The sequence below is a fragment of the Homarus americanus genome, unplaced genomic scaffold (assembly GCF_018991925.1).
Source record: "Homarus americanus isolate GMGI-L3 unplaced genomic scaffold, GMGI_Hamer_2.0 scaffold19318, whole genome shotgun sequence".
In the NCBI taxonomy this organism is placed as follows: domain Eukaryota; kingdom Metazoa; phylum Arthropoda; class Malacostraca; order Decapoda; family Nephropidae; genus Homarus; species Homarus americanus.
In genome coordinates this window covers 42,076-97,607 of record NW_024732238.1, presented here as the reverse complement: position 1 = coordinate 97,607, position 55,532 = coordinate 42,076, and the positions used below count along the sequence as shown (strand labels likewise).

Here is a 55,532-nt window from a genome sequence, read left to right as displayed (position 1 = left end):
TACCTACCCAGCACCACGAACCACGCCATCTATTGTCTTGATCTACCTACCCAGCACCACGAACCACGCCATCTAGGGACGAAACACGAGTATGACTCGTCTTAGTTACCACTCCGGGGTTTCCCTTCTCCATATCCTGGTTGTTGCGTCACCTCCTCAAAGTCTTTGTCAGCTCCAGTTCGAGGAGAGTTGTGTTTCCTCTGGGAAGTGACCACAGGATCCCCTATCCTGGAAACCTACGGCACAGTGACTACCTACCGTCTTCTACAATACTCAGCCTTACTCGTCAGCCATCTCAGCTCCACACTTAAGTATTTGTAATCTTATATTGCCTCCCCCACGTCCACCTTGCTTCAAATTATTTTATGTTGTATAAATATGTATATACAGTTTATGTTTAGGTTAAGTATGGTTAAGGGTAAATTATAGATAGCTGAATATTTTGTTAAGGAATTTATGGTACTTTATTATACACAACAAAAACTCGCATCCTTTGTCTACCCTTTTATAGTCCGATTGTCTTTGTTTTTTTTATTGTTGTTGCCTGTTGGGATCTGGGTAGACCTTTAACTATATTCTAAATCCCCAACTCGTAACAGAGGGTTGTGAACTCTTGGAACAATCTGCCAGAAAGTGTTGTGACGGCACCGAGTGTGAGTTCTTTCGAGACCAGACTTGACCAACATTGGAGCGGGTTCAGCTACATTCAGGAGCCGGTGCATGCCCAAAACTTGTCAACAGTGCGTAACAGAGATGTGACCGATCGCCCAAGCGGCTAACGAGCCGATCAGTGATGAAGAGGATAAAAGTAAAAAGTAAAAGTATTCACTTTACTGTGACACACCGCGAGGCGCTTGCAAAATTGTTGATCCATATGTTTTCTTAATGTTGCTAGTCCGGCCAGTATCTCTGGCACTTTTTGAGCAAGAAAGCTGGAATTTGGACAATATTGAACACGGAGTAAACTGAACAGCTGTTCAGTAGTTGGGTCTGCACAAATTAATAGTTGAATTATTTAGTTTACTTTAAACCATATATATTATTTCTCAGTAAAACATTACAAAATACTGTACACTCCTTATAAAAATCTTTGTTACTAGATACAACGAACACGGAATAACTCGTGGCAGTACGTACAGTATACTTAATCTAAGTATAATCATCATTTTTTTTTTTTTTTTTTTTATCCTCTTCGCCACTGATCGGCTTGTTAGCCGCTTGGGCGATCGGTCACGTCTCTTTTCCTTTATATTCTTCACCAAAAGGTCGGCTCGCTAGCCGCCCGGGCGATCGGTCACGTCTCTGTCACGCACTGTTGGCAAATACTGGGCATGCACCGGCTCCTGAATGTACCTGAACCCGCTCCAGTGTTGGTCAAGTCTTCTCTTGAAAGAGCTCACACTCGGTGCCGTCACAACACTCTCTGGTAGATTGTTCCAAGAGTTTACAACCCTCACTCCGAAAAAGTTTGCCCTCACGGTTTTCTGGACTTGCGGCTTCTTCAATCTTGAGCTGTGACCCCTTGTGGGGCGAGCGTCCGCCAGCTCCAAGTAAGGACACTCAACTGAGTAGTGCCCCCTGAGATGCTTATAAACCTCAACTAGGTCCCCCCTTGCCCGTCTGTAGTATAAGCTAGGCAAGTTCAGGCGCTCCAATCTCTCAGGGTAGCTGAGGTGCCGAAGTGCAGGCACCAGTTTGGTGGCCCTCCTTTGAACATTTTCAACCAACTGACAGTCCCTAGCATATCTCGGGGACCAGATGGGGTGACAGTACTCCAGATGGGGAAGCACTTCACTCCTGAAGATCGTCACGAGGGACGGACCGTCTAGATATCTGAACGACCTTCTTATAAGACCCAATAATTTATTTGCCTGATTTACCTTCTTCTCACAATGGCCCGAGAACTTCAGCTCATTGTCAACATACACACCTAGGTCCTTCTCACACACAGTCTCAACTAGTACATTTTCTTCATCCCGTTGGGACATATGGTACGCCTCCTTACCGTTGGTACGCCCCAGGTGCATCCTCTTACACTTCGTGACATTGAATCTCAGCAGCCATTCCTTCGACCATTCCTGGAGCCCACAGAGGTCCTTCTGCAGCTCTTCACAGTCCGCTTGGTTCTTAATTTCCCGAAATAACTTGCCATCATCGGCAAACATTTGTATGGAGGAGTGTACAACGTCAGGCATATCATTTATGAAACAAACAAACAACAGCGGGCCCAATACACTACCCTGCGGTACCCCACTTGTTACAGGTACAGATGACGATTTCGTGCCATTAATCACCACACATTGCTTGCGGTCATGTAGAAAGTCTTCTATCCACGCTAGGACATTTCCCCGAATTCCGTACCCTTCCAGTTTGATTTTCAGCCTTTCGTGGGGTACACTGTCGAAAGCCTTGGCAAAATCTAGGTAAATATTGTCGATATTACCACCCCGTTCTAGAATATGGGTCCAAATATCCAATACCTTGAGCAATTGTGTCAAGCAAGAGCGCCCCGGCATAAAACCGTGTTGGCAATCTTTTACAAGGTTGTTTCGTAGTAGATGTTCCATCGCTGCATCTCTGATAATACTCTCAAGTACCTTACATATTATGCTGGTCAGGCTCACCGGTCTATAGTTGTTCGTGGAGTGACTATCGCCCTTCTTGAAGATAGGACTCACATAAGCCACTTTCCATTCACTGGGGACCATTTGTTCATCCAGGCATTTACAAAACAGAATCTTCAGGGGCTCTGCAAGCTCGTTGCACAGCTCCCTTAGCACTCTAGGATGCACCATGTCAGGTCCAGGTGCATCCTCTTACATTTCGTGACATTGAATCTCTGCAGTCATTTCATCGACCATTCTTGGAGCTCACAGAGATCCTTCTGCAGCTCTTCACAGTCCGCATGGTTCTTGATTTCCCGAAATAACTTGGCGCCATCGGCAAACATTTGTATGGATGAGTGTGCAACGTCAAGCATGTCATTCATGAAACAAACAAACAAATGCCGGCCCAATACACTGCCCTGTGGTATCCCGCTTGTGACAGGTACAGATGATGATTTCGTGCCTTTAATCACCACACACTGCTTGCGGTCATGTAGAAAGTCTTCTATCCACGCTAGGACATTTCCCCGAATTCCGTACCCTTCCTGTTTGATTACCAGCCTTTCGTGGAATGCACTGTCGAAATCCTTGGCAAAATATAAGTATATATTGTTGACATTACCACCCCGTTCCAGAATATGGGTCCAAATATCCAATACCTTGTGCAATTGTGTTAAGCAGGAGCACCCCGGCATAAAACCGTGTTGGCAATCCTTTACAAGGTTGTTTCGTAGCAGATGTTCCATCGCGGCATCTTTGATAATTAATACTCTCAAGTGCCTTACATATTATGCTGGTCAGGCTCACCGGTCTATAGTTGTTCGTGGAGTGACGATCGCCCTTCTTGAAGATAGGACTCGCATAAGCCTTTTTCCAATTACTGTGGACCTTTTGTTCATCCAGGCATTTACAGAACAGGATCTTCAGGGGCTCGGCAAGCTCGTTGCAGAGCTCTCTTAGCACTCTGGGATGCATCATGTCAGGGCCGGGACTCTTATGGACCTTTAGCTTTGACAGTTATTTCTAATACCCTCTTCTGTGAACACAATGTGGGTCAGTACTGTATCGAACCGTCTGTCCTCAAACGCAGGAAGGTTAATCGCATCCTCTCTTGTGAACACCGAGGAAAAGAAGCTGTTCAATGTCTCAGCTTTATGCTGGTCAGAATCTGCGTAACTACCATCTTCAAGCCTCAGGTCTGATACTTCTACTAGCGTTTTTAATTTCGACTTTGCATAGCGGTAAAACGCCTTTGGGTTTGACTTGATCTCGCTTGCAACCAGCCTCTGAAACTCCTTTTCAGCTCTTCTACACTCTGCCTTTGCTTGGTTCCTGGCTTTTGTATACATCCTCCTGTCCTGTTCATCATTTGACCCAACCCACGTCTTGAATTTCTGGGTTTTCTTCTTAACTTTGTCGACCGCCGCATGGTTCATGTGTATGGATCCCCTCGTATTCCTAGAGGCACTGAGTTTGGTCTTGGGTATATATTTATCGATCAAATGGGTCACTTTACTAGTTAGAATATTCAGCGTAGTGTCTGCGTTCTTGTGCCCTAATGAGTCGGTACAGTGGATACCCCTCATCTCTTCCTTCATCCCGTTGCAATTTCCCTTGTAATATTTGCACCTTGGCCTGGCCTTATCTTGGACTAGGTAACAGTTAAATCTGAATGACAACACTCTATGGTGACTGGTGCCAACTGGAGCAAGGTGTTCCAGTTTGGCCACCATACCCTCCTCGTTTGTTATGCTGAGGTCTAGTGGCTTGGGTGTTTGCTCCCATCTGTAATGTGTCGGGCCTCTAACATGTAGGAACAGAAAATTATCTCAAGGAGTTTCTACAAAAAGAGTAACAGGGTTATTCGAGTCATTTGGGGTGAACTCATTTCTCCAGTCGAGTCGATGTCGCCATAGTTAAAGTCCCCCATGAAAAGGAGGTGGCTAGGGTTGAGCATCGCTGCGTTGTCTATTGAGGCTCTTAAATTCCTTTGATTTAGTGGGCTACAGTTTGGGGATCTGTAGATACATCCGACAATAAGTAAGTCCCCTCCCTTTAATTTAATTTTACACTACTTGGACTCTTCAAAAGCATCCTCTCCCTGTACCTCACATGTGACCCGCATTAAGTGCATTTGTTATTCCTTGCAACTGTGTGCTTCGTAGACAATGAAAAAGTTGCCACCTCACCTTGAGTTTATAGTGTGAGACAGACATTTTTCACATAGCACGACCACTCTGGTTCTGCAACTGTTTGAGACGCTTTGGCTCGCTATTGCTCCAGGTGTAACCAAAGTTGAATGAGCTGGCCCAAAGAAATAATTTCTGTCGGATAAATTTTGGATGACGGTTCATGACCACCAGGATGCCTCGGGAGAGAAAGATTTCAAGGACATCGGGCAGTTTACTTTGTAGTTGGCATTACTCATCAGTAGCGCCTCCGTAGAACGGGTGTTTTCACAGATGAACCTCCTAAAAAATAAGATAACCGAATTCAACAGAGAAGCTTGGGAAAAAGCCCTACTTGTCCGTGCATTCATGCAAAGACAAAACATACGTTGCAATACGTTCACACTCACACACGCTATGTTGTCACTTTTTACTCAGGATATTGATTCCATAGATCTTGGTAAAGATACTTGAATATGTGGACTTAATTGATGCATAAAACAACTTAGGATTTCTATATAATATAGAATGTAGGGTATTGGATACTAGGCATGTACGCTAATTTACATACATTAATTACGTTTACACATTTTTCATTTTTTTTTTCAATTTCAATTGTTTATTCCTTGATAGAGGAAGCGGGATCCTAGTGCTGTCACTAGGTACCCCTGTACAATGACACCAGAAGCATCTGGCAAGTGTGACAAGTATATACAGTATAAATATTATAAAGGGGCTTACTAAAGCCTAAGGAAGGAAGGATATTCCTTTAACACATAATCAATGTTATTTACAAAATATCTGGCCAGTATGGGGAGGATCATCGTGTCTCCGTCAGGGGGTCATGGAGTGGTGGTTCAGCAGGCTTCACGGAAGCGTTGTGTGTGGGGACATCTTAGGAGGTGTGGATAAAGGTGCTGCTGTCGGGTCTTCTGCATAATGCATAAGAGCGTTGCTCAGAGGATGCGGGGATACCAATCTCCCAAGCAAAGTCATACCCAATGATGATACGGGCACATTTTTCATGTTTTTTTATTTCATATTATATAATTTCCAGTATAATAGTGCGTGCATGTACTGTATAATTATGTGTGATGTCAATGATTATTTTAGCGATTAAATAAAATGTTTCCCATTTTTGTTATACCTTTTATCTGTCCTTTTAAGCGTAATACATTATATTACCGATAATGTTGGTTTTGGGCGATTTTTGGCGGGTTTTGGGGAAGGAGTTGGCGGTTTTGGGGCGGGGTTTGAGGATTTGGAGGGATCGCCGTCCTACCAAACCTAGCACTGGCAACCCTGACTCCTGAGTATTTCCATCCGTTAGTTTCACTAGTGACGCCGAGGTGTTCGCAGTTCTTCTCTCCTCCACTTACACGCTACTCTGGTAAGAACTAATATTTTAAAGTAATTATTATATACAGGTACTGTATAATTTGACTTTCATTTCTATTATCGCTACGTTAGTATTCCACGACGAATGAATCTGGGAAATTGAAAGGAGCATAAAGAAGTGATCCGGGAGAGAGTTATTATACGTATGTGAACGGCGACAGATAAGGTATGTAGGAAGTTATTAGTTGTATTATACGCTCTATTGCCCTGGTATAGTGCCTCCTGTGGGTTCACTTCGTTACTAGTGGGAAGCCTCGCACACCACCAGGTAATAGGCCAAAGTTAGATGGTGTAGATTGTAATGCACATATTCACGCGATCTTCATGACAATCTGGAAGGTAGTGTGTCTAAATTTTCCTGACAATCCTGCCTGAGTGTTCCATGAAAATTTAGGTTGCAAGTAGAATCTTCCTGAAGACAGTCTTGTGTGTTTTAGACGCTTGTTATAATTACAGCTTCTCTTAACTACAGGGAGAGACTAAATCTGTCTGTCTGTCTGTCCGTCCGTCTGTCTATTCCTCCATTTAGAATTACGTTGGTAAATAATCAGGTAAAATAAGAGTTCCTAATCTTCGTGAGATAAGTAAATAAATAAACCACCAGAAAATGCAGTTAAAGTACAAGGAACCTGTAAGGCATTGTGTATATTTTTTTTCCCGAACACATTGTAGTTAGTAAGGTGATAGTGATGGTGGAGGGTGAGGTAGGGTTTAGAAAACGTTAAGTCACCGTGATCGTTGCGATCAAGGTGCATGGCAATCTCACAATAACAAATCCTGGATCAACGATATCTCACACTAACAAGTCCTGGATGAATGATATCCCACAATAATAGACGCAATTATTTCACAATGACAATAACAAAAGTATTTAAAAGAAACATGAATCACATCTAACTGACATGATCAAGTTGTTGTAGTAAAATTATTCAACAGTAAACAGACATAAGAAAACAAGTTGAAAAGACATGAAAACTTGGCAATAATTCGTCACAAAAATAATGGTTGCCCCTCGTGTACGAGGATGGCCGGACCTAGGGCCGCCTTGGCGTGAATTTGTTTAAGGTGTAGAAGCTGTCGCCAACACAACAACCACACCCTAAGTTAACGATTTGTATGACCCAGTGTCAAGGAATAGTCCGAGAAGACCGGACAACTCGCCAACTGCACTGGCTAACCATTACCCCGGAACACGACCCGAGTAGTTATTCAAGGAAACTTCTACCCTTACCTACGTGTAAACCCTTCCTTCCTTCCTTCCTTACTGACTGATGTTTGTGGGAGGAAGATAGATGATTGGTTACTCTCTTTATAACCCTCATGACCGCCAGTCTTCACCTTCATGCCTCAAGGACATTCGCTCTGTCGCTCCCGTCGCTTTCCACGTAAAGGTGGCGCAGCTAAGTCTGTTTACTAATGCTGTTGTAGCCATCCAGCTGTGTGAGTGGAGTTACGTGATTACCTGGGTCTACCTTTAGCCCACACGTGATCTACATCACCATACACCATGTACCACACCCTTCTCCACAAACCATGTACCACACCCTTCTCCACAAACCATGTACCACACCCTTCTCCACAAACCATGTACCACACCCTTCTCCACACACCATGTACCACACCCTCATCCACACACCATGTACCACACCCTCCTCCACATACCATGTACCACACTCTCCTCCACACACCATGTACCACACCCTCCTCCACACACCATGTACCACACCCTCCTCCACACGCTATAGTGAAATGTTTCACTATTAAATGCACTTAAATTTACCACCTTAGTCAATTCACTTAGAACTTGGTCGGGATATTTCGCCGGAGCCCACAAGTCTCGCAACTAATGTTGGAGGGCTCCGGGTGAATGTGGCACAACTCCCCAATGAAGTCTCCTCGCACACTACTGCTAAACAAAAATTATGGATGGTTACATCTGAGGCACTGCTCCCCCTGGAATTATTGCTGATTAAGTACTAACAGTCACCAGCAGCTTGGCTGGACATCTCGTCTGGCCAGCATTTTGCCAGGGCTTGCTATAGCCCTGGGCCACTTGGGTCAGACTCGCTCCAAGGTCTTATCAGTGCCAGTAATGGAAATATATTGCACTATACTACAGCTGAAATTAATTACAGGCTCACCATCTCCGTCACAATCAACAAAACAGTCAACGCCTCTCTTGGTCAACAACTTATATTCACTAACTCCCACAGTGTGGGTAGTGAGGTAAACTGGGAGGGTAGTGTAGGTAGTGAGGTAAACTGGGAGGGTAGTGTAGGTAGTGAGGTAAACTGGGAGGGTAGTGTAGGTAGTGAGGTAAACTGGGAGGGTAGTGTAGGTAGTGAGTTAAACTGGGAGGGTGGTGTAGGTAGTGAGGTAAACCGGGAGGGTAGTGTAGGTAGTGAGATAAACTGGGAGGGTAGTGTAGGTAGTGAGGTAAACTGGGAGAGTGGTGTAGGTAGTGAGGTAAACTGGGAGGGTAGTGTAGGTAGTGAGGTAAACTGGGAGGGTGGTGTAGGTAGGTAAACTGGGAGGTGTAGTGGAGTGGGTGGTGTAGGTAGTAGTACTGGGGGTGGGTAGTGAGGTAAACTGGGAGTGGTGGTAGGTAGCTGGGAGGGTAAACTGGGAGGGTGTGGGCTGTGGAGGTGAAACTGGGAGGTGGTGTGTAGTGAGGGTGGAGGGTGGTGTAGGTAGTGAGGTAAACTGGGAGGGTAGTGTAGGTAGTGAGGTAAACTGGGAGGGTAGTGTAGGTAGTGAGGTAAACTGGGAGGGTGGTGTAGGTAGTGAGGTAAACTGGGAGGGTGGTGTAGGTAGTGAGGTAAACTGGGAGGGTGGTGTAGGTAGTGAGGTAAACTGGGAGGGTGGTGTAGGTAGTGAGGTAAACTGGGAGGGTGGTGTAGGTAGTGAGGTAAACTGGGAGGGTGTATAGGGGGACCAATCAACTTGTCTCAGCAGTAGTATTTTATTCGTCACGGAAGTCTCTCTCTATTGTCGAGTTGATGATGGCATTGTTGTAGGTACTGGAACTGATGTGGTGGTTCTGGTTGATGTTGTGGTGGTTGATGTTGTTGTGGTTGATGTTGTTGTAGTTGTAGTGTTTTGTGGTTGATGTGGTGGTTACTCTTCGTTTGTGTTCGAATCGGATAGAATATTAAACCAATTAAAAAAAATTTCCTGACTGCGTTTGTTTCATCCGTATGTACTTATTAACCTAACCTAACCCAAGACCTAATATTTACTAAGTTTATAATGAATATGTACTGAGAGAGAGAGTTTCAATGGGTACAAAGCTCCTCATGTGCTCCCTCCCTCCCTCCATTATTATCGACTTCCTCGTTCTTATGTAAACCCCCTGCTACCCCCACCCCGTCTCTCCCTCCTTCCCTACCTGCCTCTCCAACCTTCCTTTATTATTATTATTATTATTATTATTATTATTATTATTATTATTATTATTATTATCCCACAGGAGGTTGTAAAGGAGGCGAGAAGTATCCTGTGATCCTCAAGTCATGGCAAGGATGTTGGTTTTCGTCTCCCAATATTGTTGGGGGCACTACCAGTCCTGTTTACTGCTGGTACTGTCGTTAGCACTGACCGCTGGAGCTGTCACTGCCCAGTACACAGTAAGTATGATGCACGGCCGAAAGAAGAGGTTGTAAGTCTTTCTTTATCTTTGATTATCTTAAATTAATTACTGCATACACGTCCACTACGAGCCTAAATGTGACAAATGTTTATAAGAAATTAACAGGCCAATGTTTACGTTACCTGCCTAAGGGGGTTAGGTTAGCGCTAGGGTGCTTAATCTTCAGATGAAATAAACTGGAGGAGGCGAATCTTCAGGTGTTGCAAAAAGTAAAAGAGTAATGAATTTATTAAGTATTTTATGTCTATTTCACGAAGAGCTTCTTAACCAACGTGTTGTCGCCTACAGCAGGAGGAGGAGGACCGAGGTGTTGGTGTGGTGGTGGAGCCCCAAGAGCTGCATCATGTGGTGGAGGGAACTGACCACGTCCTTACCTGGTACTCCAACCAGACCTCCGTCGTAAGGGTGGACGCCTTCGTCAGTGATGAAGTGAGACACAAAAGGGAGTGGGGAAGGGGGATATGGGGGGGGGGGGGCAAAGCTACTGTATACATTATCCAAGGAGGGAGAGGGGAGATGGAGATGGGGAAGAAGGGGTAGTGAGAGGAGGGAAAGGATGGAGGAGGGTGGGTGGGAGAGAGAAGCAACATAATCAGAGAACTCTGTGTCAGTATACTGAAGGCATGATAGATAAACCTTCACCATTGTCACCGATCTGTTGTACCTTTTTGACAATTAATAGAGTAACACTTCATGGGTTATAAACTGTACTTGACTTGACCTGGCAGGAGGGACCGGAGGCAGTGAACGCCCCCCCCCCCTCCAGTAGTTCCCATCTAGGGGTAAGTTACCCAACTGGGGAAATATGATTTTTTAGTGGAGTTAATAGATACTCTGCCAAAAATATAGGAGAGTACTGCAGAGAAAGTGTATAAATAAATAAATAACAAGAGTTGTTCCAGTTAATTAATTAGGCACCAGGTGGAACGGCAGCCACCATGAACGCAGCTGAAGCCTCGATAAAAAAAGGATAGTGACTAAAAACAGGCTTGTGCCTAGGCCTAGGTCACCCGTGATTCTTCACTAAATTTCAGTTCTCTATCTTTAAAACTGGGATATACATAAATAGCATGCAGACACACACAGAAGGCATCTTATGTACTGTAATTAGATTAAGTACCTGTGTCTATCACTTGTCATTACTAAATTGAGTCTAAGCTTGTCATAACGTGTGTGTGTGACAGATGGTGGGAACAGTGACGTGGGCTAGTGCTGTGAGCCGTGGGGAACCCAACGACAACTACATTTTTACTGGCAACCTCAATGTCTCCGCGCTCTTCATTGGCTACAACAAAATAAAGTTGTCGCTGTATGATGATCACAATGTGGTGAGTTTCCAACAGATGTTTTTGTATGTTATTTTCTTAAATAGTTTAATTTATTCTCTCCGGTAACCCTTGTATGCCGTCTCATGTTGACTTAAGTGTCAGGTACTTAAGTGAGTCCTTGGCTGTATTTTACCGTTATTTACCTGCTGGTGATGTCTTATTATATTGAGATGATAGTTATAAAGTCTTGATAACTTTTCTACAAATATGGAACAAAGATGAACCTAACCTAACCTAAGATAAGATAGCGTAGGGTAGATTAAGGTTACTAAATGTTAATAATTCAGGCGTACATTATACACCTCGTGGTTCTCTCCTCAGATGGTGGGGGAAGTCACGGTGAAGATGACGGTGCTGTTGTCCTATCAGAACTTGAGTGATCTCTTCACTGTCCTCCTCGGCATCCTCATCGCTATCCTCTACGCTATCATGGGCGTCACTATGGACCTCTCGGTAGTCAAGACCATCATGATGAAGCCTATCGGTCCTATCATAGGCATGATCTGTCAGTATATCATCATGCCGTTGGTAAGATGACTTGGCCTTCACTGTTTAACTTAACCCTTTGACGACGATGGTTTAACCTTTTGACGACGATGGTTTAACCCTTTGACGACGATGGTTTAACCCTTTGACGACGATGGTTTAACCCTTTGACGACGATGGTTTAACCCTTTGACGACGATGGCTTAACCCTTTGTTCTCTTCGCTCGTTTTTCCTTGGTTAAATGTAAACACAAGTGGTGATTTTCTAGTTATATTGGGTAGTAATGTCTGTACAATTATTTGGTATTGATAGACTAATGAGCACTAGCTATTATCTTGTAATTAGCCGATATAATTTGAGAGGTACAGCCTGGAGAGCTGGTCTCACGACACGACTTTAGGGTATCATGTCGGGCTGTGAACTGGTGAGAACTGGGCTGTACTCTCTTGAGTCTGGTGGTTGGAGAGTAACCCACACTTCAACACGGACATTATCTAAACAGCCTACCAACACACTGAGGGTTGAGTCTTTATATTTACGGGCTCAGTTGGGCTGTTCACCCTCGGAGGTGTGACAGAACAAAGCTTAGTGTAGCTGTATGCTCAATAGTCTGGGTGATATAATGTATATAATGAATATATGTCCTTAGCCAATATTTATATAATATTAATGTGACAGGCAAATATACTCTCCCTCACCATCCTCTCCCTCACCATCCTCACCCCTCGTCCTATGCCATCCTCCCCCATTACTGTCCTCCCCTTCCCTCTGACCATCCTCCCCATTACTGTCCATCCTTCCCATCACCATCCTCCCACCTCACTGTCCTCCCCCTCCCTCTAACCATCCTCCCCTTCACCATCCTCCCCATCACTGTCATCCCCCTCCCTCACCACCCACTCACTATTACTCCTTCATTAAGTAATTAACCAAAACTAACTCGACAGCTCGGCTTCGGACTGGGCATGTTAGCGTTCCCAGGCAACTCTCTGGCCCAGCTAGGACTCTTCCTGGTGGGGTGTTCCCCAGGGGGCGGCAGCTCTAACATGTGGACCCACCTTATGGGCGGCTCCCTCGACCTCTCCATCATGATGACCTTCATCTCCTCCGTCGCCGCCTTCGGTAAGAGGGAGGGAGGGATGTTTCACTTTACTATTCAACCTTTACACCTTTCTCACACGCTTCATTGGTCAGTCTATCAACATGGTCATGACTCCTAATACTAATCACACAGCTCTTTTTCTGTAACTAGGTAGACTCCCGTAAGTATATTGTTCAGTCTTTGTACGTTTGACACACTCGCCTCATTTTCTTTATATATTATACATTCACAACCTGATTTACCTGTGTGCACAGAATCGCCAACGAAAGCATACCATTCACTTAATTTAATACTCTTAAGATGACTTGAGAGTTTCTAGTATTATGCATTTCAACAAGTTTGCCATTAACAAGTGTGTGATGTAGAATATCTGGTACTATACAGTCAGAGACAAAAGTCGTGTCGTGAAATTTAGTGAAAACATATGCCGAATGGCTAAAACTTTTGGTGCGCTCTGCCTTGTGGTAGGGTGCTCTCATAATGTTTTATGAGTTGTATTTAATCTTCGGCCAAAACCGCGACACGACTTTTGCCTTTGACTGTACACCTAACAAAGAATTTTTTGTCACCTGGAACAACCTCTCATTACCCTTGCCTCCTGACAGGTGCTGTGCCGCTGTGGGTGCTGATGGTGGGTCCCTACATCATGGGTGACAAAGCAGAGTTCATCATCCCTTACAAGGACATCACTATACTGGTCCTCAGCCTCTCTATACCATGTTGTGTTGGTCTACTTATCCAGAGATTCTTGCCCAGGTCAGTACCGCACTCCACTCTACCACTTATCCTTCCTCACTGTCTTTCATATTTCTCCCCAGGGTGACCAATATTTCTCCCCAGGGTGATCAATATATCTCCCCCAGGTAACTAGTATTATCTCCCCAGGGTGATCAATATATCTCTCCCAGGTAACTAGTATTATCTCCCCAGGGTGATCAATATATCTCTCCCAGGTAACTAGTATTATCTCCCCAGGGTGATCAATATATCTCTCCCAGGTAACTAGTATTATCTCCCCAGGGTGATCAATATATCTCTCCCAGGTAACTAGTATTATCTCCCCAGGGTGATCAATATATCTCCCCCAGGTAACTAGTATTATCTCCCCAGGGTGATCAATATATCTCCCCCAGGTAACTAGTATTATCTCCCCAGGGTGATCAATATATCTCCCCCAGGTAACTAGTATTATCTCCCCAGGGTGATCAATATATCTCCCCCAGGTAACTAGTATTATCTCCCCAGGGTGATCAATATATCTCCCCCAGGTAACTAGTATTATCTCCCCAGGGTGATCAATATATCTCCCCCAGGTAACTAGTATTATCTCCCCAGGGTGATCAATATATCTCCCCCAGGTAACTAGTATTATCTCCCCAGGGTGATCAATATATCTCTCCCAGGTAACTAGTATTATCTCCCCAGGGTGATCAATATATCTCCCAGGTAACTAGTATTATCTCCCCAGGGTGAGGTGATCAATATATCTCCCCAGGTAACTCGTATTATCTCCCCAGGGTGATCAATATATCTCTCCCAGGTAATTAGTATTATCTCCCCAGGGTGATCAATATATCTCTCCCAGGTAACTAGTATTATCTCCCCAGGGTGATCAATATATCTCTCCCAGGTAACTAGTATTATCTCCCCAGGGTGATCAATATATCTCTCCCAGGTAACTAGTATTATCTCCCCAGGGTGATCAATATATCTCTCCCAGGTAACTAGTATTATCTCCCCAGGGTGATCAATATATCTCTCCCAGGTAACTAGTATTATCTCCCCAGGGTGATCAATATATCTCTCCCAGGTAACTAGTATTATCTCCCCAGGGTGTCGAAGGTGATGAAACTAATGTTGACGCCGTTGGTAATCTTCTCCATACTGTTTACATTTACCTTCGGAGTCTACGCTAATGTCTACGTCTTTAGCCTCTTTGACTTTACGGTGAGTGGAGGTGTGCGTGAGGGGGTGTGGGGGTGTGTGTGAGGTGGAGTGGGGGTGTGTGTGAGGGGGAGTGGGGGTGTGTGTGAAAGATAGAGACAGTAACCACATGCAGACACCCCATCAGCACTCGGGAGACAGATACCTAACCTAACCTAACCTAACACCCTCTTCCCCGTCAGGTAGCATTATGGTGTTTAGTGACCAGGTGAAATAAGCTGGGGGTTATTTAATCTTCCAGTGATAAAATTCATCTTATTTTTAAATCCTGTATTACGAATTCTGTCTTGCTCTGATTGTTTGATTCATCTCAACACACACACACACACACACACACACACAATGAGCGGAAGTGACCAATCATAACCATCTTTATATATTCACCTTCATTCTACCCTCCTACCTTCCCTCACTACGGTGACGACGGTGTAGGAGGGAAGGGAGAAAAGAGAAGGAGGTGGGAAGAATGTAATAGATAAGGATACGAGAGGAGGAGGGAGGGAAAGGAAGAATGCGAATATAACTGTTTTCTTTCCAATTCCACTCGTCTCTCTCTCTCTCTCTCTCTCTCTCTCTCTCTAGCCAAAGGCCCTCTGTAACCTCCACATACACCACTTTGCAGACGGTTATCGCAGGGTTCGGGCTGCCCGCGCTGGGGTTCCTTAGTGGATTAATCTTCGCCAAACTCCTACGTCTGCCTGGCCGGGACTGTACCGCCATCTGTATAGAGACGGGAATCCAAAACGCTACCGTGGCCCTCTTCATTCTTAAGCTTACCCTGGAGAAACCTGCCGGGGACCTTACTATTGGTATGTTGTAATCGTAACCTCCCCTCCAACACTCGCGTCTTCACCCTCCAACACTCACACCCTCACCCTCCAGCACTTGCACCCTCACCCTCCAACACTCACATCCTCATCATCAAAACAACAATGAATATAATGAGAACTATTTATATATTTGTGTGTGTGTGTGTGTGTGTGTGTGTGTGTGTGTGTGCAGGCAGTGGTTCAAGTGTCATACTGTCTCTCACACAGTGTACCCAGCGGCTGCAGTGCTCATGACACCCATCCCACTGGTGCTGATGGCCATTACTCGCAAGATCTATCTGTATAGTCGCCGCATCAAGAGTCACCACATTCCCCACGACTCACCCGAGGTCAGTACCCTGCTGTCAAACTCACCTATGGGCAGTGGGTGGTCATCTAGGGGTCAACATTATTACTTGTTTACGAATTATCAGCATTATAAATGGTCAAAGTAATTACGACTCTTATGAAATTTTCCAGAACCAAATAGAAGGAGAGAAAGACGACACTCGCAAGCATTACGACTCAACAAACACGACGGTGGTGAACGGCGCCAACAACTTTTCTAGCGTAGGCATCGACAACCCCGGCCTTGTCGTGCGGGAGGAGGACGTATGAGGAGACAACAAGGTGGACGGTCTGTATTGGAAAAATGCCACGAACGTTTTTACAGTCACGGAGTGGCGGCAGATGTACCCCATCCCTTCCCTCGTCAGTACCACCTCCCTGTCTCAGTAGTCTATAATGGCAGACATCCCCCACCTTCGTCAATAACAGGTAGAACACGATTATCAGTGAGGTAGACGAGGTAGATCACGATTATCAGTGAGGTAGACGAGGTAGAACACAATTATCAGTGAGTTAGACGAGCTAGACTTGTAAGGTTTATTAAAATCTCCATATAATAGTTTTTTGTGCTCGCGCGACCTACAGTACAGTGACACTTGGTTCGATAACTTGATGTTTTTGTGTTGCTGGAGGAAAACAAACTTAAAATAATTTTTGATAAAATCTGTGATAAGTTCATTCGTAGATATATATATATATATATATATATATATATATATATATATATATATATATATATATATATATATATATATATATATATATATATATATATATATATATATATATATATATATATATATATATATATAATTTTTTTTTTTTTTTACATTATACCGTTTAATTGCATTCTGTGATATACAATTTTCTTACCATCAACTTTCGCAATATTTATAATGGCAGGGTGAAATTATGCTAAATAAACCTATACTCTATAAATCCAAAACAATTATTTAAAAATGCAATAATAATTTAGTGTTTTTTATTTCCTTCTATGGTTGTGGTGGTGGAGATGTGTGTGGTAATTACTAGTAGTGTGTGGTAGGTAAAGTAATGGTAGTGTGTGGTAGGTAAAGTAATGGTAGTGTGTGGTAGGTAAAGTACTGGTGGTGTGTGGTAGGTAAAGTACTGGTGGTGTGTGGTAGGTAAAGTACTGGTGGTGTGTGGTAGGTAAAGTACTGGTGGTGTGTGGTAGGTAAAGTACTGGTGGTGTGTGATGGGTAAAGTACTGTTGGTGTGTGGTAGGTAAAGTACTGGTGGTGTGTTGTAGGTAAAGTACTGGTGGTGCGTGGTAGGTAAAGTACTGGTGGTGTGTTGTAGGTAAAGTACTGGTGGTGCGTGGTAGGTAAAGTACTGGTAGTGTGTTGTAGGTAAAGTACTGGTGGTGCGTGGTAGGTAAAGTACTGGTGGTGTGTGATGGGTAAAGTACTGTTAGTGTGTGGTAGGTAAAGTACTGGTGGTGCGTGGTAGGTAAAGTACTGGTGGTGTGTGATGGGTAAAGTAATGTTGGTGTGTGGTAGGTAAGGTACTGTTGGTGTGTGGTAGGTAAAGTACTGGTGGTGTGTTGTAGGTAAAGTACTGGTGGTGTGTTGTAGGTAAAGTACTGGTTGTGTGTGCTGGTGCTAATATAGATGGTCAGGATCGTTCAATACACACCAAAAACCATCGGAAATAGCTCGACATATATAAAGAATTTGTGTTTCTTTGCGGTTTCATTGTATAATTTATGGTCAATGTACTCTTGTATTTTTTTATTTTGTAATGTTTCGGTATGTGTAGAGTTGATACGCTTTTCTTAATTAGGTTCGATGGTTTGGGAGCTTCATAGGGCTTCGAATATGTCGGAGCTAATTTAAAGTTTACACTGTGGGGTATGGGTTGTTTGGGTTCACACTCAGGATGGGATGGAGAAAGGAAACTCACAATGTGCTCTCTGTATACATGTTGTATTGGATGTTCAATGCAGCTTGGTGCTGGGAAGTGGCAGCGTGGTTACAAGCGTGATGTAGAGAGAGCTGGTTGGTGAGGGTGCTCAGAGGAGGATCAGCTTGTGGGTCGCCATGCTCGCCGGCGAGAGCGAGGGCCGCCAGGCAGCGGCGGAGGGGGTGGTGTTGCTTGCTGCTGCTGTAGCTAGAAGAAGAGAGAGGTCACCACGAGGTCAGGTCTTAAATAGCGGGGGTAGGCGTGGCTTAGTAGTTGACCTCCGTGATGTACGGCGGCGCTGGTTGACCTAGACCACGAGGCATACACTGGGGAATTCGTGGGGTCGGATACTCAGCGACAAGCAGCGTTTGTAGGGGAGAAATCCACTACAATACTCCCTCCGGGCGGTGTAGGAGACTTGTTGTCTGCAGGGGTGCATGGCACATGTGAGGCAGAACGGGCGGAGCATGCCACATGTGAGCCATAACGGCGATGGCGTGGATGAGCCGGCCGCTAGAGGAGACAACTGTCTAGATACACAATATCTGTGGGAGTAGAGAGGGAGAAAAAGGGTGTGTGGAGGCGATGAATGTTGTGCTTCCCTCACGGCAGGTACAGAGTCGTCAGATGCGCCTGCTGGGGTGTGTGGGCCTGGGTCAGAAGCAGGGGCTGTGTCAGCAGAAGTGGATGAGGGCTCGTGTCAGCAGAAGTGGATGAGGGCTTGTGTCAGCAGCTGGGTCCACGACAGCAGCAGGGTGCAGGACATTATCAGGGAGTACCTGAGGGAGAAAAGAGGGGTGTGTGGGTCCGCACTCAGGCGCATGGGCCGCGTCGGGAGCAGGGACTGCATCAGGAGGAGCGGCAGGGGGTACTGCTGGGCCGGGGGCGGCGTCTGAGGCAGGACGGGTGTGCTGGGGTCGGTGGAACGTGGTGCTTGGGGCAGGAAGAGGAGCTGGTGTCTGCTTAGAGAAGCAGTGCTGCTCTAGGGTGTCTAACCTGCGGTGTAGAGACAGTAGCTGTCGAGCCGATGAGAGCTGCCTCTGCGTGGATAAGCCAGTCTTCCATGTTGTTTGAAGACTGGGAGAGTGATCGGTTTCTCCTCCATCCTGTGTGAGTGCGAATCTCCGGGGGTCACCATTTGTGGGGTATGGGTTCACACTCAGGATGGGATGGAGAAAGGAAACTCACAATGTGCTCTCTGTATACATGTTGTAGTGGATGTACAATGCAGCTTGGTTCTGGGAAGTGGCAGCGTGGTTACAAGCGTGATGTAGAGAGAGCTGGTTGGTGAGGGTGCTCAGAGGAGGACAGCTTGTGGGTCGCCATGCTCGCCGGCGGGAGCGAGGGCCGCCAGGCAGCGGCAGAGGAGGAGGAGGTGTAGCTTGCTGCGGCTGTAGCTGTAAGAAGAGAGAGGTCACCACGAGGTCAGGTCTTAAATAGCGGGGGTAGGCGTGGCTTAGTAGTTGACCTCCGTGATGTATGGAGGCGCTGGTTGACCTAGACCACGAGGCATACACTGGGGAATTCGTGGGGTCGGCTACTCAGCAACAAACAGCGTTTGTAGGGGAGAAATCCACGACAACACCACGGGGAAGAAACAAAAGAGTGCAGAGCTGGTAGCCGTGGTTTCGTTCTGGTGTTTGCGCTGGCCGGTGTGGTTTATGAACCTTGTCTGAGCTGCTGAGGACTCATGGCCGAGGATTGAGTTACTGGTGTGTACAACTCGGAGGAGGTGCTCGTGACTGAAGGTGTTGTGTGTAAAGGATTGCTGCTGTGTTGTGTCTGAGGGGGAGGACACCGCGGCTCCAGACAGTGATGGTCATCGGCAGCCATACCTCAGCAGATGGGTTCAAGGTAATTATTCGTTTTCGCCAATTCTTTCCTTTTGATACGAGTAATTGTATTTTGACATCTTCTATTTTAAACTATTTAGTGATGCAGTCTTGGTTATGAATAGACTTTAAAAAGTTTTGTCGACATCTTAAATGGGAGTTAAAGAGTCAGTACTCCGTAGACTTCATAATATTCTCTATAATATCCCAATGTTAATGACATTCAGGAAACCGTATATTTATTAACTTATATAACAATAATTTTTTTTGGATACTTCAATCGTTTGCCAGAGTTGCGGAATAGTTACCAGGGAAGGTAAACCCACTGACTTTGTACTGTGATTGTTTAGGCAGAACCTTGTGTAGAAGCTGATGGAGGTTGATATGGACGGAACTCTATACAGGGAGAAAGGGTGATGGTGTAATAAAATGAAAGGGTGAGGGGCTAATGTACAGGTGATCCGGTGGCCGCTACGAAAATCGGGTACCAATTTACACACCAACATCCTCTCCGTCTCTGTGATGCTAAGATGATGCTGGACGATATACAGTAATACCGTAGACTTTTTCTGGCTTGTATTTGGGAGGTGGTTGGGTGTAGTGGTGGGTGGTTGTGGTGGTGTTGGCAACACCACACTGTAGACTATAGATTTATACCTCGACTCTTCACCTAAAATTTTACTTTTTTTTTCAAATCTTAATCAGGTAAAATGTTTTTTGACGATATGATGTCTTTTCTTAAGGAATATTTCTACAGTTGTGATTTAGAGTTGTAATAATTTGGTTAGGTTAGGTTAGGAAGAGTCATATCACATAAGTGATTCTAATCTGGTAGTCGTGTGAATCTCCGCGAGGATACAAGAAACACAAGGTAAATGATGCCACCACCCACAGAGTTGGCCCCCTCCCTCCCTCCATCGGGTAGTAGTGACATACGAGTATCTGGCAACACTATTTCGGTGTACTTGATGATATCGTTATCGCGACTACAACGCCCCCACCACCACTCACAGCATCACCCCCACCACCACCCCATATCCAACCCCCACCACCCACACCCCACCACCACACACCCACCACCTCACCACTCAATACCCCCCCACTACAGTCAAGGGGTTAGTTATCAACAGGTGGTGGTAACTTCCGTTGAACTAACACACGTGGCCACGGTACATTACCTCAGTGAAAAAGTTAATAAATCGCCTGAAGGTTAGTCCTCAGCTTATTTTACCTGAAGATTAGCCCCAAGATTATTTTACCAGAAGATTAATCAACCTAACCTAATCTCCTGCTACCTGTATTTTCTGGGTAATTTTTTTATATACCTACAGTATATTGCCTATATACAGTACATGCTGAACCTAGCAATTTTACTAAATGTCTGTCTGTCTGTCTGTCACCACCGAGAGGGCAGCGTTTAGCTAGTTACTAAGTTAATCAATGACCCAACAGTGTCACTGGGACGGTGTTGGTGAAATGGGGAAGCAAAGAGGTGGGTTGATATCATAAGTTTATCTCTGGTAACTCAAGTGATGGTTTAGGACACTTACAGTGGAAACCTCCGCTCATTTTCCGCGCTTCTGAGTCATCTAGGAAGGGGTGAAGAATCGCTTATTGTTCATTTTTTGTGTTGGCAAGTCAGTTTGGTCCGGTGAGGGCGAGGATCTGCATCAAACTGGTGTATTGGTTGTGCGTGGCGCTGTTGCTCCCTTCAATAAGTGACGGGCTGGATGGGTAACTCTCACAGACACAGGTGTAATATGAGGTGTGTTTGTGGGCGTTAGTGCATGTGTTGGTTTCTGGGCAGCGACCATGTGATGACCACGTGATCACACCTGCTGGCTTGAAAAGTCTACCTGCGCTACCCCGCTATCTCTTCCAACCTGACAATATAAAAACACCTGGTTCCTTTATAATTATGAAAATAAAACTTAAAAAATTCCTGTTTATATATTTGTATTAAAAAAATTCAATATTTAGGTATGAAGTTTTAAACTGTTGTAAAGGAAGAAATTAAATTAATGAAATAATTACCAATTGACACTTTGATAAAGAATAAGAAAGAAGAAGAACATAAGAAAAAAAAGTCTGCAATAGGCCGGTTGGCCTGCGCATGGCAGCTCCTGTCGAGAGTTACTACCACTCTCTATCATCCATGGCTCTATCCAGCCTCCTATTGAAACTTTCCAGCGTTCCAGCACTTACTACAAAATTGCTAAGCTTGTTCCACTCGTCCACCACCCTATTTGTGAACCAGTTCCTTCCTATCTCCCTCCTAAACCTAAACTTATCCAACTTAAATCCGTTGCTCCGAGTCCTATCCTGCTCGGATATTATAAGAACTTTATCTATATCCCCTTTATTGATTCCTTTCACCCACTTAAATAAATGACGTTGTTTGTGTGCAACGTGAGTGAGGAGCAGGAGGTGGGCGTGGCCAAGGAAAGTGGTGGTGTGGTGGGAGGACGGTTACTCGCCTAGGCTATATAAACACCACCTTACACCCACCATAGCCATTCCCAGACAAACGTGCGTTCTGCTCACGTCTCTACTACTGCTGTTTGCTCAAATCCCTGCCTATATATTCTGTCTACTCGTCAAGTGCGACACTTAAAAGAGGTTCTTGTACTGTGTTTTTCCTCACTGGTGTTGACGTAGCTAACGAGACAAGAAAATGACTGGGCGTGTAGACAAAGTGTTGCTACTGGATGGTGTCGACCCCGTGTGTGGACGGATCTTGACACAAGCTGGCATCTCCGTCACCACGCACAACAAGAAGCTCTCCAAGGATCAGCTCATCAAAGAACTTTCGGTAAGACTTTGTTATAGTTAAATAATGATAATATTCCCTACGTCTTCCGGTGACTATGGTGCCACAACTATGCTAATTGTTCTTCCCAATAAGTCCGTAACTCGCGCCGTGGTCAAGGGTCGCTCAACCTCGGCAACTGTAACCTGACTTTATGGTACACTGCTTGTATACATGTATCGTCTAGACAGTGTTTAAATGCCTGCACCGTCTAGGTACAGTGTATACACCGTTAAAGAATGTTTGTAGTCATGACACAACCGTTAGACAACTTGACTCTTACCCTAGGAAACTAAGATGCTGATTTTAATGTCTGCACAAACTGGTTTATTGAATCTAATATGGCAGGTGGCGAGAGAGAGAGAGAGAGAGAGAGATCGAGATCACAGGGAATGAGTGACGGGTGTGATGTTATCGCTGTTCTCAGGGCTCCTACTCATCCTCACCCCCCTGACCATCACACGAACCATCAGCCAGGAACCATGCCTAGCTAGGGCCTACTGTTTCTCTTACTTGTTCATCGTATTGTTTATTCTCTTCTCATTACGAAATTAAAGAAAATCTACGTGAAGATTCCAGCCATAATTATGAACCATAGTTCCCCGCGTCTCACAAAAACACGTGTGTACGGAATGGTTGGTAATGACACTGACAGGTAATAATCAAATACTCTCCTGAACTGGTACGCGGCGGGGTGAATGAGTACACAGTGAGCAGTGTGTGTTTGTGAGGATACGGTGTGTCAAGATAACACACACACACACAAACTTCCTTACAGGGAAGTTGTGACGTGAATGCTTGTAGTAAAACTGCAGTGGCGAAGAGGATAAAAGTAAAACCAACATCGTCTTCACTTGTGGGGAGTAATCGCCACGAAAATATGTGAGATAGTGTGTAATTTTTTCTGGAATATTCTGTATACCATGACTCGCGCCCTTAGGCCTATAACACAACTTTTCTGGAATGTGTAGGCCTTGTCCCACAACTACGCGGGGTAGAGAAAAGACAAGGTACCATAATATAAGGCTTGCGACACCTTACCTGTACTGATCTATATAGTTTATTTATTTATCATTTCACAGCATATTAGCCGTTCATACATATACTGTATTATGTATCTTGTGGTAATGTATAAAGGAGTTTGGGTAAGAAGTATACATTGTCATTTTCTTTGTTTGACCAGTATGTCTGTTCCTGGCTGGATGAAAGAACGTTTATCAGTGTAGATGTTGCTGTGACGTTTGTCTGTCTGGTGGTGGCTGTCTGTCTTTGTTGACCCTGGCGGCTGTCTGTCCCAGCCTGGCTGTTGGTTGACTGGGTTGACCCTGAGGCTGCTATTTTAAAGTTTTCTGGTCAGGTTGTAACAAATGTATTTTTGTCAATTGGTCGACACAACTTTCACTCTGTCAAGACCAGGAGATTATGTGTGGGGGTGTGAGTGTATATCACCCTAATATGTATTATGATTGTACAGGAACACGAGGGGGTGATCGTCAGGTCAGCTACGAGGGTGACTGAGGAGGTATTGGCCTCCAGTAACAAGTTGAGGATCATCGGCCGGGCTGGTGCAGGTGTGGACAACATTGATGTGTCGGCCGCCACTCGCAAGGGCGTCATCGTCATGAAGTGAGTTAATATTCCTCTACTTCCTCCTCCTCCCAACCCTCTTCCTCACCTCTCTCTCTCTCTCTCTCCTCCTTTATCTACAAATAATTATCCTTATCATTTATTAAGATTTATCATAGCTTTCTTATCTCTTTTACAAATATTCAGCTGACCACCATTGTGTGTATACCTGCACTGTCCCTGTGCATTATGTGTATACCTGCACTGTCCCTGTGCATTATGTGTATACCTGCACTGTGCATTGTGTGTATCTCTCGCTACACATACAAGTCCTGGGTTAGAGTCCTGGCCTGGGACAGATAAGAGAAGGGTGTTTATCCGGTGTGACATTACTACTTATAACCGGTTTCCTCCGGGTAATCCAGTTTCCTCCCGTGCTAGCGCCGGACAACAGAGAACACAGACTTAACGCATGAGTATCCAGTAACCTGATATGTGATGAAATGATGAATAAAATAGATGTACGTGATCCCGCCGCGAGTCGTTTATCTTGTTGTACGATACTGCATAATAGTGAGAGATGTCTTGAAGTTGGTGACGTAGGCGGCGATGATGTTGGGGGAGGTAAGGGAAGGAGATAACTTTTAAAAGGTGAATTAATCCTAGAGGTAATAACGAGTCTTAGAAGCTGGAGGGAGGTGAGGGAGAAGCCACCTCAAAGCGTCATAACTACCTTGTTCATGTTGCAACGACTGTATCTAATTCTTACAGTACAGAAAATAATGGTTGAAACTGTATAATGTTTTGGTTACTAGTTCGGGATGTTTTAAAGTTGTACAGACCTGCTGCTAATGTACAGGTTTAAATTTGTTGTGAATTCAGTGATTACATCCACGTGTCTGCCAAGAACAACGAAGGGGCAGGGCTGCTGAGGTCAACAGACAAAAACGACGGACTCGGTAACTGCACTGTATAGTGGGTGACCTCACGTGTTTGTCTGGGCGAAGGGTACAGGTCAACTGTTTATTAAATGCCTGGTTGAACAGGTGGTCCCTAGTGAGTGGAAAGTGGCTTGTGCGAGTCCTATCTTCGAGAAGGGCGATCCTCACTCCACGAACAACTATAGACCTGTGAGCCTGACCAGCATAATATGTAAAGTACTTGAGAGTATTATCAGAGATGCCGCAATGGAACATCTAATACGAAACAATCTTGTAAAGGATTGCCAACACGGTTTTATGCCGGGGCGCTCCTGCTTAACACAATTGCTCAAGGTATTGGATATTTGGACCCATATTCGGGAACGGGGTGGTAATATCGACAATATTTACCTAGATTTTGCCGAGGCTTTCGACAGCGTACCCCATGAAAGGATGAAAATCAAACTGGAAGGGTACGGAATTCGGGGAAATGTCCTTGCATGGATAGAAGATTTTCTACATGACCTCAAGCAGTGTGTGATGATTAATGGCATGAAATCGTCATCCGTACCTGTCACAAGTGGGGTACCACAGGGCAGTGTATTGGGCCCGCTGTTGTTTGTTTCATAAATGACATGGTTGACGTTGTACACTCCTCCATACAAATGTTTGCCGATGACGCTAAGTTATTTCGGGAAATTAAGAGCCAAGCTGACTGTGAAGAGCTGCAGAAGGACCTCTGTGGGCTCCAGGAATGGTCGAAGGAATGGCTGCTGAGATTCAATGTCACGAAGTGTAAGAGGATGCACCTGGGGCGTACCAACGGTAAGGAGGCGTATCTTATGTCCCAACGGGATGAAGAAACTGCACTAGTTGAGAGTGTATGTGAGAAGGACCTCGGTGTGTATGTTGACAATGAGCTGAAGTTCTCGGGCCATTGCGAGAAGAAGGTAAATCAGGCAAATAAATTATTGGGTCTTATAAGAAGGTCATTCAGATATCTAGACGGTTCGTCCCTCGTAGCGATCTTCAGGAGTGAAGTGCTTCCCCATCTGGAGTACTGTCACCCCATCTGGTCTCCGAGATATGCTAGGCACTGTCAGTTGGTTGAAAATGTTCAAAGGAGGGCCACCAGACTGGTGCCTGCACTTCGGCACCTCAGCTACCCTGAGAGATTGGAGAGCCTGAACTTGCCTAGCTTATGCTACAGACGGGCAAGGGGTGACCTAATAGAGGTGTATCAGCATCTCAGGGGGCACTACTCAGTTGAGTGTCCTTACTTGGAGCTGGCGGACGCTCGCCCCACAAGGGGTCACAGCTCAAGATTGAAGAAGCCGCAAGTCCAGAAAACTGTGAGGGCAAACTTTTTCCGAGTGAGGGTTGTAAACTCTTGGAACAATCTACCAGAGAGTGCTGTGACGGCACCGAGTGTAAGCTCTTTCAAGACAAGACTTGACCAACACTGGAGCGGGTTCAGGTACATTCAGGAGCCGGTGCACGCCCAGTATTTGCCAACCGTGCGTGACAGAGACGTGACCGATCGCCCAAGCGGCTAACAAGCCGATTAGTGGCGAAGAGGATTAAAGTAAGTGAACGGTCAGCAGGTAGAGGGGAGCCCCATCCTTGCCCAGGTGTTTCATAGTAACCAACTCTCCCCTGACGACTATTCCACCTGCTGGTACACGGGTAGTCGCAGCTGTACAGGTGTAGCTCTCGACACGGGTCTTGTCTAATACTAACTTAGCTTTACTTAACCCAACCCAGCTTATTCCACCTGAAGATTAACCACCCTAATGTTATAGGTTAGCTTGAGCTAGGTTAACATCAGGTTAGAGTTAGTGATTAAACCTACAGGTATAATAAGTCGTGGGGGCGATTTTTCGGGGATCTTCCAATGACCTGTAACCATCAGTGATGGTCTCGACTAAAGCGTTAGACTAGAGGTGTGTTAGTGGGCGGGACCGTCGTGTGTTAGTGGGCGGGACCGTCGTGTGTTAGTGGGTGGGACCGTCGTGTGTTAGTGGGTGGGACCGTCGTGTGTTAGTGGGTGGGGACCGTCGTGTGTTAGTGGGTGGGACCGTCGTGTGTTTGGGGGCGGGACCGTCGTGTTAGTGGTGGACCGTCGTGTGTTGGTGGGTGGGACCGTCGTGTGTTAGTCGTCGTGTTGTTGGACCGTGGTTAGTGGGTGGGACCGTCGTGTGTTAGTGGGTGGGACCGTCGTGTGTTAGTGGGTGGGACCGTCGTGTGTGTTAGTGGGTGGGGACCGTCGTGTGTGTTAGTGGGTGGGACCGTCGTGTGTTAGTGGGTGGGACTGGGACCGTCGTGTGTTGTTGACCGTCGTGTTGGTGGGACCGTCGTGTTAGTGGGTGGGACCGTCGTGTTGTTGAGTGGTGTGGAGTCGTCAAGTGGGACCGTCGTGTGTTAGTGGGTGGACCGTCGTGTTAGTGTGTGGGACCGTCGTGTTAGTGGGTGGGACCGTCGTGTGTGTTAGTGGGTGGGACCGTCGTGTGTTAGTGTGGGACCGTCCGTGTGAGTGGGTGGTCGTCGTGTGTTAGTGGGTGGGACCGTCGTCGTGTGTTAGTGGGTGGGACCGTCGTTGTGGGTGGGAGTGTGTTAGTGGGTGGGACCGTCGTGTGTTAGTGGGTGGGACCGTCGTGTGTTAGTGGGTGGGGACCGTCGTGTGTTAGTGGGTGGGACCGTCGTGTGTTAGTGGGTGGGGACCGTCGTGTGTGTGTTGTGGGGTGGGGACCGTCGTGTGTTGTGGGTGTGTGTGTTAGTGGGTGGGGACCGTCGTGTGTTGAAAGTGGGTGGGACCGTCGTGTTAGTGGGTGGGGACCGTCGTTGGGAGGAGTGGGTGGGACCGTCGTGTTAGTGGGTGCAGGACCGTCTGGGACCGTCGTGTGTTAGTGGGTACCGTCGTGGTGGTGGGACCGTCGTGGAGACGTGGAAGTCGTGTGGTGGGTGGGACCGTCGTGTGTTAGTGGGTGGGACCGTCGTGTGTTAGTGTGTTAGTGGGTGGGACCCCAGGACCGTGTGTTAGTGGGTGGGACAACCGTCGTGTGTTAGTGGGTCGTGTGGTGGGACCGTCGTGTGTTAGTGGGTGGGGTGTCGTGGGACCGTCGTGTTGTGGGTGGGCCGTCGTCGTGTGTTGTCGGGACCCGGGCGGGACCGTCGTGTGTCGTGTTAGTGGGTGAAGTGGGGGACCCGTCATCGTGGGACCGTGTTAGTGGGCGGGACCGTGTGTGTTAGTGGGTGGGACCGTCGTCGTGTCCGTGGGTCGTGTTAGTGGGTGGACCGTCCGTCGTGTTAGGACCGTCGTGTGTTAGGACCGTCGTGTGTTAGTGGGCGGGAAGGCGTCGTGTGAGTGGGACCGTCGTGTGTTAGTGGGTGGGGAGCGTCGTGTGTTAGGCGAGGTATGAGTTACTAGATAAATACTAGTGGCTGTAGGCAAGGAGTTGGGATCCAGAGTCAGGCTGACCATGAACCAGACACGTGATGCTGCCACCAGCTGCCCACGTGATTGTTCCTCTTTCTGCTCCTCCCCCCCTCTTTCTCCTCTCCTCCCCCTCTCTTTTTCCTTCCTCATCTTTTTTCTTCTCTCCTTCCTCTTCTCGTGTGCTATATATTATACCTAATTTAAAACCTGTGTCTCGGACTAACACAAACCCATACAAGACTGCCTCTTTTGCAACATCAACATTGCTTTTTTACACTTGTTGATGCGCGGTTTTCCCACAGGTAAAGTCTCAACTAACAATGTTTCTGGTGTAATACAAGCATTCACGGTGCCTCGATCTCCAGGTATATACATTCAGGTATATACGATATACGATCAGGTATATACGTTTTATTTGAGACACTTCAGCCAAACAGGAGGTGTGAGATCCACTTAGTCAGTGAAGATTTGTCTGCTTAATGATCAGATCAAAAAGGGGTCTTACTTGCGTGGTGGTGAGGGAGATGAAAGGTAGTGAGGGAGGTAGTGGTGGTGAGGGAGGTACTGGTGGTGAGGGAGATGAGAGGTAGTGAAGGAGGTAGTGGTGGTGAGGGAGGTAGTGGTGGTGAGGGAGGTAGTGGTGGTGAGGGATGTGGTAGTGGCGAGGGAGGCGGTAAAAGAACTTGATCGTTTGGTGTTGCCAAGGTGACCTGTGTGTGTGGTGAAAGCATCCTACTGTGTTGAGCAGCAACTGTAGTGTAGGTCACTCCTATAATACAACAAATCATATTAAACCTTACTGAAAACGCTAAACATTTAACATTTACACAATAATTCAAAGAGAAAATATTTTAAGTATATAATTAGTTTGTTTAATTTTTAATTTGATTTATTTTACTTTATTTAATTGGTAGACTTGTGGCCAGCGTAACCCAGCAACAGTATAACGTTGAACGTTCAACAGTAATCTTAAAAACTAGTTGAACAACTTGGTGCTACTAACCTTTGTTCTGTTTATAGGTGAACTGAAGTGATCATAGAAGGCAAGATGACCTAATTGAGACAATAGTGAACAAACGTGGGATAAAAATCACTTGAGGGCTTTGGCAACATTTTGGTATTTGGGGGAACTTGGATTTATATATCCAATTTTAACACCTAATTTTACTATGAATTTGGTTATATTTTCCATTAATTATATTGATCTATCATGGTATTATGATATATTTATGAGAAGCAACTTTAACTAACTATAAACAAGTGACTTACAGATACAGTATAGTCTAGTTACCAAATGTTGCCAAGAGTCAGAGAATTTTGTTCACGGTTCCCTCCTTGACAACCTTTCGAATATTACTGTTCACTTCATAATATCAGTCACTACTATTATTCATTTTTGTGAATAATTGAGCTATAGTAAACGTAAATCATTATAATTATATTCCCTGTATAATGTACGCCTCGTGCCCCCTGTATAATGTATGTTTCGTGCCCCTTGAATATTGTATGCCTCGTGTCTTCTGTATAATGTATGCCTCATTCCCCCTGTATGCCCATGCACTAAGCCACACATCCCCTTTACAGCACTCCAGGAGGTAACACACTGTCAGCGGCGGAACACACGTGCGCTATGGTGTGTTCGCTGGCCCGCTTCCTGCCACAGGCATGTGCTGCCCTCAAGGCGGGTACCTGGGACCGAAAGGCGTACCTGGGCTCTGAACTGCACGGCAAGACCATCGCCATCGTCGGCCTCGGTCGGATAGGTAGAGAGGTGAGTCCAGGTGATGGTGTCTAATAATGTTAGGAGTGATGGTGTCTTGTGATGGTACCTTCAGGCTTAAGATGAACACTTCCTTCTTACACCAGGATATGAACCTCAAAGTTGATATTTATATCATTAACCAGCAAGTCGTTATATATTACCGGAAGTTGACATATTAAAAGAAGTGATGTAGGTCATGTGCGTGTTTATCTCCGCAAGTTAAGTGTGCAATCCTCTCTTGTCCCCACAGGTGGCCAAGCGCATGCAGGCCTTCGGGATGACAACCATAGGCTACGACCCCATCATCCCGAAGGAGGTGACGTCTGAGTGGGGTGTGGAGTCCCTGCCCCTGGAAGACTTGTGGTCCCAGGCAGACTACATCACGGTACACACGCCTCTCCTCCCTCATACCAAGAACCTCATCGGCGACGAGGTTCTGGCAAAGTGCAAACCCGGAGTACGCATCGTCAATGTCGCCCGCGGGGGTATTGTGGACGAGGCAGCACTCCTGAGGGCACTGGAGAATGGGACTTGTGGTGGCGCGGCCCTCGACGTGTTCCTGGAGGAGCCCCCGACTGACCTTACCCTCTGCAGGCACCCCAAGGTACTGTTCCCTCCCTGGTTACCTTTACTGTACTCTCCTCAGGTCATGATCCCTAGCATTTGTTTACTTCTTATTAGTAGTAGTACTGTAGTAGTATAATATAAATTCATTAACAAGGTGGTGCTCCTCGCCAGGTGATCTGTACGCCACACTTGGGGGCCAACACAGTGGAGGCTCAGAGACGCGTTGCCAAAGAGATCGCTCAACAGATAGTGGACATGGTGCACGGGCGACCCCTGGTGGGTGTAGTGAACGCCCCCGCCCTCTCTAACGCCACCAGTAACGCCTGTAAGCCTTGGATCGAGCTAGCTAAGGCCCTCGGCTGCCTGGCCAACAGTCTCTTCCAGCCCATGGATACCCCAGCCCTCACCATCACCGTCGACCTCTATGGTGAGTTATATACCGCGCCTTCGTCAGGATATCAATCCGAGTACTGTCCTCATATCAGAGGGTTGGCGACTACAGTCCTACACCCTAATGTCTTCGGGCTGTTTTTACCAATCGTCCAAGATTTTGCATCTCCCTGGGGACCCAGTTTTTAATCTGGGGTGTAAAGGTCGTCCATACCTCATTGGTATAACCCCCAGTGGATTAGTTAGTTAATGTTTTTCTTATGTTGATAATAGTCATTATGCTGTTATTTGCTCTGCCTGTGCGACTGACTGCCTGACTATAGCCTGAACGCTGCTGCACAGTCTGTACTGTAGTGCCGTGTAACATTTTAGAAATTGTGTACACATTACATTGGTATATGTCTGTGTTCACTTTATAGTGTATATTTATGTAAGTGTAGTGATGGTGTACTGTGACCACTACAGGTAGTGAGGTGAGCGAGATGAAGTCGTTCCTGGGGTCAGCGGTGTTGGTTGGCCTCCTGAAGGGGCTGACACAGAACGGCATCAACCTGGTAAACGCCCCCGTGCTGGCTCAGGAAGTGGGTGTGTCCCTCACCCTGCACGCCCACGGCAACCAGCCCGCACCAGTCCCCTCCACCGGCCCTGAAGCCCTACAGGTGAAGGTGACCCGAGGCCCTACCACTCATGTTCTGCTAGGTGAGTGTCTGTGTGTGTGTGTGTGTGTTAGTGTGTATGGGGTTGAGTGTGATGATAATAAATAATGGTTCATTGAAAAGTACCGTAACCAAGACATTGACTTGTTGCAGGTAATGCGTCAGGGGGGCAGGCGACGTTGTATGCGCTGGACGGCTGTGTGTGGGAGTCTGGCCTCACGCTGGGCCGCAACATGCTTTTCTTCAGTGCCTCCCCTAGCGCCACTCCCCTGGCAGCTATCGCCACACAGCTGCTGGCGGTGCAGGCGGTGGTCACCTCACTGTTGTCCTCAAACTCTACCACCAAGGAGGTGTGGCACGTGGCCAGGACCAGTGCCAACGTTGACCTCCCCTTCGCCATCCCTGACACTAACCTGAGAGCCCAGCTGACTTTTTAAGTGACTTTCCTCAACCCAGCCTTGACACACGTCACATCCGAGGTCAGCCTTCACACAGATCAATTCATCTAACTAATATACAGTTACATTTTCAGATGCCCTCACTCAACTTGATTACCTGTGTGAGAGGCGGCAGATCCCTTACCTGTGTGAGGGGCGGCAGGTATCAGTGCCACCGTTCAGTCGGCCATCTGGACTAAGGGAGACCTCGCCCATTAACTATTTCTACTTGTTGTTTATGTATAGGAAATATTGTTCAGTATCTTGGAGTTTCTTATACAATATAGATGTATTCTTACTAGATAAAGGTTATGAAAGAGGAAAGCTTATTAGTTCAGTTAACACCGAGAAACAACTGTTCACATCTTGCACATGTTTGAGTTCATTCTCTTCCATATAACTAATATTTTTGTACAGCTTATGTCGAGTCTTATAAAAACTGTTTTGGCTTTTTGTAAAATATTGTAAACGTTGATAGTTGTTTGATCATAATAAACTATTATGATGAATATTTTTTTTCTTCTGATATTACATCATTTATCAGTCTTAATTATTCTATTTTGAAATATTGCACCAGAGATCACCACAGTCTCTACAATATAACCCGGAACATGACAAGGTAGTTCGGTGTTTACAAGTGACACCATCAACATCTTGGAAGAAAAAAAAACAATAAATCTTCTTGTTTATTGCCACAAACCCCAACTTGCGTGTGTGTGTGTTCTTAGAGGCTGTAAGTAAGTGTTCGTTTATACAGTAATATTGTGCCAAGAAAAGAAATTATCTAACTATTGTGTATTTGGCACTTGAGGTTTGTGGTGGGAGAGGAAAAAAGGCACTTCACATGCACAAATGATGCTATATTTTACATCTTATACGCAATAGGAGATCTGATTCTACAACTTGCATTCCATAGATCAGATCCTAGAGCTTGCACTCCATAGGAGGTTAGATCCTACATCTTGCACACAATAGAAGATCGGAGTCTACATTTAACCTATAACAGGAGACTGACTTGCATTTAATATAATTAGAATCCTCTTAAAATACTTAAATAGTGTAATAATGTAATTCGGACAATATGAGAATCAAGGAGACGATAACAGAGGTCACATGAGGGGTAGAGGACCTTGCTGGCTTAAGTGAGGGAGCGTTGGTGTTGCGGTCGTCAAAAATACTTGTGTGAGAGAGTCCTCCTCGTAAAGTCTTCAGAATAGTGAAAAACCTCCATACAACGGATTTTTATCTTCATATAATCCGTTAGATGTTTTATTTTTATATCTAACGGACCCTCGATATAACAGACTTTCATTTCTGTATAGTTAGATTATTTTATATGTATACAATATAAGAATTATTAAATATATGTGTGTGTGTCATTATGTAGAGAGCGTTATATAATATTAAAATAAACTTAATGGCCCCTAAGGCTGAGTATATCACTGACGTAAATAAAGATAAAATTATAAATACTTTTGTTATTTTGACGTATGAAAAAGAGGTTAAAGACTTCAGAGCACGTAACTTGATGAAAGTGGATCATCTTCATATTAGACACAACAGCTATCTCCTCAGATGAACCAATCTCATCGTCTCGCTGGGGAAGTTACGTTACGTTACGTTAGGATATTCAACTAGGTAAAATAAACTGGTGTATAATTGTAATGTTCAGGTGATCCCGAAAAAAAATGCAAATCTACACATGATGAACAGATGAATCCGTGCGAGAGATGAAGTACACTACATGTGAGGATAGCCTCCATGAGAGAGTTGTATAATAAACAACTACAACAAGTATTAGTGAACTTTCTCTCGCCCAACAGTGAATCTAATTAAAGTTGTAACATAAGGAGGTAAAACTTCTGTCGTCTTTGGAGATAATTATGAGGAACTATTTTGGAGATAACTGATGTAGTGTGTGGAAGTGAGCTGTGAGGGGGGACGAGTACCAGTCATCATTATACTTCATCCTTCAGGTCCGCTGCCAGGTTGTCGACGCCTCCACCAGTACTCACGGGGACCTTGGTGGTGCTCTTCTCCATTTTCCCGTTTTTTTCAATGTCTTTGACGCCGTTGGGAAGCTCCTGCAGAAGGGGAAAGAGCTATCGTTGAGTCAGGTAACATAACAGATCTTGACAGTTCAGTAATGTATCGTTATGTTGCATCTATCGGCAGAAAAATACAACATAACTGGACTGTTCAGTAAATATTCCAGTTATGTTTACCATTTACGGATGCACTTAATTATTCATTAATTTATTTCTTATTTATTCACTTATTATCATAACTTTGCATAAAATGTAACGTTATAAAGTCTGAGTCTCATTGGTCAACTAGGAGCCAATCAGGATCAATATATCGTTTGTGGTAGGGAAGGGATCATACGAGATTAAGAATGAACTAATCAAGAACCGAGTATGGACAGGTAGGGATGGGGTTTATACAGGGTCACGTTGAGGCTACCTTGAGGTCGGTCCCAGAGGAGGATGGAAGGTCAGGGTTGCGGCTTCGCTTGACCCTGTCGTAAATCGTTTTGGTGAGAAGCCAGAGGGCAAGAGGGAGCGGGAAGAACAGTGTGCAGGAGGCCGGGATGACTGAAACAAATATATTATGGCTGAAACAATGTGATATAATGGCTGAATGGTGACTATAAAATTAATAGACTCGCTAACAGACTACACCATTAATAGACTCGCGAACAGTCTAAAACATTAATCGACTCACTAGCAGATAGCTCCCCGTTAGGAGAGGAGAGCGTGAGCTGTAAGATAATGATGGCAATGACAACATTCTGCACGCCCGTCTCCACACTGATAGCTATGGCACTGGCGACGGGCTGACGGAGTATCAAAGCAAAGATCAGACCACCAGTGAAGCCCAGTGTCGGGAGCAATAGTCCCGCCCCTACCACCTGTGTAAAGAGAAAAAGATGTGAGGGGCAATGTGAGGTAGGGGTGAGGTGGGGGTGAGGGACAATGTGAGGTGGGGATGAGGGACGTTATGAGGTGGGGGTGAGGGACGTTATGAGGTGGGGGTGAGGGACGTTATGGGGGTGAGGGACAATGTGGTGGGGTGAGGACAATGTGAGGTGGGGGTGAGGGACGTTATGAGGTGGGGTGAGGGACAATGTGAGGTGGGGGTGAGGGACGTGGGGGTGAGGGACGTTATGAGGTGGGGGTGAGGACGTTATGAGGTGGGGTGAGGGACAATGTGAGGTGGGGGTGAGGGACGTTGTGAGGTGGGGGTGAGGGACGTTATGAGGTGGGGGTGTGTGATTTACAGTCAATATACATTAAACTTCAAGTTTTTTTTTCTCAAATGTCAATACCTATCGATGCTGTTTCGTAAATTGGTGATGGGAGTAGAGAACAAAAATACATTGAAAATAACTGTGTCCTCTCTCTCTCTCTCTTCCCTCCATCCATCCTTCCCTACCATCCTTGTCTTTGACCCTCCTCTCCCTCCCCTCCCTCCCTCCATCCCTCCCCTCCCTCCATCCCTCCTCTCCCTCTCTCCTTCCCCTTACCTGCCAGTTGAAGAAATAGAAGATGTACCTATAGGCATAAGTACCGAATGAGAATAGCAATGCCAAGTTGAACAGTGCAAACCCTGTCAACACCTTCTTGGCGTACACGTTGATCCTGCAAGAGTAAAGGTGTGGGTAATGTCACATGGGAGAGTGGGTAAGGCCATGGGTGAGATGGGTAAGGTGAACACTAACATGGATGAAATAAACAAAACGGTAAATTATATAGGTAAAATAATAACAAATCTAAGTTAAAATATAACCATGAAAAAAAAAGTTAAATGAATGAACAAAACTGCATAACGGAAAGTGAATATCATTACCCTAACGATTATAAATGTATCCATAACTTTAATATATCCATCATATATATTTCAGAGAGCAACACACGCTCGCTCACCTTGGTATGAAGTACTGGACAACCATACCAATCAGACAGGGTAAGATGAGAGTGGCGCTGGTAATGGCTATGTCCGAGTAAGGTATAACAAAGTCCACACCTTTCATTATTACTGGACCCAGCAGGAGCACCCATAGAGGTACGGTGCCTTAAATGTAAACGCAGTCATTGTTAGTTAACCTGCTTGACTATAGGTCTGGCTTGGTGTGGTAGTGGTAGTAGTAGTAGTAGTAGTAGTAGTAGTAATAGTGATAGGAACTTACCGAAGGAGAAGATGGTAGAGATGGTTGTCATAGAGATTGAGAGATCGAGGGATCCACCCAACAAGTATGTCCACATGTTAGAGGAGCCGCCCCCTGGACAACTGCCGCTCAGGAACAGTCCGAGACGCAGGTAGGGTTCGTTTGGAAAGAGTAGGACACCCAGCCCGAAGGAGATCTGTAAAAGGGAGGTGTTTATAGGAATGGGTTATATAATAGTGGAGGAGCAATGAGTTACTTAATGGTGGAGGAATGAGTTACTTATTGGTGGAGAAGGAATGAGTTATCTATTGGCGGAGGAGGAATGAGTTATCTAGTGGCGGAGGAGGAATGGGTTATTTAAAAGTGGAGGAGCAGTGAGTTACTTAATGGTGGAGGAATGAGTTGCTTATTGGTGGAGGAGGAATGAGTTATCTAGTGGCGGAGGAGGAATGGGTTATTTAATAGTGGAGGAGCAATGAGTTACGTAATGGTAAAGAAGGAATGAATTACATTTTGGTGGAGTACTAAGTTAAGTAAACGGCGGAGGAGGAATGAGTTATCTAGTGGCGGAGGAGGAATGAGTTAATTGATATTGAAGAGTAGTAAACCAGACGGAGATATAAAAGGGATATAAGCTATCATGTTATTATCCTCTCTAGTAAATCGTTGCAACATATGTGGGTGTGTGTGACGCGCGCAAAGTTAATCGTAAGTGTATCTGACGTAGATAAGTTTATTTGCCCCTGAAGATGAGACCCCAACTTATTTCGCCTGAAGATTAACCACTTACGTTAACCTAACCTACCCACCCCCTTCCATTGTCGCATTAGAGTTCTTAACCTTGAGGTGAAGCAAGCTGTGGTTATAGATCTTGAAGTAATCTATTAACTGAAGGTTGAAGACGACGTTTAAGGTGACAAGAGAACGACACTCAGGTTTAGCAGTCGCCAATGTCTTAGTTTTATGGATATTATGGATGATGGTAAACCCTGAACGTGAACTACGTTTTATTGTTGGGCAGTTATGGTCCACTTACTGGCGGAATCTTTTACCTTTAAGACCCTAAACCGACATCTTATCCTAACAATCCTGCAGGTGTTAATGTATTAAGATAAACTCGCTTGTTAACCAGATTTTCTCATAACTCTTTCGTAAGAGGGTGAACCTTGGTGTTTCAACCCTTACTGATAGTATTAGAGAAGTGGTAAATTTATAGGGTTCTAAAAGTTCTCGAGTAACACACAAATATGAAGGAAATTTTTTTTGATATTTTGAATTGGTGGTGTTGGTGGCGCTGAACTGACACATTGAAACGGTGATGTATTGTTCTTGTTGACGTCCCATGTGTTATAGTGAGAAATGTATTAGATTTTGACTATTTAATGAACCTTTTATGCTGTATCGTAAGTTAAGTGAGTTATTTAGTCGTTTCATATATTACCAATGTTTGTGCACCTATGTGAATCTCGCTTCCCAGGTGTTGAACAAGCCTTAAGCCAACACATGATATCACGGCATAATAAGTGAGAGGATATTCATTGCTAACATTACAATCTATTTTACAGTTGAAGATCCATTGGCATTATACCGACCCTCACATCCTGACCTACAGTAGAGCGTAAACCTACCTCACATTATCACGCCCTAGAAACTGACCTACCTCACATTACCATGACCTAGAACCTGACCTACCTCACATTACCATGACCTAGAACCTGACCTGCCTCACATTACCATGACCTAGAACCTGACCTACCTCACATTACCATGACCTAGAACTTGACCTACCTCACATAACCATGACCTAGAACTTGACCTACCTCACATTACCATGACCTAGAACTTGACCTACCTCACATTACCATGACCTAGAACCTGACCTGCCTCACATTACCATGACCTAGAACTTGACCTACCTCACATTACCATGACCTAGAACCTGACCTACCTCACATTACCATGACCTAGAACCTGACCTACCTCACATTACCATGACCTAGAACCTGAACCTCGCATTACCATGACCTACCTGCATTACCTGACCTCTGACCTCTGCCTCACATTACCATGACCTACCTGAAACCTGACCTACCTCACATGACCTAGAACCTGACCTTCTCACATTATCACGACCTAGAACCTGACCTTCCTCCACATTACCATGACCTAGAACCTGACCTGCCTCACATTACCATGACCTAGAACTTGATGACACTGACCTACCTCACATTACATGACCTAGAACCTGACCTACCTCACATTACCATGACCAAGATTCTGACCTACCTCACATTACCATGACCCTAGAACCTGACCTGCCTCACATTACCATGACCTAGAACTTGACCTACCTCACATTACCATGACCCTAGAACTTGACCTACCTCACATTACCATGACCTAGAACCTGACCTACCTCACATTACCATGACCTAGATTCTGGTTTCCTCACATTACCATGACCTATGACCTAGAACCTGACCTTCCTCACATTACCATGACCTAGAACCTGACCTACCTCACATTACCATGACCTAGAACCTGACCTACCTCACATTACCATGACCTAGAACCTGACCTACCTCACATTACCATGACCTAGAACCTGACCTACCTCACATTACCATGACCTAGATTCTGACCTGCCTTACATTACCATGACCTAGAACCTGACCTACCTCACATTACCATGACCTAGAACCTGACCTACCTCACATTACCATGACCTCGAGCCTGACCTACCTCCGTACCATGACCTAGGACCTACCTCACATTACCATGACCTAGAACTGACCTACCTCCACATTACCATGACCTAGAACCTGACCTACCTCCCACATTACCATGACCTCCGAGCCTGACCACCTCCACATTACCATGACCTCGAGCCTGACCTACCTCACATTACCATGACCTCGAACCTGACCTATCTCACATTACCATGACCTAGAACCTGACCTACCTCACATTACCATGACCTAGAACCTGACCTACCTCATTACCATGACCTAGAACCTGACCTACCTCACATTACCATGACCTAGAACCTGACCTACCTCACATTACCATGAACCTAGAACCTGACCTACCTCACATTACCATGACCTAGAACCTGACCTACCTCACATTACCATGAACCTAGAACCTGACCTACCTCACATTACCATGAACCTAGAACCTGACCTACCTCACATTACCATGACCTAGAACCTGACCTACCTCACATTACCATGAACCTAGAACCTGACCTACCTCACCACCTAAGGATACACATCACGTACAGTCTACATGTAAATTCTGGCTCTCTAAGTTTGTAGGTTAGGTTAGGTTAAGTTATGCTCAAAACAATGAGGACTGATAAGCAATAAAAGGGAAACTATGACGCGGCACAGATGTTGAGGATCAAGATAATGTAACTCCAGAAAGTTAATATTCTGTAAGCAGATAAAGAGATAGAGAATGTTGATATATTACTGCAATTAAAGATTATCCAAGATTTATCTGAGTGACAAATTCATCTGAGTGCTGGTTACCCCTTACATGGTCAGCAACTGCTCAGAACATCAGGTGAGTGTAAACAAAGTCAAAGGAAATACTTGGTCTAACAATCCCTCACGTGTTCATCGCCAAAACAAAAATAAAATATTAGTTGTCAGTCTCTTTCACACTCGAAGCCTTGATTACGTAAATGTTGAAACTCAATTATTGTGTGTTTTAGTAATTTATAATCACTTTAATCCCCTTCGCCATGAAAAACAAATTCCAGACAAGTACATACATTATGATATTTCACAGGTCGAGGAGACATGTATAGTGGAGGTGACCGTCTGTCGCACTTGGATACAACTTGAAATTTTACCAAAATACTTTTCTGGTGTAATATTCCACACTTGAAGTATCACCACCCTTTCCCCCTACCCAGCTTATTTTACCTGAATATTAAGCACCTTATCGCTAGCCTAACCTTACACTAACCTCACGCTAACGTAACATAACATAACATAACTAACCTTAACCTAGCCTAATTTAACCTAACCTTACATAACCTCTGCAGGTATATCATTAAGAAGTATAATCATCAGGTGAACTATGCCACTCATATCTTACAGGTCAAGAAATAGGACACACACACACTCACCAACATACAGTAGATATTTATCAAGGTTTATGAGTCGGAACACAACAAAATATCATGGGGGGCCAAAAGTTAGTACTGTATTAGTGACGCCTCCATTTGATCAACATTTCCTGTGGCTGGTTGGTATCAGACAATAGGATAAACTTCAGGACTGTACCCATGTGAGAGGATTTGCGTGTCTGGTTCTCATCCTTCAACGTCAGTTTTATAGTTGTGCGAGATTAATGGGTTACTGATAACATTTAAGGCTGTTACGTCAACTTGCTGTTGTCAATTCAAAGTTGGTTAATCTGACACTCTCTCTCTCTCTCTCTCTCTCTCTCTCTCTTCATGCAAGGCTGGAATGTCCCCTTCTCAAGAAAATGAAACACAATAATAGTGAAAATGTCGGCAGTAGAACCAGGAAAAACTATTATGACTGCAGGTAATGACAGTGTGGAGTGTTTGTTGACAGTATCCGGCGGCCATGATGCAGCAGGATGTAAACAATGCCGAACTTCTCCCCCCCCCTAACACAATACCTACAGGGTTGCCCTTCGATGCCAGTCACTCTACGGATCTGTCCTCTCTCTCTCTCTCTCTTTTAACCTGTTATGAACACCTTTAACTGGCTCCTCTGATGATATGAAGTTGGTTACACTATGGTTCACACGTTAATTCTTTACCTCTAGCTGACTAAAAACTTGACTACCTGACTCCCTTTAACTGGACACAAATATACATGTTCAGATGTAGTTGACAGGTGTGGTTAATAGGTGTAGTGTTCAGGTGTGGTTGACAGATGTGATTAACAGGTGTGGTTGACAGGTGTAGTGTTCAGGTGTGGTTGGGAAGGTGTAGTAGTTGTGGCTGCTTAATTCCTCTTTCACACACACACACACACACATACACATATCACAACACCATGATGTGGCAATCCTGAGGTGTGTGTGTGTGTGTCTCCCACACACAGCGGTTACACAAAACTTTACATCTTATAAGTTGTTGACAGTGGCAATGTTTATGATAATTTTTATTTACTGTAACACTCGTCAGCGTGACGGTGAGGAATTACATGCTAGTGATAACTTAATTATTTGGGGAATAATTTGAGAACCCATAGTGTGAATATTCTCTCTCTCTCTCTCTCGCTCTCTCTCTCTGAATCCATCTTTTACTCCTTTCCTTTCTTCCCCCCTCCTCCCTCCCTCCCTCCCTCCCTCCCACCCACCGTTACTCACCATAGGCATGATAACAAACTGGGAAATGGCTCCTATGGCTGGACCGACTGGCTTCTTGGTAATGCCTTTGATAATCTTGAAGTCGACAGAGGCTCCCATGATGAAGTAGGCAATGATAGCCAATGCTGAGGAGATGTACGTATAGATGAGAGTTATGTTCTGGTCTCTCAACACCACTGCCATCTCCATCACCCCTTCTGCTACCGTCTGTCACATGGGGTATACAATGTTAGTGTGCATACTGTCACATGGGGTATACAATGATAGTGTGTATACTGTCACATGGGGTATACAATGTTAGTGTGTATACTGTCACATGGGGTATACAATGTTAGTGTGTATACTGTCACATGGGGTATACAATGTTAGTGTGCATACTGTCACATGGGGTATACAATGTTAGTGTGCATACTGTCACATGGGGTATACAATGATAGTGTGTATACTGTCACATGGGGTATACAATGATAGTGTGTATACTGTCACATGGGGTATACAATGTTAGTGTGCATACTGTCACATGGGGTATACAATGATAGTGTGTATACTGTCACATGGGGTATACAATGTTAGTGTGTATACTGTCACATGGGGTATACAATGATAGTGTGTATACTGTCACATGGGGTATACAATGTTAGTGTGCATACTGTCACATGGGGTATACAATGTTAGTGTATACTGTCACATAGTGTGTACTGTATACAATGTATATGGTGTGTATACTGTCACATGGGGTATAGTGTGTATACTGTCACATGTTATGCACTGTCACATGGGGTATACAATGTTAGTGTGCATACTGTCACATGGGGTATACAATGATAGTGTGTATACTGTCACATGGGGTATACAATGTTAGTGTGCATACTGTCACATGGGGTATACAATGATAGTGTGTATACTGTCACATGGGGTATACAATGTTAGTGCATACTGTCACATATAAATGATAGTGTGTATACTGTCACATGGGGTATACACATGGGGTATACAATGTTGTGTATACTGTCACAATGTTAGTGTGCATACTGTCACATGGGGTATACAATGTTAGTGTGTATACTGTCACATGGGGTATACAATGATAGTGTGTATACTGTCACATGGGGTATACAATGTTAGTGTGTATACTGTCACATGGGGGTATACAATGTTAGTGTGTATACTGTCACATGGGGTATACAATGATAGTGTGTATACTGTCACATGGGGTATACAATGATAGTGTGTATACTGTCACATGGGGTATACAATGTTAGTGTGCATACTGTCACATGGGGTATACAATGATAGTGTGTATACTGTCACATGGGGTAAATTTTGGGTTTACATGCACTCAATTACATGTTGGTTAAGCATCTGGTTTCTAAATCTTAAAATTTGTGTTACTTAATGAGCGCCAATATTATTAAATGCATTCTGAATAATTAAAACATCAGTTACTATATGTCAGTAAGGTTGAAATCATCTTTATACACATTTCTGTCAGTGAATGACTCACCTGATTGTTCTCGTCATAAAGTACCACGTGTAGGTTACTGAAACCCAGGTAGAGCGCGGTAATGTTCACCTCGCCGTAGTAGGTCACGTTGCTACAGGCCACCAGGTTGTCGTTCTCTGGAGTACATTGCATGGGCTCCCCGATTCCCCTCACCTCTGACACAAACTGCGACGGCACACACACACACCGTCACATAGGGTTACAGGGTGGAGGTGAAATAAGATTAAAGGTTATGTAATATAATCAATCTATTTACACATCTGTCTTCCTCTTACTAACGTAAGCATGTCTCTTTCTCTCATCACTTTCTACTCCTCTTCTACCTCACTTCCTCCTCTCACGTCTTTCCCCATTATGCTCTCCCTCTCCCCCCCTCCATCCTCACCTGGTCCACCACGTAGGCTGCCACACGATCCACGGTGACTGTAACGTTAGTGAACCAAGTAACCAGGTGGTTGGTGCCATCCACCACCTTCAGCAAATCCGCCGGCGAGAACCTAACCACCCCCGTCTTGTCCTCCGTCGTCGCCGCCGCCTGCAGGAAGATAGAAAGATACTGTGTAAATCAACTTTCGCATTCCGTCCCGTCTGTTACTCCTCCTTCGTCAATGTAGCCTTTTTAAAGTGATAGGGAGAAAAGCAAGAAGGTCCTGTGGTGGTAAAGCCTTATCTCCCAGCAGCCTCTCCTCCGGCGTCGCCTACAGAAGGGTAGAAGAGTCCCGTGTTGTGTTAAATTTGCTTCAAATTTAAGCGATTGTATGAATCTCTCTCTCTCTCTCTCTCTCCCTTCTCTCTCGTACATACTACCAACAGGATTACTTACCGTGGTCACCCTAGTCAGCAGCAACACTACCAGCGCCCACCAGCCCGCCACTTCCTTCCCGCAACCACCACACATATTCCTCCTCTTGAATGGTAAAGTACACAACCTCCGCCAGATGTTTAGTCGTGATCGTGGGGGTATTAGGATTAATATGTTTAATGTGTTCGAGTACCTCCTTGATTACTGACGAAGGGAGAGGGGTTCCGTTTGATCTGAACGCGAGGGCTGCACACATGTGGTCTATCTCCTGTAAATAGATAAAGATATAATGGTAAAGGATAATAGTCTGTACTGGAAGAAATATCACCCATTGTGTGTTAATTGGGAGAAGAAAAACCCTCACCATTTCAAGTGAGATTTGTAATTAGTACTACAGTTACCATTTGTTTAAGAGGACCAACCTTCACTAAATGTTCTCCCCTTTTCATCCATATTGACAATTTATGTTTCAATAACTATGAATAGGTGACAGACAAAGTATGGTGATATAACAAGGAGCACATCTTCTATGAGACGTGAGCGAAGCTGTTACACATACTGCCAATCATCGCAACTATAATTTGTACACAAAACTAAAGCATTTTTAAGCCAAAGTCACAGCTTAAATCATAACCCAGAAGACTCCAGTCATTCGACGTTGGGCTGTACTTCAAATTGTGTTGTATTGTGTTAACGATTAATATATGATCAACTCCATCAGGTAGTTCCAACAATAACTACCACCATAAACCTGTCGACTTGCACTGAAGGGGACGATCCCAGGGCGATGCCAAGGCCAGCGAACATCAACAGCCGGGAGTGTTGTGTAAGACCTGGGCCACAAACATTGTTCGGTACCTGCACCTTGCCCCCTCACCACTCTTTCTTCCTGCTCCACACGGATCACCTCGAGAGTCAACACCCATAGCTTATTTCAACCCAAGATGAATGATTCACCCTAGCGCTCCTAGCCTAGCCTAACCTAACGCTACCTAAAGGTATAATTTAGGTTTGGTCTACAGTGAATGTTTTCAGACACTTTTCTTTCTCTCTGGTGGCCCTCTGTGACTCCTCCTCTCTTACAATGTTGACCTTTCCCTCCCCCTTCCCTCCTACACTTCGCTGGCGGGAACTTCCCCATAAAGGAGGTCTTGACGTCATATGTGCAGACCTCACTATGTACACACTACAGGCGGACACTGGCCCTTACACACACACACACACACACACACACACACACCTGGCTAAACTGCGTGTGTATTATATATTTTGATAAAATTCATTAGTATGTGACTCGATAATCAAGGGTAAATATCCGTGTTGTGGTTCAGGAGCGACATTTAAACTATTCCTTGACTGAGTGATCAAGGCCCTCAACACCTGTGATCAAGGCCCTCAACACCTGTGATCAAGGCCCTCAACACCTGTGATCAAGGCCCTCAACACCTGTGATCAAGGCCCTCAACACCTGTGATCAAGGCCCTCAACACCTGTGATCAAGGCCCTCAACACCTGTGATCAAGGCCCTCAACACCTGTGATCAAGGCCCTCAACATCTATGATTAAGACCCTCAACATCTATGATTAAGACCCTCAACATCTGTGATGAAGGCCCTCAACGTCTATGATCGAGGGCCTCAACACATGGGCTCATTGCTGACGCCAGTAAATGTGATCAGTCTTGTTGTTTCCCGGAACACGGAAACTTGAGTAATGTTCCGCCACATCAGCACACTCCATATTCGTCAAAAATATTTGTTTATATTCTGTTCTAAAAATTAGATTACGTTAGGTTAGATTATGTTAGGCTAGGTTAGCATTAAGTTGGATTTGGTTACGTTTTATTAGGTTGGCATTAGGTTAGGTAAGGTACTTTAGGTGTGGCTAGGTGAGAATTAGGTTAGGTTAGGTCAGGTTAGGTTTGCATCAGTGTGTTTTATCACCAGGTGAAATAAATTGGGGTTCCTTGTCATTACGAAATCCCCATTTTTTAGACCTTCACCTACACCTTCACTTCACCTACAACTACACCTTCAGCTATCGTGCATCATTTTTCTGTGGCTGGCACTGAGAGAGAGAGAGAGAGAGAGAGAGAGATTTTTTCATTGTCAATCGTGCTACGACCGGGAGAGAAATTGTGTTGGTTTAAGAGTTGGGTCTGGCTTGCTCAACTCAGGTACACAGAGGGTGTGGGCAGGGTGTGTGTTAGGGACTAGGTCGAGCTACAAGGTGTGTGTGTGTGTGTGTAATAGTAATCATTTACGGTTTATTGAGAAAGTTCAGTAGCTCGAAGGCTGAAAATATAAATTAGACAAAAATGACTTATTACAAACAAAGACATGGGGTAGGTGGGTCGTTTAACAAAAAACTTTCATTACTAAAAGGGGAAGGAACATGAATTGAACATACAAATTATTATAGTTTGCAGTTGATGGCCCGGGCTGGACTCTTGCCATACTGCTTGCCATACTGTGTGGAGTCACGTAGGCCACATGGTGCAGTATTTCGTCCTCAGGTGTTGATATGAAGGACCTCACGTGGCCATGGAGACACCGAGTGGTGTGTGTGTGTGTGTGTGTAAAAGAGAGAGCACGCCAGGTTGTAAAAAATATACCGAATAATTGTATGGAAAATATTAATGATCACGTGCGCACACACACACACACACACACACACACACACACATATCCACAGGCTCACCTCACTCCCTCACACACACACCCACACACACCCACAAGCTCACCTCCCTCAGGCTCACCTCACCCCCACACACACACACACACACACACACACACACCCACAAGCTCACCTCCCTCAGGCTCACCTCACCCCCACACACACCCACACACCCCACAGCCCACCCTCCCCAGGCTCACCTCTCACTCCCCACACACACACACACACACACACACACACACACCCACAAGCTCACCTCTCCCCAGGCTCACCTCCACTCCCCCACACACACACCCACACACACCCACAAGCTCACCTCTCCCTCAGGCTCACCTCTCACTCCCTCACACACACACACACACACACACACACACACCCACAAGCTCACCTCTCCCTCAGGCTCACCTCTCACTCCCTCACACACACACACACACACACCCACAAGCTCACCTCTCCCTCCCTCACACACCCACAAGCTGTAGATGCTTGTTGTCTTTCACTTCTAAGCCCTTGTTTTTTATCTCTTTCGTCGTAAAAAAACAAAAGTTTGGTGTGGACACGTTTGAGTAAATCAGGAATTATCATAATCATGATAAACCCGAGCGTTTATTGCGTGTTAATGACATATATCAGGTGATAAATACATGATAACTGCTGCTGGAGTACATGGCGGCCTGTGTGTGTGTGTGTGTGTGTGTGTGAGTTTACCCTTGGAGGTGGAGGGGGTGGTGGTGATGGTGGAGGAGGAAGTTGTGACGGTGGTGGACGAAGTGGAGGAGAGGAAAAACAAAGCATAGAATTGGCTGAGGTGGTGTACACAGCGGAGATAGACACTTCGTTCCTGCATCATTTCACACAAACTCCCCCATAATGACCTGCACCACACCTTCACGAGAGACAAACTCCCCCATAATGACCTGCACCACACCTCTCCACACCTTCACGAGAGAGAAACTTCTGTTCCTGCATCATTTCACACAAACTCCCCCATAATGACCTGCACCACACCTTCACGAGAGACAAACTCCCCCATAATGACCTTGCACCTGCACACCTCTCCACACCTTCACGAGAGAGAAACTCCCCCATAATGACCTGCACCACACCTCTCCACACCTTCACGAGAGAGAAACTCCCCCATAATGACCTGCACCACACCTCTCCACACCTTCACGAGAGACAAACTCCCCCATAATGACCTGCACCACACCTCTCCACACCTTCACGAGAGACAAACTCCCCCATAATGACCTGCACCACACCTCTCCACACCTTCACGAGAGACAAACTCCCCCATAATGACCTGCACCTCACCTCTCCACACTGGTATGTTGTTGAAAAAGTTGACAACAAGAGCAGAATTATTGTATATTTATTTTACTTCACGGACAAACGTTATGGACACATACTGCCTGGTAACCTGACGCGAATAATTTACAGTCCCGTTCACTCCCACCCCTATCACTCATGCATCCATCCAACCTATATTTGAAGCTGTGCTGCGTAAGTCCCAGGTTGCTGAACTGACTTTCTGCCTCATTTACACAGAATTGCAGGGAGTCAATTGTTTCTCTTACTTTGACAACACAACATACATTTATTGTTTCTCACTATTAATCTCTTTTTTGTGTGTTTTTATTTATTATTATTATTATTATTATTATTATTATTATTATTATTATTATTATTATTCGCCCTCGGGCCCTGATGTGGGTCATTGACCTGTGCTCTGGTGGGCTAATCCTGTAAAAAAAATCGAGTTAATGATGATGTTTGTTAACTTAATTATTCCACTACTCCATTTTCAAACCAATGTTTATCTCTCGCTTAAATCTAAATTTGTCTAATTTAAAACTATTGCTACGAGTTCGCTCCTGGTTGGATAGCTTGAGTACCTTTGTAATATCCCCTTTGTTTAGCCCTGCCTTCCATTTATACACCTCTATCATATCGCCCGTCACTCTACGTCTCTCGAGGGAGTGCAAATTAAGATATTTTAACCTGTCTCTGTACTCAAGGTTCCTAATGCCCTGGATTAGTCTAGTCTTTCTCCTCTGAATTCTTTCTTAGGATTCTATATCCATTCTGTAGTACGGTGACCAGAACTGAACCGCGTAACCCAAGTGAGGTCTCACAAGCGCAAGATATAATTTTAGGATAACCTCGTTAGTCTTATAACTAACACTCCTTTGTATGAACCCAAGTACTTCGTTAGCCTTGTTTCGAGCAAATACAGATTGTTGTCTTGGTTTAAGATTCCTATTCCTAAATCTTTCTCACAGTCGGATTTCTCCACAACAACGTTGTTCATCTGATGTCTAGTTTCTCTGTTTACATCTCCTAGACTAGTACTTTACATTTGTCCACATTAAATTTCATCTGCCATTTTTCAGACCATTCAAAAAATTAGTTTAGATCTTTCTGTATTTTTTTTTTTTTGGAGACCTCATCAGTTCAGATCTCTTGTCGGATATTTTGTTATCTTTAACCGAACTCAAATATTTTAATTTGTTTTGTCTTATGAAATATAAAATCGGTGTTTACAAATGAATTTACTCACCGTAAGTTACAGCCAAACAGCCTGAAGCAGGAGGTCAAAGTAGACAACTCCTTCCAGCCAGACGCGAAAACACACTGCGGGTCAACCCTACCGCCCGCCCCTTATATCAACGCCTTCCTTGTAATGACGTCATGAGGTTCCACAATGCCCACATTCTTACTGGCTTTTGTATTATTTCTCACATAGCGTTTTGCAACTGATTATACATTAACCTAAAGTAAATACACACACACTGGTGCATCTCGTCCTTCATCACTACAGTAAAGGATATGTTATTGTTTTATTCCATTCAGTTAAACTCGGTGTAGTCTTCGTGGTTCTGAGAATGAAAGTTGCAACGTTACGGTATTAAGTGATTTTATACCCCCCACATTTTATAGTGGAGAACATATAGTGTTATTCATAGTCTGTCAATGTGAAGATATTGGTTTTCATGACGAATAAAACTCCACATTTATTTCATCTGATGAATAAATACCCGAATACACATATAACCCAACCTAACCCAGTCTAATCTAACCTAAAGTAACTTTACCCAATCTAACCTAATCTAGCCTAACCTAACCTAACCCCCAGGTAGCTTTAGGGTGTTAAATCAGGTGAAATAAGCTGGGGTGACTAATTTTCATGACATCCAAAACATTACCATTAAATGACAATTATCTGTACCCTTCTAAATGTGTAAGATTGCTGGAGTTGTTCCAATATACTTGCATCAGCTAAGAGTGGTCTTGGGCCGAGTCATTCAAATGGTGATACAAGCATGAAAGTTGGCATGAATACTCGCCTTGGGTCGCCTTTTATGAAAAAAGTGCTAGCCACTTGAAAATCCAACATGGCGTCTGTTTTTCAAGATGGCTACCATCTGACTTGAAAATGCATCTTTTCATCAAGATGTCCGATTTAAGTGAGTAGTAGCGTCGATTCCTGTTTTAAACCACGTTGAAACTGATTTTGCCATCCCTGGATGTCTTCTTATGACTTACTGAATAGCGCTTAAAGGTATCTCTAAGAATTAACCATAATTATGTATTCGTAAATGGTAAAATATTGACTGCAAATAAGTTAGCACATTTATGGTGTACTAAGTAACTCTGTTTGTGTGCGCGCGCGTTTACTGTACGTGATAGCGTTTACTGTATGCTTACCACAACGTCACACACACGTGTCCTGTCAAACCCTTATCATTATATCATACTGAAAATAAGTTAACTTCGTCTTCTGTCAGTGTACGGTTACCATGAAGCCATGGAACCCTCGCTTATATCACTTAAATCTAACTTAATCTAACTAAATTTAATATAACAAATCATGCTGGACTTAACCTAACCGAATATACAAAAATAAACAAACTGGAGGTGCTTGTCTCTCGCCGCCAAAATACCATAGTTAGTAATGGACCATAACATATATAGCTATGTATAGAAAATGTAAATTATTATCATTTCAACGGGGACTTACCTAATACCCATCCCAACAGGAAGTGACCATGCCGAGGGAAGGAAGCCTTACACTAATTGTCTCCTCAGTGAAAATACGAAGCTTAATGTGATTACTTTTTACTTTTATCCTCTTCACTACTGATCGGCTCGTTAGCCACTGGGTCGGTCGGTCACGTCTCTGACACGCACTGTTGGCAGATATTGGGCCTCCACTGGCTCCTGAATATATCGGAACCTGCACCAGTGTTGGTCAAGTTTGGCCTTGAATGAGCTCACACTCTGTGCCGTCACAACGCTCTCCAGCACATTGTTCCAAGAGTTCACAATTCTCACTCCGAAAAAATTGCCTTCACAGTTTTCTGGACTTGTGGTTTCTTAAACCTTGAGCTGTGACCCCTTGTGGGGCGGACGTCCGCCAGCTCCAAGTATGTACAGTACATTCAACCGAGTAGTGCCCCCTTGTGAGGGCGCGTGTTCCTACTCTGTATCTACACCACCCTCATCTTACTTACTTCTCGTAGTCTTACTCTTACTCAGTTCCGTCACCTATTCTTTTGGTAGCATGGACATTCCTTTGGTAGCATGGACATTCTTTTGGTAGCATGGTCGAGGGTCTAGGCACATGGGTATGGGAATTCTGGTATCAAGTCACTTGGATGGAAATAAAGGTAAAATACTGTGGGAGAAATGAATACACCTAAAGTACTCTAAGAACAAATTTATTAATATGCAATCAATGGGGAAAGATATTGTATTAATCATATAACTACCAGGCTCAACTCCTGGGCTTATTGCAGACTCAGTTCCTACATTCTTACTTATTCAACAGTAATGACTCAGATCTTACATTCTTACTGCACACAACATTATTGGTGTTACATTACATGGCACTCATTGTAGATTATTTTACTCAACATACATTAATACTGACACTAGCATATACAGGGGTCCACTACCCGACATGAGATAATTATTTCCAACTAATTATCCCTAACATACATGTTACAACACTCTCTGTGGACATATACTTCTAAGGAGCAACCCAGGGTAGAACACTAGGGCTCACGACCGTTGTTATTGTGGGGTAGCCAGACACATGGCGAGTCTGGAGTCTGGCCCAACGAAGCCGTGGGGTGCATTAATCAGGCCGCATCGGTGCCATCGTTTCATATATGATCCCTGCTGGGTATGTACTACATCCGTGGCCGTTGTTGAATGGTTGCAAGAATCGCCATGGGATCTGGAGAAACATTGGAGCAGCGTCAAGGAGTGCTCTCCCTGGCTCATCTTGGGGGATATATACCCATGAGGTGCCAGTGATCGCTACTCACGCAATGACAATAATTACAAACAAACTAAATGTTACTCATTCAAAGATGACCCTCAGTTGACAAAGGTCTGGCGAATTACTTGAGTTGATTTACACAGACTAATTAAAGATTGAGCTTCCCAGGAGAAAGTGGAATAACAACGCATTGATAACTGTCTTCACAAAGGCGGGACTCTGGGAGGGAACACAAGTGTAGCGTGTATGGGGAAAAAACACGTCTTCTCAGGGGTCGCTAACTCACTCATGTTTTGCGGGCGTGGAGTTTAATAAGAATCATTAGTTAAATAGATCAGCAGTCAACGTGACCATGACACCCTGAGATGTTTATACACTTCGATTAGGTCGCCCCTCGCCCGTCTGTAGTACTGTATAAGCTAGGTAGTTGCAGGTGCTCCAATCTCTCTGGGTAACTGAGGTTCCGTAGAGTAGGCATCAATCGGGTGGCCCTCCTTTGGACATTTTCAATTAATTGACAATCTCTAGCATACCTTGGGGACCAGACGGGATGAAAATACTTCAGACGGGAAGCATCTCACTCTTGAAGATCGTGACGAGCGACGGACCAACTTACTGTATATTCACAAGTGGATTAAAGATAAAAAAAAACAACACCTCATAATGGGACACAGAATTTATAATGACTTTATCAGAATATTGTCTTACTGCTGATCTTTTAACTCTTATTGTGGACGATTCCCCTTTTATATTGATTATTTACCATCTCTTTTCACCACCTTCCTTCCCTCTCACCATACTAACACCTCTTTCCTTTTCCACCTCTCTCTCTCTCTCCTATATTTATTGAGGCGTGGGTTTATTACAAAGATATTAGGTTCTCTGTCTGTGTAGGAGGGAGAAGTACAACGCAACACACCAGACAAAATGTAGTGTTGACAATTGATCACAAACATGAATTCTGAGCCATTGTTTTTTTGTTAAGATTATAAATTTTGAGTCACTTTCCCCTAAATTCAGTTATAGGTGACAACTTTCATCCATTGTTAAGTTGTTATAATACTCTAATAGTTGAGGCCACCAATGGACATAATTATATCTCGTGTTGTCCTCGGGGTTCTGTTATACCGTATGAGAAATACTTACTTATACTGTATTTTATTGTGTATATAATAAATTCCCAATCAACCCATTAAAGGTTATGGTGGGTAGGTGTGGTGGTAGATGAAGGGATTTTTATAGTTATACCTTGAAGAATTATTCGTATTCTATGATAGTACAGTAAGTCATATTTTAATGGACCAACTTACCTAATTTTATTTAAAGTTTATAACATTAATTCCTGGACATTTCACCACATATCCTAGCTCACAAGCAGTAGGGGCAATTGTTGTAATGTTTTTTGGTACTTTATCATGACCTATAATGTGTAGTGTATATATTTTATTTATAATGTTTCCTTTAGTTTATCGTTATAGCTCATGTGATCATGTTAACATAATCTTTAAGTTAGTAAAAGTTAAACTAATTAATTTGTTTTAGGTTCCATCTTGTATGTTGCCGTAGCGTAGAGGGTTGAGTATACTTACTAGAAAGATTCATATGACGGATTTGTTGGGTTATCCTTGGTGGTCGGATATTATGTATAGTGTATACCTGCACTGCCTGTGTATATTGTTTGTACACCTATAATATATACATTGTTTATATACCTGCACTGCCTGTGTATATTGTTTGTACACCTATAATATATACATTGTTTATATACCTGCACTGCCTGTGTATATTGTTTGTATACCTATAATATATACATTGTTTATATACCTGCACAGTCTGTCTGCATGCTGAATCAGTATGAACTTATATAACGATTTTAATGAATAAGTATCTATATCTATTTATTTATCCATCTATCTTATGTTGTTGACGATCGTGAAACTTGACAGAAAAGTTTTAAATGTGATGACTGACTAGGCTTTCTGAGTGCCAAGGCTTTACACACTTTACACACACACACACTAACAGATAAAAAGTTAAAGACCATAAATATAACTATAAACTTTCTTTTTCTATTTCAAGAAAAGAATTTGAAGAATATTATTTCTTAATCTTTAATATCTGGCCACATAACTGATAAAACAGCTAAAGACAACTCAAGCACGAATGAAAGACCGATAAAGAGTGTAAACATAAAGTCGCACCAAGACCTTGCTGTAAATATTTATGGATGGAATGGTGAAGGTCGTCTATTGGATTACAGTTAGGGCTAAAGATCAAGATGGCGGGTTAGTAGGTAGGTAGAGTCGATAACGTCTTGGCAATGATGTGAGGGGAGGCGGCTACCCAGCATGTATCCCTTGTAATTTTCATGTTAAACGAGATCATATCACCCACTCACACCAGCACAAAATACTCTAGTTATCACTGTCCGATAACTACCCAGTGATGTAAAGTCATCTTTCTTGGCTATTACACTGTTTTTACTCCCTCAAGAGGAACTTGTTTAAATTACCAAGTGAAGGAACTCATTGATGACGGTAATAATAGTATAGTATTATTGAGAGAAAACAGTTGTATAGAATAAGTTGCTTCAGACATGACAGTTGTGATCATCTGAAAACAAAACAAAAAACAATATTGCTGTTAAGAAGTGCCTAACCTAACCTTAGCTAGATTAACCTAATCTAGCCTAACGAACCTAGACTAACTAGCCTGACTTAGGTTAGGGGAACTTTAGATGATAAAATCTTATGATATAAACTAGTAGGGGGCAAATCTTCAGGTGATCCTTATATTTAAAAATAATGTGAAATATTTCTAAGTTACAAAGAATTGTGACAACTGAAGAGGAAGTAGTGTGGTGACGTGCCGGAGATCGCTTGTCCCGGGTACATCAGGTGCAGCAGTACTGCTCCTAGATACGGTGAACTGACTATATCATTGAGGTCAAGTGTTTTATAATTGATAAAAAAACAAAATAAAAACAAATCCAAATCACATGTATTGCTGAAAACAGGTGAGGAATAATCCAGTGATGACATCGAAGGAAAGTGTTTCTGAACGTTTACTGTAGACTAGTGTCTTTTGGTGTTAAGCGATTTTTTCAACTACAAGAACTACCATTATTGTTGTCTAGCTGTCTCTTGACGCCCAACAGGCGTTACCTGCACATATCCGGCAGGGATTCATAACAACACAACGCAGTCATAGATCAAAGAAGATAGTTGAGACATTGATAACAGTTAGTGCTAAAGGGAAGGAGAAGAAAGGAACGAGAAAGTTGAAGAATATTATAAAATATTCACAGTAATATAGAAAAAGTAAAAAAAAAAAAAAAACGTGGAAAATTTAAAGACCAAAGTGATAACGCGCAGGCCTACCACAGTTGTGTCCCAGGTTCGATCACTTGCGAGGAGGATGTTAGCCACATGACATTTCACACACAAGTATCGTGAACCTCTAGTGTAACCTCTTAATGATTAAATTTGTATACACAACAACCCTGCTGGAGGAGGACCCACACACTCTTGCTGAAGGGGGACCCTCACACCCCTGCTGAAGGGGGACCCTCACACCCCTGCTGAAGGGGGACCCTCACAC

General features: G+C 44.3%; 3 protein-coding genes across 5 annotated transcripts; 2 read left to right on the top strand and 1 right to left on the bottom strand.

Annotated features, from left to right (window-relative positions):
* Positions 1 to 6,090: 6,090 nt before the first annotated feature.
* On the top strand, positions 6,091 to 16,520 carry LOC121868238 (sodium/bile acid cotransporter-like). Its single transcript, XM_042368552.1, has 11 exons — positions 6,091 to 6,164; positions 9,642 to 9,798; positions 10,110 to 10,250; positions 11,006 to 11,149; positions 11,471 to 11,677; positions 12,584 to 12,758; positions 13,344 to 13,494; positions 14,571 to 14,685; positions 15,305 to 15,491; positions 15,720 to 15,841; positions 15,972 to 16,520. Exons 2-11 carry the CDS (start codon positions 9,685 to 9,687, stop codon positions 16,107 to 16,109), a joined length of 1,494 nt encoding a protein of 497 aa, XP_042224486.1. The 5' UTR covers positions 6,091 to 6,164; positions 9,642 to 9,684; the 3' UTR covers positions 16,110 to 16,520.
* A 5,565-nt stretch (positions 16,521 to 22,085) lies between these two features.
* LOC121868236 (D-3-phosphoglycerate dehydrogenase-like) lies at positions 22,086 to 32,646 on the top strand. Its single transcript, XM_042368547.1, has 7 exons — positions 22,086 to 22,406; positions 23,878 to 24,029; positions 29,910 to 30,096; positions 30,338 to 30,691; positions 30,826 to 31,081; positions 31,510 to 31,743; positions 31,854 to 32,646. The coding sequence occupies exons 1-7, from the start codon at positions 22,269 to 22,271 to the stop codon at positions 32,135 to 32,137; spliced, it is 1,605 nt and encodes a 534-aa protein (XP_042224481.1). The 5' UTR covers positions 22,086 to 22,268; the 3' UTR covers positions 32,138 to 32,646.
* A 164-nt stretch (positions 32,647 to 32,810) lies between these two features.
* On the bottom strand, positions 32,811 to 49,277 carry LOC121868237 (ileal sodium/bile acid cotransporter-like). Of its 3 annotated transcripts, none has more exons than XM_042368549.1 (11): positions 49,206 to 49,277; positions 44,163 to 44,237; positions 43,553 to 43,702; positions 43,168 to 43,332; positions 41,664 to 41,870; positions 36,327 to 36,501; positions 36,064 to 36,211; positions 35,664 to 35,778; positions 34,862 to 35,048; positions 34,601 to 34,731; positions 32,811 to 34,221 (listed from the first exon to the last, which is right to left on the bottom strand). In XM_042368549.1, exons 2-11 carry the CDS (start codon positions 44,223 to 44,225, stop codon positions 34,096 to 34,098), a joined length of 1,467 nt encoding a protein of 488 aa, XP_042224483.1. In that variant the 5' UTR covers positions 44,226 to 44,237; positions 49,206 to 49,277; the 3' UTR covers positions 32,811 to 34,095. The 3 variants fall into 3 exon arrangements, with proteins under 3 accessions (XP_042224483.1, XP_042224482.1, XP_042224485.1); XM_042368548.1 differs by having other exon boundaries at positions 43,991 to 44,237; positions 49,206 to 49,229; XM_042368551.1 differs by lacking the exon at positions 44,163 to 44,237 and having other exon boundaries at positions 49,206 to 49,274.
* Between the last annotated feature and the right edge of the window lie 6,255 nt (positions 49,278 to 55,532).

Excerpts from the sequence above, each read along its gene's own strand:
- LOC121868238 (XM_042368552.1), top strand. The coding sequence starts at position 9,685 with ATGGCAAGGATGTTGGTTTTCGTCTCCCAATATTGTTGGGGGCACTAC. Across the intron at positions 9,799-10,109 it reads CTGTCACTGCCCAGTACACA|CAGGAGGAGGAGGACCGAGG; the intron begins GTAAGTATGATG and ends TGTCGCCTACAG. Across the intron at positions 11,150-11,470 it reads TGTATGATGATCACAATGTG|ATGGTGGGGGAAGTCACGGT; the intron begins GTGAGTTTCCAA and ends TTCTCTCCTCAG.
- LOC121868237 (XM_042368548.1), bottom strand. The coding sequence starts at position 44,065 with ATGTGTGGTGGTTGCGGGAAGGAAGTGGCGGGCTGGTGGGCGCTGGTA. Across the intron at positions 43,703-43,990 it reads TGCTGACTAGGGTGACCACG|GCGGCGGCGACGACGGAGGA; the intron begins GTAAGTAATCCT and ends ATCTTCCTGCAG. Across the intron at positions 35,779-36,063 it reads GTCCAGTACTTCATACCAAG|GATCAACGTGTACGCCAAGA; the intron begins GTGAGCGAGCGT and ends TTACTCTTGCAG.
- LOC121868236 (XM_042368547.1), top strand. The coding sequence starts at position 22,269 with ATGACTGGGCGTGTAGACAAAGTGTTGCTACTGGATGGTGTCGACCCC. Across the intron at positions 30,097-30,337 it reads TCGGTCGGATAGGTAGAGAG|GTGGCCAAGCGCATGCAGGC; the intron begins GTGAGTCCAGGT and ends TTGTCCCCACAG. Across the intron at positions 31,744-31,853 it reads TACCACTCATGTTCTGCTAG|GTAATGCGTCAGGGGGGCAG; the intron begins GTGAGTGTCTGT and ends GACTTGTTGCAG.